This window comes from Rhipicephalus microplus, chromosome 8 (assembly GCF_043290135.1).
Source record: "Rhipicephalus microplus isolate Deutch F79 chromosome 8, USDA_Rmic, whole genome shotgun sequence".
Lineage (NCBI taxonomy): Eukaryota > Metazoa > Arthropoda > Arachnida > Ixodida > Ixodidae > Rhipicephalus > Rhipicephalus microplus.
The window spans coordinates 16,285,237-16,357,325 of record NC_134707.1 but is presented as its reverse complement, the minus strand read 5'-3'; the positions used below and the strand labels follow the sequence as shown (position 1 = coordinate 16,357,325).

The window sequence follows — 72,089 nt, the reverse complement described above, 5'->3', positions numbered from 1 at the left end:
AATCACATAGTACAGTGGGTGCTGATGGAGTTCACTTCGTACGACCAATCGTGCAGGTGTAGGCTCAAACTTCACATCATTAGAAGAGCATTGCACAGAAAAAGTTTTTGGGATGACACACTTGCTCTTTTTACAAAAGTATAACAGGCAATCATTCTTTATTACCCCCCCCTCGCTAGGCATCGCCTTAAAATGACAGTTGTTTCATAAGTATCCTGAAGCAGTAAATGCTTTTATCAAAAAGACGAGCATTTTTGGGGGGGGCGGGAATCTATTTTTCAGTAACGGTGCTAACTTGAGGCTCAGGCACAATTTTAGGTAATCTACTGCGAAAGACTAAGTGACAGTGTTTGTTTTGCTGATGCTGCTGTTGAAACTATTACATTTTTTCTCTTTTCCAGGTGGCCGCTGTAACTGGCTGCACTAAAACGCATGGATATTGAAACTTATAAAATGCTGTAATAGAAGACCTTTCTCCAAGTTTCTTCAGCTGGCTCTTCTTAGTGAAAGCTTTTTGACTTTTGACGATTACATTAACTCTGCCAGAGACTATCAGGCTGAGCGTCTAAGTAGCTGGACGTTGCATCTTCCACCGGTGCGGTGCTTAGGGCTTGTGAACATTTCTCACTTGATGTCAACCTGTCACTTTTTTGGCCTCCTATTTTTTTCACTGTGCCCTCCATCCTGTTGGCCTTTGTGTCATGCGAAAGATGGTTAGACGCTGTGCAAAGAACTGCAACGAAAACTCCGTAGTTGACGGTCTGGTAAAATTTACTGTGGTTAGAATTACAGCTGGCGGTGAGAGCTGCCAACCAGGTTCTGTGTAATTACTAATTCCTGAAAATTAATTTCTAATTACTCTAAGTGCCACCTGTAGTTTAGGAGTGATTGTATTTGCGTGTAAATGTCATGGTTCATTCCTTAATTTTCTTTACCTGTCTCTTGTGGGCTCCATATCTTATTGTATGCCACTCGTACTTTTGGTGTTTGTGTCTTGTAAAACGTAATTCAACGCTGTGAAACAAGCTTCGAAAAAAAGGTGGAACAAGGTTTGAAGGAAAGTATCTGGTGCTGTTGTCCGGTGCCTCCTGTGTACGTGTCAGCTATGCGTGCACTTCGTCGTTATGACATTGGCACGAATGTAATGTAGCCTTGAGAGACAACCGCAAAAACACAGGACGCACTCTCATCGGGGAATCGAAAAGGGCATGTCGTCGAGTACTTTAATATGTGCTTGTATGTCATCTTTGAAAGGGATTCACAATACGCTTTGTCTGGGTATTCCTTCGGGTCATGCAATATTCTTCGACGCTGAGAGGTTTTTCATCGCTGCAAGGCACCACGCCATCTCAGAAAGCCTCCAAATCAAGGTGAGTGTTTCACGTTGCCAGCATTGGGCGCAAGCTGCTAGCTGCTGCCACAAGCGAGAGAAACACTGCAGCTGCCGTTTCTAATGCTGCACTATCTTATTCGCTGCGTCACTGTTGAGTATATAGTATACTTGTCTGCTTGAAAGGTGTCCGACATGCCACGTTTGACATTAAACACTGCAGCGCACACTTTGCGGATCTGCTAATGTGACCTCAAGTGTTCCACATAGCAAGTCTCAGGTGGGACATGCCCTGCACCTCCTGCTTTTGAGCCCATCACTTGTCACTGCGCAGAGCCGAAGGTCAGTCAGGGCCTCTTGAGGTGAGACACGGAAAAATGTTAGGGGCGCGATTATGGTCAATGGATCACGAGACAAGAGAGCGCACCTGTTGTCCATTGTCCCACGCCTCACCTTCTTTCACGATTGTTTTTGGCCCCTTGATCAGAATCGTAGTTGAGAGATGCCGACGTAACCGTCTGAATGTCTGTTCATTTTTTCCAATTTGTTTGTTACCTCCCAGAGCTTCGGGCATATAAGAAGATATTCAGATAACAATTGAGCAAGGTGGGCAGTGTCACACTCACCAAAGGCAAGTTGCAGAGTTGGACGTCGAAGAAATGGTGACGAAAGAGCGCGTGCAGTAGCACCACATCAGCCATTTGGATCCCTGCAAAGGTGGATCTTCTGAACATCCATTGCTGTTCCAGTTAGTTCATTGCTTTCTGGAGTCGTGGGCAACTCTGAAGACTTCCATAAAGATTGAGAAAGTTATATGCATTGTCACCGACATCGAAAGCCAATCGCAACAGTGGGTGTTGGCGACGTCGTAAGAAAGCCCCAAACGTACTGGTTGGACACTCTGTTCTTGTCAAGGGTGAGCTTTGACGATGTCAGATCGCTGGGTTTACTTTTTTTTTTTCTCCTTTGTGGGCATTTGTGGGCGACTTCAACAACTCTTCGAAAATGACTGACAGAGCAGTACTCTCAATGTTTGTCATCGCCCAGTGATAAAAGGCTAAGTGGTAGTAAGGACGATTGCAAATTTACACGAAGGATGGCCTACGTGTGCTTTGTGTTGCTCGTATTGACACCTGAAAAATTTTTGACAGCGGTAAGATTGACCCAGCAAATATATCTCATGTCCTGATTTGTTTGCGACCTGCGAGTACGTTGCCATCTTCGAAAGAAATCGGAGAAATGAATGTCTTGAACGTCAGTGACGTTACCGAAGTCGAAGGCAAGAGTACGGAATGAAGAGTCAGCGACGCCACACTTGAAAAATGGCTGGAATTGAGCAATGTGTCTTGTCATCTATTGTTCTGCAACCTTTAATCGTATTCTGCTCTCTTGTATTGATAGTTGTGAGAAAAAAAATAAAAGGAGTATCCAGAAAAGTGCCTCGTATCAAAAGCAAGCATGTTCTTGTCAGAAATACAGGGCCATTCATAAAAAGCTTGCGGAAATGGTGTGCAGGTCAAGGTCATAAAGCACTGCGAATTGCCCGTCGAAAAACGCAGTAAGGACAAGCATTATCAAAAAACTGGCGTTTTTATCATTGAGAAGAGAGAACCACCGAAGCGGAAAATGCTTATGTCGGCGATACTCATTTGTCGTCGGCTATTCTGTTACCTCAGTGGAAGAGTGCTAGATATTCTCTCAGCTCTTTGTTTATATAAAGTGCAGGACAGTCTGTATAACACTCTTCAGAAGTGACGAACTGGAAGATGTCCTCCACACCTGAGATGTGCCTGTGAGCAAGAGAATCAATACTGAAGGGTATTCGAAGGGAAATGTATTTGAAAACAAGGTAGACTTACACCAACAGGGGAACATGACCAGTGGTTTTATAGGCTTGTGTTCGTCCCAGTCACTTACTGCAATGGGTGAAGATGGAGTTCTCCTACGACCTATCAAGAAAGTGTACCTTCAAACTGCACATGCTTAGAACATTGAAGAGAAATCTTGCATATTCACATGCCTAGAAAAAGACTGCACAAGAAAACACACTTCTTTGGATGACAGACTTCCTCCTTTTACAAAAGCATAAAAGGAAATCATTCTTCGCCCCCCATCCCCCTTTCCCGCCGCTAGGCTTTGGCGTGAAAATCACGGGTGTTCCATAGGTGTCCTTTAAGCACTAAATACTTATTATCACAGGTATGTAAATTTATTTGTAGCGGTGTTAACTTGAGACCTGAGCAGGATTATAGGTGACCTACTGGGAAGGACTAAACGACAGTGTCTGTGTTGCTGATGCTGCCTTTAAATATTTTCAGTTTTCCTTGTTTTCAGGTGGCCGTCAGGAGTGGCTGCAATAAAGGCATGGATTTTGGGGCCAGTAAAGTGCCGTATGATGCAGGACCTTTTCCTGAAAGTTTCTTGAGCCAGCTCTGCCTAGTGAGAGCTTTTTGACGATAATGTTAGCTCTGCCCAAGACAATTAGGCTGGTCGTCATCCTTTCCAAACTATTTTGCAGGCCATCGAATTGTGCGGGGGATGGGGAATGGAAGCATAGCTTTATACATGTATTCATTGTCGGTGTGGCTAACTGGTAGCTTTTATTTTGCCCAGGTCTGCCGGAATTGTCAAAAGCTGAGAAACGAGTCTGGCTGCTCAGTGGCTGATGGTCTGGTAAAATCCACTACGGTGACAATTCTAGGTAGCAATAAGAGTTGCCAACTAGTTTCTCTTGGAGTAGTTACTATTTTTTAAGAATGTTTTTAATTTACGTAAGTCTTCCTAGGAGTGAGTGGATATTGCCTTTAGATAAGTGTTAATTCCTTGATTTTGTGCCCTCTATTCCTTATAGTGTGCCACCCGTCCTTTTGGTGTTTGTGTTCTGTGAAACGTGTGTCGACGCTGTGGAACAAGCTTAGAAAATGGGATCCGGTGCGCTTGTCTTGTGCATTCGGTGCAGGTGTCGGCAACGCGTGCGTATTGTTGTTACGGAGTGGGCACCAACTCATCTGGGAAAGCCTCCAAACTAAAGTGAGTGATGCACGTTGTTAGCATTGGCCGCAAGCTGCTAGTTGCTGCCACAAGGGAGAGAAAGTGATGTTGTGGGAGTAAAACTGCTGCAGCGAAATTACTTTTTTTTAAAATAGTTTCTAAATAGTGGCAGCCTCAGCTCTTGCTTTTTGAATATCCTAATGGTAGCCTTTTTGAATATCCTAATGGCTGCGGTGTTGATTCTTTGTGTTCAAAAAAGTTGCAAGGTGTAAAGTCGTTTGGAACTCTGTTAGTGATTCTGTCATAATAGCTAGTAAATGTGTCAGTATTTCCAATTTCGGAGGCCATCGAATTGTGAGGAGAGGCTTTTTTAAGCATAATTTTACATGTATTCATAGTGGGTGTGGCTAACGTGCTGCTTTTTTTTTTTTTTTTTTTGCTCAAGTCTGCCAGCATCTTCAAACCGAGAATCGAGTCGGGCTGCTCAGTAATTCATGGTCTAGTAAAATCCACTACGGTGGAGATTTTCTTTATTTTAGCTAGCGAGCGATGAGAATTGCTTGATCAGGATAGCCGTGAGGTGTATGTATATAGTTCCTCTAAATATAGTTTACCTAATCACAAGAATTATAACGGGTATTGAATGGCACATTGAATGAGCAAATATATTTGGCCTGGCAGTTTCTAATTTACCTGTGAGCGTCTGTGCACCAAAACACGTGAAATGTCGCAATTGCCATTTACAATGCCGCACTGTCTTATTCGCTATGTCGCTGTAGAGTATATGGATCACTTGGCTGCTGAAAAAGTGCCCAACATGCCACGTTTAACATTAAACAATGCAGTGCACATTTTGCAAACTTACAGATGTGACTATCACTGGTCATTGTGCAGAGCCCGAGGTCAATCGGGGCCTCTTGAGGTGAGATATGGAAGAATGTTAGGGGTGCGATTATGGTCAATAGTCTGAGACAAGAGAGTGTACCTATTGTCTGTGGTTGCACGCCTGGCCTTCTTTCAAAATTGTTATTGGCTCCTTCTGGGTCAGGATTGTAGTAAAGAGATGCCGACGTAATGTTTGTCCGTGACCTGTGAGAGCCTGTATATCTCCAAAGAGATGAGGGGTAAATAGTTGCGTGTATCCTCCATCGTACTTGATCTTCGTACTTCATCTACACCTTCATCTTTGAAATTCTCTGGACTCTCACTCTGCCCTTTACTTTCTTCCCTTAAAAATGCCGCCCTCCAACACTGTCAGCGATTCTTATTTTTACCATGGAAGTAGGTAACTATCTGCTCTGTTAGCGTTTTGAGCTAGTGAGCTTAAATAATGCCCTTCTTAGCCACAACCTTGCAGTAGTCCTCAGGTTGCCGCATCCTCGCATGTTGACTGTGCCTCGTTGCCTCTTTCACTGAAGTTGCACGAATCTCATGAGTGTAGCCACTCGTCCTAATCGGTCGCTCGTTAGCCACCCCCAATGTTCCCCGCTGGTAAGCGTTTTCGTGCTTCCCAGCAGAGTTCTTGCTGTTGGCTGCTAGCTTGCCACTTTGCTTGTCGAATGGGCCTAGGTTTGCTGTTCCACTAATGTTAGCATGAAAGAGTCCTTTGCCACTCGTCCTAATCAGTCGCTTGCTAGCTGCCTTCGGTGTTCTCCGCTAGTGAGCTTTCTCGTGCTCCCTAGCTGAGTTCTTGCTGTTCATTGCTAGCTTGCCACTTTGCATGCCGAGTGCACCTAGATTAGCCCTACCACTAAAGTTTGCACGAACTGCACGATTGTCATTGCACTTGACATTTTCCTAGACAGCTGGTCTTTATTAGCGCTACGCAAATCGGCAATTCAATTGGTTCAGGTTTCAGTCTTTGCCATTACTTATCCATGCCCTTCTACTAGCTTGTTCTTTTAAAGAAGTGGTCTTGGTCTAAGGAGTACGTTTCGTGAGCCACTGCGTAAATGACCCTGTTTCACCATCAGATATCCTTCACATATTTGAAGTATGCGATTGATGCAGTGTACAAAAGGAGTAACTGTCGGCCTTTTCACAAGAGACAAAGACCTCAGCAGAAGAGTACGATGAAATATGCCCAGCACTAGAGACGTCGTGCAGTGCTCTGCGAATAAGGGTTGTCTAGAAGTGGAAGTAACGACAGGGAAGTCTTGTTACTCCACTACAAGGCTTGCAATCTTCATGTGACTAAGGCAAGTGGATGCTCCAGAACTACAGCATTTGTGGAGTGCTGCGAGGGACCACACTGACCAAGCAGCACAATTTATTCGGCCAGATCACATGCGTCGAAAGCTCTCGCAAAGAGATTTACCGACTTCAGAGTTGCGTTGCCATCCCGTCTGATTGTATTGAAATGGTAATATATTCAGTGAAGTGTGCTAAGCCGTGCTTGAATTTCATCTGAGTGTCGTCGCTTGATGGGTGTTTCAACAGATTTATCATGATAAGTTAGCCCGAAAAGACGAGCCGCCGTCAACTCCACGGATAAACGACGGTCACCTCTCGAGCAAAGGCGTCGCATATTGGAATTCCCAGTCTACTGATGTCATCTAAAGTTGTAGTAACACTCAAGGCAAAAATCGACGCGGAAGGGATGTCGTCAATTGTAGAGGCATGGGAATAGTGCTCATTTCTCAGAGACTTTACAACGACGACTCCTCTGGATTCTCATTGTTGCAAAATCATGGTTCCAGTGTTGCTTACAGCTGATTCAATTACAAAATGTGTTGAGCTTCTCAAAAATGATGCCGATCGAGCGCGTCATTTCAGCAATTTTTAAGTTTTCAAAAGCGGACAGTTGAGGAATGTGTAATCCATACCTGCGATGTGGCAGTCAGCAAAGGCACACTACAGATGCAAGCATTAAAATGTAGAGTAAGAAAAAGGGAAAGGCTAAAAAAGGCACGATACCTATTGTAGTTATAAGACCGATGTGTTCTTTGGAGAGTCTGACCTTCTGAAAGTCAGTCCGCTGCTCCAATCTATTTTCTCCTCAGTGTCACATCATTTGGAAGACCCGTTCAATGGAACTAAGAAATGAGTATCGGGAATATCTACAATGTGCCGGTCATGAAGTACAACTCTGTGATGTCGTAACCTGAGAGAGCCCGCAATAACACTATGCCTCTTGTATTCTCCAGTCATTGTATTTGCTGCAAATATGGATGGACTATCAAATGTCCATTCTTTCCAGTCTGTCCTTGAACTTTCTAGAGCAGCGGGCTATTTCTAGAACAATAGAGGGAGTGTGGGCACTGTCACACCAAGCAAAGGCCTGCTGCAGATGTGGACATCAAAGAGGGCCGTAAGGAAAGAGAAGAGCCTGCCATAGAATCACGTCAGCCATTCAGTAACCTCCAAAGTTGGATCTTGTGAACGTCCATGTGCTGTTTCCGGTTTCATTTCTCTATGAAGTGTTGGATTACTAATATCTCCGATGTTTTGGTCATGAAACGCTTATTTCTAGTGGGGAATTTCGAGATGTCGTGACTCAAGAACCTACAACAACACTTGGCCTGTTGTATTCTCCAGGCATCGTGTTTCCTGCAAAAGTGGTTCTTGTGAACATCGGTGTGCTGTTCCCGTTTGCAGATTCCTCTGTGGAGTTGTGGATCGTAAATATCTCCAATGTGTTGCTCATCGAACGCTTACTTCTACAGTGGAAATGCCAGACGTCTTTTAATACACGAGAGCCCACAATAATACTATGCTTGTTCTATTCTCCAGGCATTGTGTTACCTGCGAAGTTGAATCTTGTGAACACCCATGTGCTGTGCCCGTTTGCTCATTTTCCCCAAAACCACCGTATATATATATATATATATATATATATATATATGAGAGACGCCGAAGTGGAGGGCTCCGGAAATTTTGACCACCTGAGGTTTTTTTTATCGTGCACCCAAATCTTAGCACACAAGCCTACACTTCTGCGTCCATTGGAAACGCAGCCGCCGCAGCCAGGAATCCATCCCGCGACCTGCCCGTCAGCAGCCGAGTACATTTCTCTGCAGTTGCGAATCATGAATATCTCCGATGTGTACGTCATGAAATGCCAACTGCCACAGTCGAAGAATTTCGAGACTATAAACTTGAGAGACTGTGAAATAACACCCATGTCTGTTGTATTCCCCTGGCATTCTGTTCGCTGCAAAGGTGGATGAACCGTCTGAAACATTTTCCAATTTGTTTGTTACCTCCCAGAGCTTCGGGCATTTAGGAAGATATTCAGATAACAATTGAGCAAGGTGGGCAGTGTCACACTTACCAAAGGCCAGTTGCACAGTTGGACATCGAAGAAGTGGTGAGGAAAGAGAGCCTGTAGTAGCACCACATCAGCCATTTGGATCCCTGCAAATGTGGATCTTGTGAACATCCAATGCTGTTCCAGTTAGTTCATTTCTTTCCGGCATTGTGGGCAACTCCGAAGACTTTTATAGGGATTGAGAAAATTATATGCATTGTCACCGACATCCAAAGCAAATCGCAACAGTCGGTGTTGGCGACGTCGTAAGAAAGCCCCGAACGTACTGGTCGAACACTCTGTTCTTGGCAAGGGTTGGCTTTGACGATGTCAGATCGCATGGTTTACTTTTTTTTTCTCGTTTGTGGGCATTTGTGGGCGACTTCGACAACTCTTCGAAAATGACTGACAGAGCAGTGCTCTCAATGTTTGCCATCTCCCAGTCATCAAAGGCTGAATGGTTGTAGGGACGATAGCAAGTTTACACGAAGGATGGCCTACGTGTGCGTTATGTAGCTCGTATTGAAATTTGAAAAATTTTTGACAGCGGTAAGGTTGACCCAGCAAATATATCTCATGTCCTGATTTGTTAGCGAGCTGCGACTACGTTGCAAGACTTCGAAAGAAATCAGAGTTGAATGTCTCGAACGTCAGTGGCGTTATCGAAGTCGAAAGCAAAAGTACGGAATGAAGCGTCAGCGACGCCACACTTGAAAAATGCCTGGAATTGAGCAATGTGTCTTCGTCATCTATTGTTCTTGAAAAATGGCTGGAATTGAGCAATGTGTCTTGTCATCTATTGTTCTGCAACCTTTAAACGTATTCTGCTCTCTTGTATTGATAGTTGTGAGAAAAAAAATAAAAGGAGTATCCAGAAAAGTGCCTCGTACCAAAAGCAAGCATGTTCTTGTCAGAAATACAGGGCCATTCATAAAAAGCTTGCGGAAATGGTGAGCAGGTCAAGGTCATAAAGCACTGCGAATTGCCCGTCGAAAAACGCAGTAAGGACAAGCATTATCAAAAACTGGCGTTTTTATCATTGAGAAGAGAGAACCACTGAAGCGGAAAATACTTATGTCGGCGATACTCATTTGTCGTCGACTATTCTGTTACCTCAATGGAAGAGTGCTAGATATTCTCTCAGCTCTTTGTTTATATAAAGTGCAGGACAGTCTGTATAACACTCTTCAGAAGTGACGAACTGGAAGATGTCCTCCACACCTGAGATGTGCCTGTGAGCAAGAGAATCAATACTGAAGGGTACTTGAAGGGAAATGTATTTGAAAACAAGGTAGACTTACACCAACAGGGGAACATGACCAGTGGCCTAATAGGTTCATGTTGGTCACGGTCACATATTGCAATGGGTGAAGATGCAGTTCTCCCACGACCTATCATGAAAGTGTACCTTCAAACTTCACAGGCTTAAAACATTGAACAGAAATCTTGCTTATTCACATGCCTAGAGGTAGACTGCACAAGAAAATACACTTCTTGGGATGAGACTTCCTCCTTTTACCTCCTTTCACAAAAGTATAAAAGGCAGTTATTCTTCAGCCCCTCCCCCTCTCCCGCCGCTAGGCTTTGGCGTTATAATGACGGGTGTTCCATAGGTGTCCTTTAAGCACTAGATACTCATCATCACAGGCATGTAAATTTATTTGTAGCGGTGCTAACTTGAGACCTGAGCAAGATTATAGGTGTCCTACTGGGAAGGACTAAACGACAGTGTCTGTGTTGCTGATGCTGCTTCTAAATATTTTCATTTTTCCTTGTTTTCAGGCATTTTCCCTTGTTATTAGGTGGCCATTGTGAGTGGCTGTAATAGAGGCATGAATTCAGGCATGAATTCAGGCATGAATAGAGGCATAAATTGAAATATGATTCAGGACCTATTCCTGAAAGTATCTTAAGCCGGCTCTTCCTAGTGAGAGCTTTTTGACTATAACCTTAGCTCTCCTCAAGACACTTGGGCTGGTCGTCATCCTTTCCAAACTATTTTGCATGCCATCGAATTGTGGGAGGGAGGGGCAGTTGAAGCGCCAATAGGTTAGGTTGGGCATGGTCAATGGCTGCAGATGGAGTTCCACAAACTATCAGGAAAGTGTACCCTTAAACTTCACATGCTTAGAGGAACATTACATGAGAAAAAGGCTTAGAGGATGACAGACTTGCTCCTTTTAGAAAAAATATAAAAGGCGTTCATCCTTTATAAATATAAAAGGCGTTCATTCTTTTTCAAAAATATAACCGCAAGCTGCTAGTTGCTGCCACAAGTGAGGAAAAGTTCTGTTGTGGGAGTGACTGTGACAGTAAAATTACTTTTTTAAATAGTTTTTAATTTATGTAAGCCACACCTCTTGCCTTTAAATATTCTAATGTAATGGCCGCAGTGTTGATCCTTTGCTTTTAGGAAACTTGCTTGGTGTGAAGTTATTGTCATTGTTACTGAACATTTTGTGTGATTAGTAATTGTTATTAACTCTGTAAGGATAGTTACTAATTGTGTTATAATTTGCAAATTAACTTGTAAGTAAAAGAAGTGTGTGCAATAGGCAATATTAAGAGTATTTAGTGGCTGCTCAGTAGGTGACAGTACAGTAAAGTCCAATACCCAGGAGATTTTCTTTGAATAAACAATTCTATGTAGCCTTTAGTATTGCCATCCAATTTCTCCTAATGTAATTACTGTTATTTGTAAAATAGTTGCTAGTTTATATAAGCCTCACCTTGTCCTAGGACTGATTCATTTTGTCTCCTAATATTTTATAGTGATGGCTGCGGAGTTCATTCTGTGTTTTTTTACCAAACCTGTCTAGTGCAAGGCTTTTTATGTACACGACATACTATCTTAAGAAACAAGATTTTAACTCTACTCTTGTAACGTGGACTACCAGCAATCAGTGCGTAGCTTAGGATGTTTACCAGTGCATTGCCAATAATGATAGTAATATTAATAATAACCATTTGTTGCATGCTCTCCGATACAGTGGACAAATTTCTGAAGTTTTCAGAGCAGCTGTGGTACCTCGAAAGCCCGTATGGGCATATTGGTAACAAAAGTGGACAAAAAGGTTTTCATTCATTGTTTCACAGTTTTTTTCTTACACTCTATAATCACGTTGGCAGTACTTGGGTGGATGTCAAGTTCTTGGCTTTTCTGATATCACCGATGAAATGCTGATTTGGTATTTCTTTATAATGCATGCAATGGAAGTATTTGTAGTCATGAGCTGCGAAAATGGTGCCTTAGTCAAGATTTTTCACAACCAAATTTTTCAACATTGTGTAGCTTTTGTGTGTCTAATACCTGCCTAGTGCGAGGTCATTTCAAACTTTGTAACTTATAGGTCATTCAACTGTGTGGGATGGCAATTTGAAACATATCTTTTCAGTCGGTGAGGCAAACTTTTTTTTTTTTTTTTTTGCTCAGGTCTGCGGGCGTGCTCCAACCTTGGAAATCAAGTCTGGCTGCTCAGTAGCTGACCGTCCAGTAAAATCCATCACTGTGGAAATTTTATTTCAATAAACAACTCTTTGTAGCGATGAGAGTTTTCATCCAATTTCTCTTGGCGCAAATGTCTCAATAAAAATAGTTTACTTTAGCCTCACCTGTTGCCCAGGACTGATTTGATTTTGCCTCTCAATAACCTTTATATATAGCTATAGAATTAATTCCTAGCCTTTAACCAACTGTCATAGTGAGAGGTTGTTTGGTACTTTGTTTAAAATTCTATTTTTATAATTCTGTTATAATAACTTGGAGGCCATTGAACTATGTGGGAGAGGATTTGAAGAGTAATTTAAACATGTCTTCACAGTTGGTGTAGCTTACTTTGTTTTTTTTTGCTCTGGTCTGCCGCACCTTGAAATGCTGAAAAGCAAGCCTGGTTGCTCAGTAGTCATGGTCTGTTGAAATCCAATATGGTGGAGATTTTCTTCAAATGAACAAACTCTATGTGATGATAAGAGGTGCTATTCAATTTCTCGGAGTGTAAATACAATTGTCTTATCTACTATTGTTTTAAGGCCGACATAAGAGGCAGTTGTCTGCTTTTCGCCTTCCTATTTCATGTCTGCGAGTTTTCTTAGTACACAAACTAAATATATATCCGTACTTGAATTGATATCTCTAGTACATGCTTTTCAGCAAAATAAAAACACTAGAAATTGTTTTATCTGTGTCACTTGCTTTAGACCATTATATTCCTTCATTGTTTTTTTTTGTCAGGAGGTGCACAGGTATGTTATTTCTCTACACAGAGTGCGACATAGTCCTTAGATGCCTGCATTGAAAGCTAATGGTAGCTTTTGAAGTGATGACATTAGATTTATCCTTGATGTCAGCAGGGCAACTTCTTGCATACTTTTATAGACATTGAAATGTGAATTACAAGCATGTAGTTTACGATGTTTGCCAGTGCATTGCCAATAATGATAGTAATATTAACAACCCTTTGTTGCATGCTCTGCAATACAGCGGACAAATTTCTGAAGTTTTCAAAGCAAATGTGGTACCTCCAAAGCTCCTAGTGGACAAAAAGGTTTTCATTCACTTGTGTCGATGTCAAGTTCCTGACTTTTTCTCACCAATGAATCCTGATTTCGTATTTTTTACTGAATGCATGCAATAGAAGCATTTGTAGTCATGAGCTTTGAACATGGTGCCTTACTGAAGATTTTCAAAACCAATTTTTTAACAAGGACACCATGGAAAGTCAAAATGCAGCTTTGGTGCCTCTAATGCATGCAGGGTTATATTGGTAACTTGTTTGTTGCACTCCATTGGACATCCGTCTGGCGATTTCTGCATTCTTCTTCTGGCAGGTAGGCTCCTACCTTTTGAGTTCTCCAGTTTTTTTATAACTACAATTTTTTTATGGCGTGAAATTGAGATATGGTATGATTTATTGAATATGTGGAAAAGGAGCTCTTGTAGTTATGAGCTGTAAATATTGCAGCATAGCAAAGTTGAGATGCTTTTCAAATTAATTGATTCCTTTCCCCCATTCACCACTTGGCCCGCCTATGTGACAAAATGTTCGTTATGCCTGTTAATTTTTGTGAGCAAGATTGCTAGAGGCTGAAAAAAGATTATTGTGTAACTTTTCATAATAGAAATGTCTCTAGTGCATGTTGGCCACTGTAGTGGACATTGTGTACTTTATGAATTAAAGGTCGGAGTTCAACAGGACGTGTATTATATGAAGTAAACTGTTTTATCTGAATATGAAATTCGAAAAAAAAAAAACCAATAAGACGCATGAAATGGAGATTCTTCTAATGGCAGTCTGGCCGATCCAGAAGCTCTAGAATCAAGCTGAGCTGCAATCATGGTAAAGATGCACAAATGTTGAGGACTTCAGTATTGATGTTCGAAAGTCTTTTATGGTGTGTGATATGTACAAGCAACAGAGTGAATATTTCATGTGCAACATGGAAGGTAAGACAATGTGAAGGAGGATTTGTCAAGTGAAAGTTTTATGGTCTTTCACTTTTGATTGGGGACATTGGGACAATTTACAATTGGGGAGGGAACAGTAGCAAAGAAAGTAAACAACATGAATAAGATGCCAGATATTTCAGAACTCTGACCTGAAGAGTCCACATCCCGGACTTTTCCGGGTTAGTAGACATCAGAACAGGTACATATTTGTACAAAAACAAGGAAGTAAAAGGTACACAGGTTATCTCTACCTTTGCACACTGTTCATTAGACAGTCCTGGAGTCTGTTAGTTTCTGTATGAGGAAAATTAATATTTGTCAAATCATGACAATGTTGATTGGTGTCTTGTGACAACCTATTCACAACCAATTTTGCAACATGAACACCCTGGAATGTCGAAACGTAGCTTTTGTACCTAAACTGGAGCCGATCTCTTTTAGAGCACTACATAGTGTCCCGAAACCAGGACACATAGTGCAGGGCTCCGAAAATCGCGACCATTCGGTGTTTACCATGCGCTGGCATCGCACTGCATGCGGTCCTCAACCATTTTGCCTTCACACTGAGAACCGTGTGCTGGCGTCAGTGAACTGGAAATAGTTGTCGTACATTTATCTTGTATGAGCAGGCAATACAATTCATTGATCATTCAACTACAAACCATTACTCTGCCTGCAGTATGAATCTTGTTACAGTATAAAACCTTTAAGTATAAAACAGTCATGTCCCAAAACAATGTGACAGTTTTAGGAAAAGCAAGTATATCATTGTGGGGTCCCCTGTTCGAGGTATATGATATTGCGTAAATGTGATGCTGTTCACCTACTGCCATTGTTTTCAAAGGGGGCGACGGAACCCTCAAGCTGTCATTACGGTTCCCCCTGTCTCCTGTTACACTGTACTGTGATCAATCAAAGAAATCAAATCAAGTGTGACAGGCATACAGCACATCTAGTTTTTTTTTTTAGTAGGAAGGTCTAATAGCACAGTGAAAATCTGAACTGTCATTGGTGATTGCAGTCAAGGCTGTTTTTGAATCTATGAAGGCGTGTGAGATGCCAGCAATCCTTTGCTTGAAAGTTGTAAGGTGGAATGCCCCGCCGCCGTGGTCTAGTAGTTAAGATACTCTGTTGCTGACCCGCAGTTCGCGGGATGGCATCCTGGCTGCTGCGGGTGCATTACTGATGGAGGCGGAAATGTAGGCCCATGTGCTAAGCACGTTGAAGAACCCCAGGTGGTCTTAATTTCCGGAGACCTCCACTACGGCATCTCTCGTAATCATATGGTGGTTTTGGGACATTAATCCCTACATATCAATCAAGGTGGAATGACATTGATGCGATGTGCCAGCTCCGGAAAGAAGTTCAGGAAAGCGAAAATGAACCATGAGGTAAATAGAATCGGCACGTACCTGTGGCAGATTGTTGCACCATGGTGCAGCAGTCTTACTGCATTTGTTTGCCAACAATTCCACTAGTACCATTGGTTACCTGCGAGAGATGTGTTTCGATTCGCTTGCACTTATTTGGGCATTTACAATGAACGAATACGACAGTTTTGGTGCAGTGGTCTATACTCTTTTTTTTTCAAGAATTCAAGTTTTTGTAGCTTCACAATGTTCTTGAAAGTGCTAATGTTTCCGCTGGACATTGTTGCACTATTGTGATCCTTTTACTTGATGCCTGAAAAAAGAAAAGCTTCTTTCAACCGTTTGAATTCTGTCTGCTGCTCCATTCTCTGAGCTTGCACATATATCGCCAAAATCCCTGTATTTACCACATTTGAAGCATAGCTTGCAATGAAGGTCTGCTTTAGAAGTATGTAAGCATCTACGAAAACATATTGCTAAGTGCCTCATGCTTTCTTTTTTTCATTCCTGCGATTGTTTTGTGGCACAAACAACTGTACTTTAGGTAATGTAAAATGCTAGTCATTGGGGGTTCTACAATAAATAACTTTAATTGCTGACGATAATGCTAATCTTGTCCAGTAATATGATACTAACCTGCCACAGTCCATCCTAACTGGAGCCGATCTTCTGTAGAGCACAACATGGTGTCCCGAAACCACAACACCATAGTGCCGCCGAAAATAAACCAGCAGCCTTGGTGTCAGAAGCAGAGCACCGTAGTTTTAGAATGACCGTGGCGGACAACGCGACGTGATCATCGGGATGGCGTGCTCCCAGTGACGGCAGGCTTTTCAGTCAAGACAAAGTACAAATGCTTGTCTGCTTGTTAAAGAACGCCTAATTTCCCAAGTAAACTGCACGATTATGCACGTGCTAAGGAATTACGTGATGTCCAGACGAGTTTCAATAACTGAATTGTTAAGGAGTCTTGTGGTGGGCTTTGAAACTTGGCAGGACTTGCGCTCGCCGGCAGCGGCTCGATGTGTTGACGGTGCATTTTGCAGTACTGGCTCCAACAGAATGCGCTCGTTGCGCTGATTCAGTGCGAACAGAAGCATTGATGCGTCACCAGTTCGCGAAACACAACGCAGGTGCGAAGCTTTCAAAACGTCGAGCATCGAACGCGTGAGTGCAACGTGGGTGCGGTTACGGCAGCAACACCGATGTAAACAAATTTTCGCGCGCCATCTTGCATGTTTTGAAACATTCTTTGAATCACCTTCAAAGCATGGGCCGCAGCGCCCCCCTCTCTCTTTTTCCTCCTAAGGCTTCGCTGCTGCTGCTGATGTAGTAGTGGCCTGCCCCTTTGCAACGGGGAAACACAGTGTCCTGGCCTCACGAAAAAAAAAAAAAAAACACCCACTTTCGCAAAAGTATGAGACGCGCACATGCAATGTTCAGCGTACAACACCACTCGGAGAGCCGCCTTTTCGTGAACTAGCGCTAGCGCCTCTAGATTGCGCAGTTCACAGAAGTGCTGGCGCCATCTGCGGGTCAAAAAGAGAAGCTCATATTTTGGCGGGAAGTTTGTGGCATTCACCAGCTGCATGTGCTCTTCAATCTAACAAAATTGTTTTGCATGTGTGGGTGATCAAATGTGAAATAATGCTGTGTTCGGCGTGTTCATAGTAGCATCTTCGCAACGCGAGTATGGTGTCGGTCGTGATAGGGTTAGCATATGCGACAGGGGTGGATACAGCCACTGACTTCTTTTAAGAAAGAAGGAGGTGGGGGGGTCGCATGAAGTGGCCATGACTTTTGTTTTTTACTAGCAGAAAAACCGCTTTATAGCATGAATACTGTTTTGTGCTCAAAGTGGTTTTACCCATTCGTTCTAATTGTCGATAAGAGGTGGACTACAAGCCCTGAAGTGAGGGGAGAGGTGCTCGCGCCCACCGCCTAGAGATGGCGCAAAAGCCGTACCAAAATGCAACGTACCTGTCGCAGAACGCGATAGAAATGGAGTGGTTCAATCTGGTTCAACCAGCGGGTCAGCAAGCCTCTTACAGCTCACTGAGCGAGACAACCGCCGCTTTTCGTGACTATGCTCCGTGAGCTGACTGCCAAAGAACCAACGCTGACTTTCACTGAGCTGCTCAAAAGATCCTGCTTGCCCGTGGACGACCCATCTCTTCGGCAGCAATCAAATTGTACACTTTTGGCGTGAGCGCCTGCATGTAGTCGGGAATGGAACGATGTTCCCTTTGCGTGTTTGGCTATTGGATTTATGAATGGTATAATTTGGTATGCTCTTCTTTCTGTTCCTTAGCAGGGTATGTGTCTCGTAGAGGAGACAAAAATTGAAGTGGCAGAGGGGTGTGTTGGCGACCAGTAAGTACTGAAGTTGAGATGAAGGTTAATGTTACGTGATAACTGCCTATATACGAGACGGAGTGCGAGAGATAGCGAGACTTCTGCACCTTGCTGGGTCCAGGTTGCAGTTGTGACTGACAACTAACTGTCAATGACGGTCACTCGCTTATGCGCAGAAGCATTCACGTGAACCAACCCAACCAAAGCATGCACGTCTTCTATGCATATTAAAACGTTTTACCTAAATTCACATAAAATGTAGAGATATAGTAAGCGGTAAATTATAAATGCAGAACACTGCTTGACATGCATCTATAACCGGAAACCTCCTAGTTTGCATTTGCAAATTTAACCTAATTGTAACGGTGATTTTCATAGGGCTAATCATGATCTGGGTTTAGATCAGACAGCCAAGTTTCAAGTATTCCAACATTTCCTGGTTGAAGAACTCCAGCAGGAAGTGGGTCTACAAAATTATTGCCAGACTTATTAGAGCTCATGCTGTACTAATTTCGTGCACGTGTTTGTAGCAGCGCAGTTTTTTTTTCTAATGTTCTAAAGATGCCTTTTTTACAAAACACAAGTACAAAAAGCCTATGATTGACAGGCTTGTTAAGCATGTGTTCCCGTACTTCTAAAAAAAAAAACAAGTTATAGTGATCTAAGATGGACCGGACGTTAGGTGTCTTGTGCAGAAAAAAAGGACGTTATTGTTTGCACTTTTGCATGCTCTTTTTCCTCAAAAGTGTTGTTAGGTTCTATAATGAAGGGGTGTATCAATTCACACTTACCTTTTTATACGCTAATATGAGCTTTGCAAATATATGGAAGTGTAAAGCAGTACAGGCATGAAAACGATATTGTGAAATGAATTTTTATTGCAGAAACATTCGCTGCATGCGTGTTCGCGGTGGTTTCAAATAATGGCATTTGAGAAGTGAACTCGGTCGCAACGAGGTTGTTACCATCATTAAAGTATTTCCTTTCTAACAAGCTGTGCACTCTGTTACCTGGAATATCAAGATATAATAAGCAGAAAACAATGTAAATAGAAACTAAGGTACGAGCTGCTTCTGTTTCAGTGTGGCGTTCGTATATGTAAGTTCGATGAAGCTTTGGAATGATACCGTATGAATACGCAGTAACAAAGCCCAATATTGCGCTTCCCACGAACATTGAATATGAAGTTGCGGTGCGTGTGTTGAGTCGTGATAACCCGCATAATCGTAATGATTTGATAGTATAGTATGCTTCAAGGGCAAATGATCTAACTGAAGCTGTAGATGCAATGTTCACTGCTGGGCGAACAGGCGTTGGGTGAAATGAGCATATTATACGAGCTGTAATGCAGAATTCAAGGACTGTTTATGCCAACGTTACTTTGGTTTGTCCTGAAATCACCTAGTTGCTGCTGTACCTGGGTATTTCGGTATGATTAGAAAGTAAAACGCTCGCAATGACTAAAAAAACAGAAATCGTAATGACACCAAGCTTGCGATAAAGCTAGCTTAGACGTTTAAACCAGGGTAAATGTCACGCACTGATTGAAAAAAGCGCCAGAAAGAGGTATTCAAAAGTCGTAGCTCAATGCCAAGATCATTAAATACAGTGGCTTGCAGCAACTCTAAAATACGTGTGTGGTTGCACACGATTGACTTGAAACGGTTAAAATATTACCGATGGCATCGTTTTGGTTTGTGATTACGTAGTGCGAGATTCAGTTTCTATAAATGCGGCTAAAGCAAATCAAAAAACAAGAACTTAAGCTGTATTTTTATATTGGGCTTCTACAATGCCGAGAAGAAAGCCGCTTTCGTGAGTGCCGACTTGATAAGGCGATAAAAAAAAACGGAAAAATATGCCATCACGTAACATTTACGTGCCCTTATCAGCCGTGTTCTTGAATATATCTACAATATTTAACGTGGCCTGTTCGGTCTTTTTGTTGTGATAAATACGAATAGACTGCAGTACAAAAGTAATTACGTGAGGGAGCGTCACAAACGCTTCATTGATTTCATAACAGACCGGAATACAGGATAACACTGACATAATTATTATATATTAAGTTTTCATGCTTTCAATTACCTTACGGTATCTACAAGCAGGTCATATTTCACAGAGAAATACGCAACGCAATTATCGAATACAGACCGGATGTCCTTGTACAGCAGTCGCAATAGCCATTTTTAGTGAATGAGGCCGGATCGTGCCAATATTAGCTATGATCGCGCAGCGCGCGAGAAAATGCGGTAGGCGATCATCGGTCAGGAGTTGCTATAATTGCACTCATTAGAAAACGGGTAAACGTGGTCTTCGAAAACAAAAATATAGTATAACTCGGGCATGGTATCGCAAGCTGTTATGCACGAGTGAACAGTTCTTAATTGACGTAATCGATTCGAAACCGACTGAATGTTCAGTGGTCCCTAATAACAAACTCAATAGTTTGTGCGACTTGCTTCGGGAAGAATCAGTCAGTCACCTAATGTGCTTGATGCATTCCCGAACTGCAAAAAAAAAAAATCTAGAGCCATATAGGCGTTTTCGAAACAATTACAATTCGGGCTTCATTCCTCGTTTCATATTACGAAATCTTTTACCACAGTTTACCACGCGTGAATAAAAGCCCTGTGTTTCCCCTTACGCGAGCCAATCAATACGTTATACGACTCGGTTAGCTAACAGGTATATCTATGTTTGTCTAATCTACGCGTTATACTCGCAAATTGTGCAAATGAGTCATAATTCTTATTCATGGTTCAATGGTGGCGGTTTCGTTGACTGGACGTGGCACGGGCTCTTCGGGCGGCGTCTCCACGACGTCGTCATCGTCCACGTCATCGACCACCTCCATCGGGCCCATCCTTGGCATGAAGCTGAGCTGCGTGATGCCGACAATGTAACCTGCGCAATCCCACAAAACGAGGTGGCTGAAAGCGATCGATATGTTTACTGGGACTGCTCGAAAGTGCAATCGGCAGGAACAGTTCGTGTTTGGAAACAAACCGCCAGCTTTTGCCAATCTTAGCGCTTACGGGTGTGTGCCTGTACACGGTAAAATTGGCGTAGATCTATCTATCTATCTATCTATCTATCTATCTATCTATCTATCTATCTATCTATCTATCTATCTATCTATCTATCTATCTATCTATCTATCTATCTATCATCTATCATCTATCTATCTATCTATCTATCTATCTATCTATCTATCTATCTATCTATCTATCTATCTATCTATCTATCTATCTATTGTTTGTCTCGTATTGCAAATATCGAATATAGACCAAACGAGGAACCACGTATTCTAACGAAAACTCTCACATCGTCTAAACACACATGAAAAATAATTTCGCATGATTGTACGTGTATACTGATTCATGCCTGTCACGTGCTTTATTTGATGTGTGAGAGCTTTCTCTATTAGGGAAAAGCTCGTTTTAGTCGTTGGAATGTCCGCTCGATGACGGCACTTGTATATGAAGAATATATAATGAAAAGATGCGAGATGGTGGTATACTTGGAGCGTTCACTAGAAGGACGAACGGATGGATTGACGTACAGACGGACATGCGGACATACATACATACATACATACATACATACATACATACATACATACATACATACATACATACATACAAAAACAGACAGATGGACGGACGGATGGACGCGGCCAGCGGATGATTCACGGTTTGGCGATAAAACCCTTCGAAGCTTCGTCACACTCATCATCATTGGCTCCATGGATATGCTGTAATTTTTTCACTCTTTAATCGCAATAATTAGCATTAGTCAGTGGCCGCATTTCATGAATATCACGCGGTGATGAGCTTTATTCGGAAAATTAGGATTGGCTAGCGATTGGAGAGTTGTAGACGTTAAGAACATAATTCTCTTTTTTTTTTCAAGTTGTGCAAGTTAGAACCTTGGATTGTTGACACGTATTAAACTAACTGCGATGGCTACATGCTAGTTTTGTTTACTGATAGCTTTGCGTCATTACGGACTCAAAAAAGATGTATCACTGTAGCTATTGTCCTGAAATGTGCGACGTATTAAGGTCGGTGCTATGGCCTCCATTAGTTCGTGTGCTTTTTCCTCCCCACTTCATTTTTCTTCAACCGTGGAAAACATTTCTACGCTAGCCCTCTTATTAATTATCACCATTTGTTGATTTGTTAGGTAATGCGTTATGTATACCATGTTCCTTTGTTGAAGCGTTGAGAAGGCCCCGCCGTGGTGGTCTAGTGGCTAAGGTACTCGGCTGCTGACCCGCAGGTCGCGGGTTCAAATCGCGGCTGCGGCGGCTGCATTTCCGATCGGAAATGTCGTAGGCCCGTGTGCTCAGATTTGGGTGCACGTTAAAGAACCCCAGGTGTTCAAAATTTCCGGAGCCCTCCACTACGGCGTCTCTCATAATCATATGGTGGTTTTGGGACGTTAAACCCTACAAATCAATCAATCGAAGCGTTGAGAACCTGCTTTCTATGCGTGTTCCCTAAAGGTTCCCTGTGCAGCTTTTTTTTGTTTTTTGCGTGGTCAATCCCGCAACTCTGTTGCATAGTAAGCTGGATAAAAATCAATAAACAGAAGGGGCTCAGATTTCGCATTTCTCCCGTTTTACCTGACCACCTGAGAGGAATAAAATGATTTGAAATCAATCTGTTAATCTCTTACTGTGTGCGTCTTGGCAGCATGTGTTATTGATGCAAGGACAATTTGATTTCCCATAGCGAGTGCCTGTTGGTTGGCACGGATAGGGAAACTGTAAAAGTAGGGAGGAATGGTGGCATTTCACTTACGTTTGAAGTTTATCGAGCACGTTTTTTGAAACACTTTTTTTTACTAAACTACAAAAGTCACAAAAAGGCGAAATCAGAAAAAAACAAACAGAGCAGTAGAAACAAAGAGCAGAGATGGGGCACTAACTGACGTCTCTGCTCTATGTCTGTTTCTACTGCTCTTTTTTTTTCTTTTGATTTAGGCGGTTTGTGGCTTTTGTTGTTTACTAAGTATGTACCAATTCGCCCAACAAGCAACTCTCCCGAACTGTTTTTTTTGTATTACATAATTGTTCGTTTGCCGCGTGCGATGTAATATGGTAGTGTTTTCCTAACACTTTTGCTCATTAATTCCTTACAAAGGTTTTATTTATGCGTTTTTCATTTATTTTGCTTCTTGTAAAGCGACGTCCCAACATTCAGCATGATGACTAGTGTGCCTATTATATCGAGGTAACCACATCGAATGGATCTCGCCACTAAGAAGAGATCTATTGTCACGCCGATAACACGAACTGAAGACGGTGGAAAGAAAAGAATGCCTATAGCTGGTTCGTAAACATCTCAATCAGTGAAGACTTTTAGGTCCTGTCGGATTTACTCTAACCGGATTGCCGCAAGCAGCACGTACCCTCAGCCCCACTTTACTCAGACTGCAACGATGTCTATCCCCAGCGGAATTTAATTACTACTGCCTGAAAAAGACCAGGACATTCCTACGATGCTTCGATCTCTTCTGGGCACAATATTTAGGCTTTTGAATAGGCTAAATACTCCGACAGCTCCCTGTAAATGCTGGAGGTTCTTAATCCAGTGGTTCGAGCGCTTCAGTAATCGGAGCTCGCCCACGACCCTCTCGATTGCCCGCGTGAGTCGCATGTCAGAACGTTAAAGCTATGTATGTCAAAGACACTCTGGCCTCAGTGACTGATTGCACTTCTAGGTGCGTCCAGTGCTTGCACTCTGTCTCATCCATATTCCCTTATCCCCGATGTAACGTAGCAAACAAGACGCTCGCCTGGTTATCCTCCGAGCCTTTGCTCTTCTTGCCTTCCCTACAGGTATGCGGTTCATGCGACTTTGCGGAGCTCTAAAATACTAGTCACAGCAGTTGCTTTACGACCAAAACTGATTCCAAACGTCACTGAAAACGAAAGCCTTGCATATTCGTGCTTGAAGGAACACTAAGGTGAACGATGAATTGCTTTATATCGACAAATTCTACTCTTAGGACTAACGTTGTTATTTGGACTCTCGCATATTTAATACAGGGGGAAAATCAATTTCAATGTTTCACTTTTAAATATCGCGCCACAATTGCGGCGGGTGTCGTGAAGGTTTGCAAAGTGCGTTCCTTGTATTTTTTGTGACATTGGCTCAGCGCCATTCCTTAAAACTTGGTATGTCAAGTCTATGACCGTCTCAGATGACAATGTGCTTTATTATTACAGATTAGAAATGGTGTGAGAATAACAGATGGCGTCAAAATCTATCACATGGCGGTGATTAGGGCGTAAATGTCAAGGTCGCACTGCCACCGGCTTTTTCTTGGCGCGTTTTGTCACATACTAAGCGTGTGCTTGCGGAAAGCATGGTTATTTTGAAATTGTGAGAGTTATCTGTGGCCATGAAAACAAATCTTTTTTCTCTGTAGGTTGGCATGCTGTTTGAAGAAAAATAGTACGCATTGTTAAAAAAAAACAATTGTTTTTATAAGAAAAATTTCGCCGCCCCCGGGAGGGCTCGAACCTCCAACCTTTCGGTTAACAGCCGAACGCGCTAGCCGATTGCGCCACGGAGGCTTTTTTTTCTTTCTTTATTGCCTGTTTACATACAACATTCACAAACATATATACATCAAACAAAGTAGAAACATGAAACAAAAAAGAGGTAAAAAGCATCATATTTAACAGGCTTTTTAAAATTCCTTCATCTGTAGAAGGCTTTCTACTTCATGAAGCCACTCGGGCACCTCTTGTTGAACCTTTTGTGCTTCCACGAACGAACAGACAGATTGAAAGAAATATTGCCTGACCGGACGTGCATTAACATCAGCATGGCGCACCGCCATTCTAGATTGCCATATACCGTGCAGGCCCAGTAACATAACTAGGTCGAAAGGTATTCCTTCTTCATTTGATACTGGTAGAAATCTGATGCCATAGGCATCGAGAGGCAGATCCTTTTTCAAAGTCCTTTGGAGAACATCCCAGAAAAAGACTGCATCCCAGCAGTCCAGGAAAACATGTTCAATTGTTTCCGGCTTTTTGCAGAGAAGGCAATCAACACCCCAAGGAACGAATAAGCCTTTTTCTTGCATCCATGTTTTCACGGGCAAGGTCCCAGTGTGCAACTTAAAGAAAAAGGATTTCGCTCCAGGTGTTACCTCCATTTTTTTAACACGGCTTAAGACATTTTGGCCTGGGCCTACACGGTATAATGCTCTATATAGGGGAACAGGAAGAACTGTTTCTACTAAATCTTTGTATAACTTTTTACGCGAAACCGTACTGAGGTATTCCAATGAAAAACGTGTTTTTAGAAAGAGACATGAATCAACAACTTCTTTTAAGAAACCTCTAACACTTGCTTTGATTCTGGCAACCGTCTTCCAAGCCTAAGCTGTATAACAGTACGTATGAATGGGTCTCGATTATTTCGGAAAAACATAAACCGATTAACTAACTGACGAAGATACAAATGACACAGACCAAGTCCTCCAGAGCGAACCCGTCTGAATAAGTTAGTTCTACTTGTTCGCTCCCAAGAAGAACCCCACAAGAAAACAGCAAATATTCGATGAAGCTTCTGTAGATTCACACGTGAACAATGCATTACCTGAAGGACATACCAGAGCTTACTGACTAAAAATACGTTACAAAATGTCGCTCGTGCGAAAATTGATAGCTGGAAACCATTGAGTTTTTCAGCTTTTTCTCGTAGCTCCACGACCTGACGCCGCCAGTACGGTTCACTGTCACAATAATATTCTAATGGCACACCTAGGTATCGTACTGGAGTAGTAGTCCATGAAATACCAGCCACAAATTGTGGAGTCACAGGCCATTCGCCGTGCCAGTAACCCAGGCACTTGCTCCAGTTTACCAAACTACCACTTGCATTACAATAAAGGTTCACAATTTTTATGGTTTCAGCGATACTATCATAATCTTTACAAAACACAGCTATATCATCTGCGTATGCTAGTACCCGTACTTCAGCTTCTTGTAGTTTGTACCCCACTATGTTATTGCTTTTCATGACTTTTTGGCAAAATGACTCTATATAAATTGAAAATAGGAGGGAAGACAAAGGGCAGCCTTGTCGTACAGAACGTCTGACATTAATTCGTTTCCCAAGAACTTTGTTGATGATTAGCCGAGTTTTACATCCAGTATATGCCATTCGAACTGTATCTCGAATTACTTTGCCAACATTGACATAGTCTAACAAAAGAAAAAGAATTTTGTGCGGTACTCGGTCAAATGCTTTTTCTAAATCTATCTGGATCATCGCGATGTGATCATTTGTGACATCGCAGCACTCCAATACACTTCGTGCCTTGTGAATGTTTGTGAATATAGTGCGCCGTTTGATCCCACATGTCTGGTGGTCGCCCACAATGTTATTAATAACTGTCTGCAGTCTCCTTGCTAGCACTTTCATCAAAATCTTGTAGTCGATATTTGAGAGACTAATTGGCCTGTACGATTTCACTTCACGTAATTTAACTGCGTCCTCAGTTTTTGGTATTAAAATAGTATGAGATAGCAGAAAAGAAGGTGGCAAAGTCTTTATGTCTAAGGCTTCGTTAAAAACCGCTGCCAGGATCGGTGCTAGTTCGTGTTTGAATTCTTTATAAAAAGCGGCTGTTAAGCCATCAGGTCCTGGGGACTTTCCTAAATGGAGGGCAATGATTGCTTTTGTCACTTCCGGTTCAGAAATAGGACACTCTAGGCTGTCTTTCCTGCAGTCCTCAACCTTTGGCATTAATTTTAAAAATTCATTCTTGAATTCATCTACATTTACTTTACATTTATCAAATAAAGTGGTGTAGTACTCGTTGAAAGCATCCTCTATATATCTTTGTTCACTTGTAACGTTACCCATGTATTCAATCTGATGTATAACATTCCGCTGAGCGTTTCGTTTTTCGAGACCAAGCATTCTTTTGGTCGGTTTCTCTCCTACGGTCATTTTCTCTGCCCTTGCCCTTATTTGTGCGCCACGATATTTCTCCTCATCAATTTGTTCCAATTTGGACTTTACTGACCTTATATCATTTGTGAATAAGCCTGGCGTTTTGCTGTCCTCTGCTAGCAGTTCTTTGAGATTTAAACGTAGGGTTCTTTCTTCTTCACTCTTTCCGTGTTTTATTACACATGAGCGTTGTATAGCTATCAACTTTATATTCTGTTTAAATTGTTCCCACTTCACTCCGTATTTTTGGTCCCCACTATCTATGTTTACCAACGCCTCTCGAACACTGTCCATAAATTTTTCATCTTCCAAGAGATTAGAATTCAGCTTCCACGTGTCCCAGTTAAATACTGGTCTACGTCTATTCCTTTTACCTATTACAAATGATACTAAGCAATGATCACTAAATGAAATAGGGAGGACATTGTACTCACTGATAATCGGAATTAAATCCAGTGATACGTAGGCCCTATCTAGGCGCGCATGACTGGAGCCTTGGAAATGCGTATACAGTGTTGGTCCTTTACCAATACACTCTGCAACATCCTCAAGGTCTAAGTCAGAAATTAGATTCGTTAACGCGACTGTGCTTGAGTCGTTGAAATTGGATGTACTTGTTTTATCATCGGCACTGATCACACAATTAAAATCTCCCATAAGGATGACTATGCGATCGCATTCACAATAAGTACGAATTTCGTCGAATGTTACACACCGTTCATCAACTTTAAGAGGTGCATATAAACAAATCACTCGCCAATTAAGAGAAAAGAAGGTCAAATCACAAACAACAAACCTTCCGGATGAGTCAGACGTGACGTTTCGAACACTGGCACCTAAACTATTCCGCACAAAGATCACACACCCTGCCGACCTACCAACTGCATGACTGACGCTGGCGGTGTAGCGTCCGGTGAAACGTTGCAGTAGGCTCTCGGTGGCGTCCACGCTCTCCACTTTGGTTTCCTGAACTGCAATAATGTCCAGGTCTTGGTCCATGGCTAGTCTGTAGAGCTGAGTCTGTTTCTTCCTGGAAGCCAGTCCTCGTATATTGAGCGTCGCTGCTTTCACGGACCCGCTCAGCGACGTGATCGGTGAGCGGGTCCAGGCTGAGAGCCCTGCACGTTCACTTATTGGGCTCTCGTCGTCCAGGGCGGATCCATGTTGTACACCTTTAGTTTGAGCGGCCATCTTCGCGTTTGAGCGACGACGACCGTTGGCGGGCAGCGTTTCGTTTCTTGCCTCCACTGACCACCTTCCACTGCATTTCCGACTTTACTTGCGTTTCGTCTACTTGAGCACCGTCGTCTGAATCGCGACGGCGTTTTGCAGACGCCGATTCTAATTCCATGTTTAAGGTATCCAGATCACTAGGCAAATCCTCATTTTCGTGTGTTTCGTTCGCCAAAGAGTGCTGTGAAGCCGAGTTTAGAGGAGTCGAAGCAGCGTTGGCCTGGGACGCCGGCGTTTCAGGGCGCGTTGCTTGCAGCTGCGACGCGGCGTGCATCGCAGGCGCAGGACGCGTCTCTTCGCTAGTCGTTGGGGCCGCTTGACTTCCCATCTTCCGTTCGGCGGTCGTGTCCGGAGCTGAAGAAACTTGCTTGCTTTTCCCCAGCACCGGCGTGTCGTCCGATGTCGTCTGCTTCTGTGGTATCGCAGGCAAAGACGCTTGTTCAGATTCCTCCTCATCCATGAGAAGTTCACTCTGTTGAGTCTCTGGTCGTCGCCCTGCAGCTCGTGCGTATGAACGGTTACACTCATCCCGCTCATGCCCGAAAGAGTGGCATTCGCTGCACCTTGGGACCTTACAATCGCGTCGCATATGCCCCGTGCTTCGGCACCGCAAGCACAAAGGCGGTCTTCCCGGCACCACGACCAGTGCCGTACTGCTGCCAATACGCACCTGATGGGGCAGTTGATCCACTGAAACGCCATCTCGTAGTTGCATGCGTATTACACGAGTGGTCGATTCAACTCCTTCAAAATCCTCGACTCTCCATCGGTCATCGGTCACCTCCTTGACGTCGCCGTATTCATAGAAGGCACGTCGAATAGCGTCTTTTGTAACATCGAACGCTAGCCAGTGCAATTTCATTTTAACTTCTTGCCGCGTCGGGTCAATGACAAGACATACCCGGTCTTTAACTTTTATAACGCCTGCGTCTGTCAGCACTTTCTTTGCTTCCACGGTCTTCATGTTCAATAGCCACACGTGCGACATCTGATATGCTCCGATGCCACTTACTTGCTGTATGACGCCTAAATCTTTGAGAGGTTTCCTGAAGTCGTCGATGCGGTACGGTCGGCCGCTGACGTCGCAGTGTAGAGCTACTGCTTGACGCATCGCTTCACCTGATGGCAACGAAGGCAGAATAATCCTGTAGTCCTTTGGAACGAGGGGAGACGCTGTACCGCGGCCGGCGTCGGCCGCTGTCGCTGCTCGGGATGAGCTTTCCATCCTGCGTCCGCACGCGTCGGTGACCAGAAGCAGAATGATTGCGCCACGGAGGCGAGATGCCTCGCACTGCCAAAGATACAAACTCGCTAATCTCGTGAATGTTTCGAGAACTTTGAAGCTTTTTATCTTTGATCCATAAGCCCAATTGTTTTGAAATTTTACACGGAAGAATTCTTTGCAACTCAGCTACATAAGTAGTTTTGCTAATTACGCAAAAATTACTACACATAGCATTGGGTCAGACAGGCCTGAATCGCAGCTGAGCTGGCGATCACTTGGCAGTTCCGGGCTTACATTAGCTTCGATCGTCTCACCTGTCTCTTTATACTCTCAACCCCCCCCCCCCCCCCCCAACTTTCTTGGCGACACTGTATTATACGTGGCCATTAGGGACCGCATGCTGTGGCTTGCTTTGTTGAAGAGGCCATGACAGGGTCACCCAACAATACGTAGTTTTTTTTTCGTGGATAACTCTAACTAAATCTACTACGCCTATGCAAACATTAAAAGTGGACCTTTCGAGAATATTTCAGGCCAAAACATCCTGAAAGTAGCTGACTGTAAATCTCGCCCACTGCCGCAACCGCCGTTCTGCCATGGCTCCTGTGATGTCACGTGCCGCAAGGAGTGGTTTTGGAACAATATCGTTCACTGGAACGCAGACACACAGCGAGCTCGGATGCTACCCTGGACGCTGTCTAATTCCACCAAATTGTCAAATTACGTAACGGCCGCAGTTTAGGCATATCAGAGAGGTCGTAGCAGTCCACTGGGCCAATCAGCATCGTTCAATGGCGGAATCTGACAATATTAATGATCTGATATTAATAATCTGACAAATTAAGTGATCGACCAAAGGGCTAAAATTGAGCCAGCTTATGCGTGAATGCTCTAAAATAACCGAAAATAAAGTTTCAGGGTAATTTTTCGAGCATCTGCACAGAATGCTTGGGCGGTGATTAAGCCCGTGTCTGTACATAACGATTGGCATTTTTTTTTTTGCGTTCGACACAGCTCGCTATTATAGCTTTGCTGTAATAGCGAGTGATCAACGATGAATATCAGGTCTTGGATGAGTTGGGCAATATCTTCCTTCTTTGGCTTATGATGAGCATTACGTTTACCAAATTGTTACTGCAAGTGCTAATTGAGACGACTATGTCAGCGATTAGTTTTGCTTCGAAAAGTGTAAACATTGAACAACCCGATTTTTTTTTATTGAATTACTTCTTATGATGTCCCCCGTTCATTCAGAATTTGAGAATGACGGAAGCTAGAATTTATCTATAAATATCACGCCATCACCGGAGCCCGGGTGTTCTACGACATTAGTAATTTCCTTTTCCTGCTATATGCAGTTCTTATTCTGAAAGCGCTGTCAGATAATATTACAGTGCAGAACTGTAGATTAAAGAACCCCAGGTGGTCGAAATTTCCGGAGCCCTCCACTACGGCGTCTCTCATAATCATATGGTGGTTTTGGGACGTTAAACCCCACAAATCAATCAAATCATCAGAACTGTAGATTCCTCGAAAACGTAATATCTTTAGCTCCGAACTATGAACATTGCACCTTGTAAGTGGTGACATAACAGCGAGTTTTCGCTAGCAAACGGGCTAGCTGTTGTCATTGATTCGAACTTCCAAGTTTATCCGAGTGATAACCGTTGGTGGCTTGAAAAGGCCTGGTTTGGAAGAAGCATGAAGAACAAAAAAGTTGTCTGGGAAACGTTTTAAAAGGGACGTACGCTTCACTGGGCCACTTTACTGTGAACAGGGCTCCCGCATGGTAGCCGAAACGTCAATATTACTTAGAAGTGTGGCAGCTTGGGCTAGTTGGTATGGCATGACGATAGTTATAGCGCGAGAACAAAACGACGACACAGTCCTTCTTGTCCTTCTTGTCTCTGTGTCGTCGTTTTGAAGGTGTTCTCGCGCTATAACTATCGTCAATATTACGTTTTAATAATTTTAGGGGCGAACCTCCTAAAGCCGTGGGTTTGTTTTTCTAGTGTGACCGGTTCGTGACCAGTTAGTTTATGGATCACTCTGCAGCTGCAGCTAGTGTGAGAGACAAACAGATGGACGGACAGACATACAGACGGACAGACTGACGGACGGACGGATAGATTCACGGTTTACTGATGAAACCATCCGAAGCTTCGCCCCACTCATCATCATTCACTCCGCGGATATTTTTAGTATGGGCGGAGATCTTTCATTTTGTTTGTTCTTGATTGGTGGGCAGCGATACAAAGGTCTATCATGTGTTGTATTTTTAGCTTGCGGTACATATCATGTTTGCTTTGCAACGTTAGTTAATGGCGACTTTCAGACGTGGATATCTAAAAATGAAGTCACTCACCTTCCTTGACTGCTCCTTGAAAGTTTGGCCCACACACCTGCCGAGACAGAGCATTGGTTGTAAACGATGGTGCGATGTGCAGTGCGACCACATCAAGGTGAATTGATTGAGTAAAAAACGCCTTACCTTGGTGAAATGCTTGAAGATGCATTCCACGTAGAGTTTGTCCTGCGCAAAATTAAAGTGAAAAATGACAATCGGCATCCCACCACAACTGTGCGACTGCGTAGCAAAATAGCTATTGGAATAAACTGCTCCTGAAGAGCCTCTACATATCACATAAGAATAAATTTTGATGGAAGAACACCAACCTGAGTTTTGAAGTCTGTTTCCTTGTACTGAAACAAAAGAGGGGCAAAGAAAATAACTATTGTGTTGTTGCGACAAAGGTAAAAAAATATCTGAAAATTTCAGGGCATATCGCCATGAGCATGCAATCATACGTTTGCATGTCCCATATGCATGTATCCATATTCTTCCTGCATTTAACTCAACATCCTTGCTAGAAGAGCGTCAACAGTGAATTCATGGTCGCCGGATCGACGGATTTCGGGCACAAGAACAAGCCTGGGTGGCGAAGCGCTAGCAGCAACTGCGCACCGAGGATGCGGCAGCCTTCCAAACCGAATGCAAGGGAAAACGGCGAGCCGAGGAAGCGGCGTTGCGGGCAGATCAGCGTTAGCATGGCAACGACAGAACGCCCGCATCGTTGGAAGTTTCTGAAGTGGCACTTAGGCTTCGGGCGTGACGTCTCCAACCGCTCGCAGCAGCACATTTCAGCTTCGCCGCTTATGTATGACGTTTGGAGAGAGGGCGACGTCTTTATCATTAACGCGAAAATAAAACAAAATAAAAATTTTATTTTATTTTCCTGATTGATTGATATGTGGGGTTTAACGTCCCAAAACCACCATATGATTAAGAAAGACGCCGTAGTGGAGAGCTCCGGAAATTTCGACCACCTGGGGTTCTTTAACGTGCACCCAAATCTGAGCACACGGGCCTACAACCTTTCCGCCTCCATCGGTAATGCAGCCACCGTAGCCGGGATTCGATCCCGCAACCTGCGGATCAGCAGCCGAGTACCTTAGCCACTAGACCACCGCGGCGGGGCTTGTTTTGTTTTCCTGCGTCGAATGCTGCCTGCGATCTCGTATCATATTCGCACGTGGCGGGTGCTCTTTCATTAAAGTTCTTTCTTTCCTTTTTTGTTGGTACCACCCTACCGTTGCTTAACGTCCATCGTAATCATTGATAGCCCGTTCAAATGACCTTCGTGTGTGAGCAGCCTGATGATTCCTTGAACTTACAATACAGGGCAATAAAAAGCAACGTGTTAGGCCACAATCACGTAGCATTTTTTCAAAGTGGTGCACTTTAAACGAAGGCTGGAAAAATTTAAGCAGCACAGATCTTAACCGCTGATTGAAACTCTTATGTTTTTCTCTAGACTCGCTATTTAAAAAGATCATCAGACAATTTTCGTCAAGCTTGGCAGATCGGAAGAAAAATGTTCTGACATGCTCTATCTGGCTCAAAATAATAATGCGCCAATTGAAGACACGTAGCGCTGATGAATAACTTTTTATTACTAGCTGCTTTTTAGCTGAAAGACCCTTTACAGCTGCTGTGTGCCATATGCTGTGACTGTCTTCAACGAATGAATGATTGAATGAATGAATGTGTGCCATATGCAGTGACTGTCTTCAACAAATGAATGAATGATTGAATGAATGAATGAATGAATGCATGCTACGAACGCACTCCGTAAACAAGGCGGCATGCACCGTGTGCGTCACAAAGCTGAAAATTTGTAACATATATTTACACTCGACTCAATGCCATGTTACGTGAAATGAACTTTTTTTTTATAAAATAATATTCATTCCTGGCCCAACTTTATGCATCATGCAGCACATCAACCTTGCCGGTAGGCAATCGTCAACATTTGCGGAATTCATCTTCAATTTTATCAAAGCAAGTAATGCAACTTTTATAGCTTCTCTACGGGAGAGCGTACATCTGCCGATAGAGAAAACTCGCGGTGCAATGGAAGGCGTGCCTGTCTGCGAATGCGCACGCAAGAACACTCACCGCTTTTGAAATGCATCCTTTGTGGGCCTCCCGCGTGCTGTCCATTGTCTGCAAAGAAGAAGATGAAGCGGAGACGTGTGAGGAGAATGAAACGGTCGTGGGTGGCGTCGTTGCAAACGCCGGGAACCCGGCACGCGTTTGCAGAGTTAACCTCCGCTCTGATCGGCATGAATGCGCCGCGACTGTGAAAACCCTGCCCTCTGGCGTATGACGCGTCATTGTAATTGGTAGCCTTGGGTGGTGGAACGGGTTTGAGTCGATCGTGATTTGAGTCGGGCCTCGTATGATGGTGTGCGTGTGCGTGCGTTTGTCTGTGTGTGCGCCTCGGATGGCGTAAAGGGATCACTGCTTTTAAGGCAGCTGGGGTTCACATCGTGATGCCATGTGTGTGTATGAAGTGCGAGTCTGCCTGTGTGTGTGTGTCTACAGTATACGCTGCCGCATCATTTCATGTTATGAAGCGTTACAGTGTGCGTACGGCAGTGACGGTGACACCAGCAACCGCACAAAGCAAACCAAACCCTAATGAAGGTACACAAACTCTATGTAGAAAACGCCCCTCTCTCCTCTCTCTGCCTGTATACCTCCTCTTCTTGATGTCACTTCTAGGTCATAGGTCTTCATATTCGGTAGCAAGCCGCTATCGCTTCGTTTCGTGTGTGTTGGCGAGTTCTCGCGCATATTGCGTGATGCGTCGCATTAGCTTGTGTGTTGTTGCAAAAATGGTTCCCGGATGAAGTGAAAAGGGAACGTAAGAGAGGAAGTAGGTGAGACGACGATCCATCAAAATTAGGGTCCTGTTTGATGAAGAAGAGGTGCTTGCTCGCACCACTGCTTTTGCAGCATCGTGCGTTTGTAGGAAAACCTCGACGCGCTCGCATATGCTGCATGGTACGCGCAGGCTGCGGAGTACTTGTTTCTCGTTGAAGCAACCACGTGCACGTACTTCATTGTTTTGTATCTGCACTGTAGCTACATAATCACATTGTGCTTGTATTGTGTTATTACATTGTGTTGTCCTGTGCTTCTTGTATCATATTTAGAGCTTCTTTTCATAGTACAAATTTTTATTTAGTAAACTTTTTTAGTCATAAAGAAATAAAGAATTTCCAATACAGCTGTTTTGCTCATTTCCTTGTGGTCCTGTTAACTGCCGCTCTGCTTGCAAACTTTTTTTTCATAATGGTCATATAAATGACTGAATCGATAATGGTCCAAAATAGCATTGTAACCCGGTCTGATGTAGCGGAGCGCCTGGGCCTGTGCAAACGTTGGAGCGGCCAGCTATGTGCTATAGTCCATGTCGTGAAGGACTTCAATAAAGGTTGTCCATTACATTTCATGTATGTTAGATTAATGGATAATGAACCTTGACATGACTTGAACATGTGTGATATAGTACGCATATTACGTTGCAAACTAAGTATGGTATTCCGCTATTAGTCGTGAACATTAAAAGGAGCGTTAGTGAACGTCATCTTCGATGTGAAAATATTTCTATGCTCAATCATGCCCACCCGTGAATAGATTTAAGCAAGCTGTTGCTCTTGGAGAGGCTTGGCCTTTACTGTCCAGTTGCGCTCTCCCGAACACAACTAGCCAGTAAACGACAACTAGGGTGGGCATTTGCAGTTCGACGGCAGCTGCAGTGCTGTAAGCTTTGGAGCTTCCGTCCAATTCTTGATAAGACAAAGTTTTTGGCGCGATCTGGTGATAGATCAAAGAGAGATATCCTCGAAGCGTTTAGGGGTGAAGCTCCTTAAGGCGCGGGCTGTGCGTCCCCTGTATGTAGCTACCTCTCGTTTAGTGCTTGCAGTGTTCACTAGATGGCAGTTCTTGTACCTAATGATAAAAAGATGCAAGGTGTTATAAACTAGACGGCGGTACTTGTAGTTGATGATGAAAGATGCGAGATGTTATAAAATAGGAATGATGTCACATATGGCGCGTGTCATTGGTGGATGGCAATCGTACGATTTAGTGCGGCGACGTACGCTAGGGGAAGCGTTGTAATTAAATCGAGTGGGAAAAATGTACGGAGGATTCATGGTTTACCAGGTTTACCTCTGGAGCTTCGCCCACTCATCATCATTCACTTCGTGGATATGGCGGCACTTTTTCACATTGTGCGTGCAGGAGACACCGGCCACGGTTGCGCGTCAGTAGCATTTGGACAAAAATATATTGACTTCATGTCGTGATAGAGGCGGAGCTATAGGTATGGTGTGGTTGTTTGATTTAACACGTCCACGTATTTTTTGTCTCCTCAATTAAACTTCAGTTGGTACTTTGCGCTCGTCTTTCAAAAGCGTTCCTTCGGACCTCGTGTTCTTTCGCCTAATATTTTACCTTCTATAGAAAAGTGACTAGAGTCCTGTGCAATTATCAGCCTCATTCAGGGTCTACAAACGGGATGCAGTGCCCAGATTAAACATTTTAACTTTGCATCTTCTAAAAGTATGCATGGCGAGTTGAGAGAAAGAAGAATGGTTTACCATTACATTTAAAAGAATTTCGCCACTCTGCCAATGACAGCCATAACCTCTTTTCACACCTGGGCTTCCCTACCCGCAGGTTATCGTCTTAACTATTTGCATATCGTTGTTTTTCTCTGCCACATATCATGTGGAAAAATACATTCCAAATACTTTCCACTGGCTTCGTTTTCGTTATTCATGTGGGGCGCTCAGCTCCATCCTGCAGTACATTATTTCACTGAACAAGGAAATAGCCGTTCAATATGAATATGTGACCTGTAGAAACGGACCTAAATCAATGGGTTATGGGACCTAACACGTATTATAATCTATGATGCGCGTATGCACGCGTATAACTATCGGTACTACAAAACGCATCGAAGTACAACCCACCTCATTGTCAAGGCCAAGGAGACTCAGGTACTGAAGGTATTTGCTTAGGTTCATGTTGCCGTTGCTTCGAACCTGCAAGGTGAAAAAGATATGGGAAGGATACGATAAGAAAAGTTGCATTTGAAGATGATGCTCCGGAACGCTAGTTAAAAACAAAGCGGGATGGATGTAGTGGTCCACTTACCCAACCAGTGCTCTTGAGCATGCATCTGCTGAGCCTTGGGAGGTATTCCTGCATATTACGAATGGCGAACAATCACAATACAAAAAATGAATGTTTGAATTTTCCAGGTGTAACATTCAGTTTCGCAAACGAAATCCATACCCAGAACACTGCAAGTCAACGTGGATCGCAGATTCTGACGAAATTCGCAATCCAAGAACACTTTTATCGTATTTATTCTTTTGTATTTTCTCGTTTTTATTTTATTGTTATAGTTGCTGCATTTATCATTTCGACTCTGACACCCGTATTCTAGAACGTCCCTTCACTCAACGCTTCACCTTAACCTGAGAAACCCGATGGAAGCGCCCCCTGTAGGCACGGCAAGTCACTGCATATCAACGTTAACGTGGTGCGACTCCCGAGCAGCGCAGCGTCATTTTCAGCCGAGCAGCGGCGCAGTGTTCAACTCGGTATAGTTAAGGGTGAAAGTCGAGTCGAGGGGCGTTTGTGAATACGGCGGTAATTCTTCGGCCACGTTTTTCATGCGGCCTTTAACCTTGACCTCAGCAGAATTAAATTATGACGGTTATCTGCTGCGCGTACCTACTGCGACATGAAGCTGAGTTCGCATGCTGCTCGAATGCTGCTCAAAACACAACTTCGCAGATATGTGTTGTTAGTTAATTATTCTGTGCGCTTGCGCGTGTACTTGAAGCTTAATTTTAAATGCGGATCATTTCTTAGTGGCACCACGTCGCGGAGCCAGCCTCGGCAGCGCCATCCACACAGCCACTGCGCATGCTCGCGTCTCGTGCAGCATGCTCGCGTCTCCTGCCAAGTGTTTCCCCCTGTCTCGTCTTGCAAGGTGATTGGCTGCTTCAGCGTTTATTTTGAACAGTAAATACTAGGTTTAACACGTCTATGTGTATAAAAACGCATAATTGTTCTTTCACCATAAAACTATTTGACAAGACGTACCTCAATGTCGCTGGGATGGTCTGGAAGGTGCTTCTGACACCGAATCCATGTTTGGGGATCACTCATCTGCGTGAGGGAACGTGACCAATTGACCATAACAATATGCACATCTGTTTTCAAGTGAGCGCTCAGTATACATTTGGATAAATGATACACAAACTTGGGTACTTTTGTCTAACGTTAACCGTCTGAAACTGTAGTTTAAAATACACTAAAGTTTGAAAGTAAATGTATTAGTAGTGAAAGTTTTACGTCACAAAACTACAATATCGTCGCGGGGAGATGGCAAAAGATGTGATTTTAATGACAGACGGTTGTAGTGGAGGAGGCTCCAGAAATTTCGACCATCTGGTTATAACGCGCACTGATATGACATGCTGCACGAGCTTCTAGCGTTTCGCCTCTTAAAATGCGAACGCCATTGCCGGGTCGAACCCGTGACCTTCTATTCATGAGTGGAGCCCTATAATCACTGCTCCACTGAGAGGGTACTAAAATACACCTAAATGGCGATAAGAGGCCGATAATATCGATTTGTTCCTGTTTCATCGCAGTCTTGGTGTAATATAGAAAATGTATTTTTCGTCGCCGTTATGGCTCTAAACGAGTGTCTAACTTCCACAACTCGCACCAGAATGCTATTATTTCTAAATACGTCGACAGAAATATTCAATAAAACGCAAACCACTTTCCGCGCATAATAAAATATTTCTGTTCGTGCACTCACCTCGGGTATGACGAGTGGATTCTTTAGAGGCTCGCATGCTCCCCAGTCGGATGTGAAAAATTCCTGGATCTGGAAAGCGCGAGAATAGCAGAGAAAGTTTCGGCATTCGTCAATACCGGCGCATCGATTGCACCCTTGTTAACGCCTTCTTCATCATCTCGATTACAATTGTAAGCGAGTTAGGAAAGCTTACTTTCTTCCTAATGCGTGCTAATGGAGTATTACCTAAAGGGAACTGGGCTAAAACGCTTTTTGCAGTGAATGACAATGTCTAAAAGAATGTTGTCGGTTGATGACTATATGCACATAATCCTAATAATTACCTAACTTATTCTGCCTTCTTGTACTTGTTCAACACATATAGCTATTGGTTTTGTGTTCGTTTATTCCATGTCTACAAACTTATTGTGTTAATGTTAGCTTTACTTGTTGCCATTGAATTTTTGTAATTATAATTCTTGTTATTAGGCACAGGAGGTTTATAAGTCTGTAACTACTGGCCTTTTATGTATATAGACATTGTAACAAAATTCCTGTTTTTAAACATAATTGAACTAACCGTGACTTTGATTTTATTGTGTGTGTTAAGTGCATTACATACGTATAACTGTGCATGGGAAAAAAATTCACAAAGTTTCATCATCGGTACGCAAAAGGCATCTGCTATTTTATACAGATAACGCCCCTTCATACAGGTGTTGAGGTGTTTGCTTTGTTAATATAATTTAGTCAAGCAAGCCATCAAATCGTTCAACATCAGTGTCCTTGCTTCTACAAAAAATAACCATAAACAACTCAACAAATTGCACTACCAATCTCTTCACTTCGCCCTGTCCGTTACGCTCTAGCACAGGCTGTATTCAATTGCCGACACCACTAGAGGTGTACACCGACATATGTGGGTTGCTGTCGATATCAATAATTCATTACGGTTTTTTCCAACTATCATTTCTGACTTCAAGGAAGGTTTCACAAGGGCCGCTGTCTGCGAACATCGGTTTCGTACGCTTGGTGTATGTAACACGGCGAAGGAAATCTGGAAGCAAAGAAAACGGCGCATTGGAAAAGGAAGCAGCACCTAAAACGGACCTAATTCCTTCCTTCCTTGAAGCGTTTCCTTGTTCGTATTTTTTTCGCTGTACCGTTTGTGTTTGAGATACGCAAAGCTGAAATTGATGATTGGCGGCACGTTGTACGCGAAATAGATAGAAAACAAAACGAAGAGAAGACCAAGATATGTTCGCTTTGTTGGAGGCTGCGGGGAACCGCTGATCCACAAAATACGGCGCAGCGTTTTGTTGTGTGGCTTCCGAGATTGAAAGCGCTACAGTCTCGGAGGCAGTGCGAGAACGCGAGCGCTACTTGAAACCGTCACCAGAGGTCGACTTAAAGCAAGTTTGTTGCGCGCGTTGTTTAAACGATGCAGATAAGCAACCAGGGATAAAGGTACGGCTATGAAGGGGATGAACATGGAAAAGTAAGCATAAACATGAGAGACGACTGAAGACTTTGTTTAACTATATAGGACGACGACAAGCCGTAATACAGAAGGGAGGAAATATGTTGTATCATCATCACATGTTTTTAAATATTCCATCTTATATTGAAAAAAGATAGTTGAAGGAGCCTTGTATAATCTGTACCAACTTTTCATTCTGTTTTCTTTATATGGCGACGTCAAATGAGATGTGCATGAACAATTGCTATAGACCTGTAGTTCAAGAAGTACTCGTCAATACTGTCAGGCTTATCTTACTCGAGATAATTCTGGCAATACTGTAGTTCTGCTGTGCAGAGCACCGCATGTATAGATTATATTTTGATTTTCTGTCTGTTGCAAGTACAAAAAACTCATAGCATTATCACGTGACAACAATTTGTCCCGCACTGAAACGTACATCTTGGTATAGGGTATCCTTTATCCGCTGTTAAGCATTTCAAGAGATCGCCACAGAAGTTCGTTTTAGTAAGCGGAACATGGGTGTCCAGAATGTTGCAGTGAATAAGTGAAACTACAATGAAACCACTATCGTTTGGCGTAGTGTCTTTAGTCCGTAGAAATTCTCGTGCTCATCCATGCTAGTGTATGTGACATTTAACACAATTCCACATATCAATCAATCAATCAATCAATTAATCGATCAATTAAAACGTCAGTCCCCAATGAGGGTTTGACGGGAAAAAAGCGTGCTATTGCCAGCATCGCAAGGCTCTGGCCCTTTATGGTGTGCAGCAGCCCATGAGCATGTTACACAATGTGATTGCATTGGAAATAATAAGGAATGCATGAATGTGGCAATGCCGAATGAGCGAGCAAGAAAAAAAAAACTTAATGTAAAAAATCAAGAAAGGAAAGGGTTAGTTTGGTTGTTTGATGACGAATATACCTACAGTTGAATAAAAATCTGTGTAAGGAAAGGTATATTACAGTGGCCAGTAAATGTGGTACAATTAAACGACAACGATGCATAAAGAGAACTTTTTTACGTGGTACGGTACGCGTACTTCCACAACCAACGGAGCGAAATACTAGGAATACATGTTGCCGCACATAATGAAATTTCCGTGCACTAAGCTAGGTACCCATTACTTTTAGTACCTGCGCAACGTCTGCATGCCTTCACAGACGCCGTGCATCGTATTGGTGGACGCGTACGCTTTCCTCACAGTACTGCACCCAACTACGGAGGAAGAAGAATGCGTGTACGAGGTGTAACTCGATAAAACAAGGGCGCACGACGGCATATTTTTTTTTTCCTCTCAAGGAGGAGAAGAGCCAATGCGTCTCGCTCGATCGAAATGGGTCCTCCGAAGCACCTTTATTGGGACAAGTTTGCGGCCGCCACGGGCCATTTTTTTTGTGGTCGTCTATTTTCTTTTCACGCGGTGTATCTATGTAGGCCGTCTGGTCAAAGTCGGCGGGATGTTACCGCGCGACAACTCCGGAGCGTGCTCGATGTTGACGTCAATGCGTGCAAATGCGATCTCCTTGTAATGTCTCGAGACACGTCCTGGACGGGCGTCTGTTTGTTTTGCATTACAGGGAGAGATACAGAGTGGAGGAAAGAAAGCTGTACTGATATGTCGTGCGCTAAGTAATGCAGAAAATTGCAACCGTGCGAGTAGCAAGCGTGTGTGTCTGGCTCTTTTCTATAGTACTACGCCTGCGATGAAAAGTCCGTAAGTAAAGGTTGTGTCAAGCAGACGTTTTGACAAGCAGACCCGTCTTCCTCAAGGCTAGAACAGAACTGTTGAACCTCTGCTTACGTATTTTTCAAGCAAAAATGCGTGGTACACATATGCACATATGTTCCCTTGTATTTCCTGTTTGCTTTTCTTCAGTTCGAACTGTAGATATTGGGAAAAAATCCCAGCGCTGCTTCTGAGAGGAAGACCAAACGACAGACAGCAAAGTTATGTCGTATTCTGCACATACCCTATGCTTCCCGATAAGGCGTGCCCCCGAACTTGGAAAAAGTTTGCATATATTTCCAAACTTTGAATAAATACAGAAGACAAACACCAGCTCTCGGTGCTACCTCGTTGATCCATTTGTCGCGTGAAAAGCCACTATGAGAAGGCCCTCCCTTATTGGTTTTGAAGATGATTACGTTGTTTGAGTTTCAGCGGTGCTATCGTTGGTGACAAATACAGAAGTGCTGCACGAAGGTCAGATGTGACTCGGTCAAAGGCGTAGCCGTAGGATGACACACCAGGCCTCCACGCCCTACGCCTCGAAACTGTTGTATCATAAAACAACGAAGCACAATGACCAACAGCGAAACACCGACTGTTCAATCAACGAAGTCACTCCTCAGCCTCCCTCCAACCACCCTTCCCATTACCAAGCAAAAGCTTATAACACTCCCCGCCCTGTATCATTGTGTGGAATGTGCATGTGGAATGTTCAGGCGTTGTAGAAAACTAAGTTACTTCAACAGTATACGTCAAAGAGTCCTTTTGCGTTCATTAATATTTTGATTTCCCGTAGAAAGTGATCTGGGTGAGTTGAACAGAAAGAACCGTAAAACTTTTATTTTTTAGGTTTGATCGAGGCATCTCTTATAATCACATCGTGGTTTTGGGAAGCCCACTGTAGTAATACATTACAATATTATTTGGATTAAACTGCGGTACCGGTGCTAAGACACGCCGAGACAGTCAAGAGTGGCGGAGATTTGGGGGGTGAATGAAGTCGCATGGAGTTCTACCTTTTAAGAGCGAAGCTCCTTGAGGCACGAAGGCGTGGGTTGGTCGCCACCTGTATGTGTGCAATGTATGTAGTGACCACCTTACAACATATCCACGGAGTGAATGATGATGAGTGGGGCGAGGCTTCGGAGGGTTTTATTGGCGAACCATCAATCATCCGCTGACTGTCTGTTTGACGTATGAATCTACGCACGGACGGACATATGCACGGACAGACGGACACACGGAGGAATGAAGGGACGGACGGAAGCGTGGACGGACTGATGGACGCTTCGATCCACTCATCATCATTCACTCCGTAAATATGCTGCGATTTTTATGTACGTTCATACATGCTTTTATGAGTGTTAACTAATATACACACCTACAAATAGTGAAAATTTCAGAGGAGGTTGGACAGGGTGGCATGAACCACGTCAAGTGGTACCAGCTACGGGGGATAAAAAAGCAGTCAACAAATGCATATTATTTTTTTCTCCGAGATTCAGAAAGTGCCCAACACCTCTAGCTCATTCGGCAGCATCCGTTATTTCAGTATGGCTCTCGAAAACGGTGCCGAGTCGACAGGAATACATTGCTGTCGAAGCTTTAGGACACGAATCTGAAGCAAATAAAAACATTCGTTCGTAGCTAGCGAGGCACAAAGCGCGCAGCGGCCACCGGATAGACTCGAAGTGGCCGCTAACCGCTTTCTGCGATGCGGTCGTGTTTTCCAGGCGGGCACATGCACCGTCCACACCTGGTTTTCTGTCATACGTGAAGCATATTGCGTTTTGTAGATTGCAGGACAAACCAAAATGCTTCATAGTTGTTTCATGCGTCATTTTGTCTGCGGAGACGACCTGCGTCAGCCTTGCGAAGCAAGCTATATACACACTAAAACGGTCTGACGCACGTGTACACCCAGATGCATGTGTACTATCTCACGCGGAGACAGAGATCGAAAGAGAGAGAGAGAGTGAAAAGCAATAGAAAGGCCAAGAGGTTAACCAGGTTGCAACCAGTTCGCTACCCTACAAGAGGGAGGAGGAAAGGAGAGGAGAAGAATAAAAATAAATAAGAAAAGGGAAGCAAAGTTATACAATAGCATGAAAAGAAGCGCGTATCCCACGCGGAAAACGCAATCTGCACCTATAAGATCGACAAACTTGGAGTAAGCGTTTATTTTCGTCTATGTATATATAGAGTGTCGCATTAGTATGCCCGCCACATCTACACACCACATGGTATAGCACCCGTTTGGCTTCTGTTGCGTTCGCTTTCCGGCGCTGTGGGGCGTCTGCAATCAGCATAAGGCCTCGCTTGCCTACAGTGGCCTGTCTGTTTCTTGAGTAGAAATAGCGATTTCGTCTTTGATGGCAGCGTCCTGTGGTTTGTCGTGGGAAGCTATTCGTGATGGAATTTCTAACGCCGTCCTGATTTCCACCAACTTCTTTTAGATGCCTGTGTGAACATTTGGCACACTCCCTTTGGCTGACTTGCACGTTGAAAAATGTGCGCATTCGAATGACAGCGATTGAGGTCAGGCCTTAAATGAGAGAGTGGTCTTAATATTTGAGTTTTAGAACTGCCGTGCAAGCAGAAAGAAAGAAAAGACAACAGTTTTACCATGAATGTACTTGTCTGCAAGGTATTTTTTTTGCAACAAAGATGTTTATAGATAGCTTGACAACAATGTCAATATGTTACACATTACTTTGCTATTCCACTTTGCAAGTATATCCCGAAACTAGATTTCCTAGGACGTATCTGAAACGAATGCGAAGTTGTAGGTCTGATTTCTGGCATCAGTGGTCATATTTTGATCAGGCGGATCAGTTTCTCAGGCGGATCAGTGAGGGCGGATCAGTTTTTGAGAATAAAAAGCATGTTAACAAACCCTGTGGGGTCTAAAGTTACAATTCAAGGCAAGGAATAATGCCACAAACCAAGTGAATGAATAAGTTTTGATTAGTTTTCCTGTTTGCAAAATTTTACTAACTAACTAACTAACTAACTAATAGCGAATACTAAACAAATATGGCAGTATTAGTAAGAGCAAGATAAATAGCCAGAATGCCGTGATGGTTGTACAGTGGTTAGGGCTCTGGGCTGCTAATCTGAAAGAGGCGGGGTGGATCCTGGTCACGGCAGGTCGCATTTTGTTTGAGGCGAAACTCTAAATGCTAACTTGTTGCGCGACGTCAGCAGAGTTTAAAGAATGACCAGTTGGTCGAAATTTCTGGAGTCTTCCAGGACGGTGTGCCTCATATTAACATTGTGGTTCCAGCACGCAAAGCCCCCCGAATTAAATAGCCAGAAGGTTTCACGTGCGCCTAATGAGCTTAAAAACCACATTACGTGCGCCATATTAATAAGGTCTAACAGACAATCCATGGAAGTATACGGGATGTTGTTAGAACTTATCGTAATGTAAATGTGAAGAAAGAAAAATGGACGGAAAGATAACTTTCCCTGGACAGGTACCAAACTCGAACACATACACATGGCCGCGAAGCTGTAAACGTGTACAAACTGAGCATTAACGAGTGTCCGGGCACTACGTTTGAAAGTTATGGACCCGCTAGTTCGTCTCACTTTCAATGGAATATTTTCAGTAAGACATGTATGAGCCGTCGTCTTGGGCTGCTAAGCTTACGGGTTCTTCTTTTTGCATACTTCCACGTGAATTAATAAGGGCACGAAATACCGCATGCACCAACCAAATTGTTTGAATACGTATGTCTCTACTGTATTACTTGGCTCAGTTAATAAAGATACAAAAGACAAAGGCTAACAGCGAAATATGGTGGCCCTCAAACCCATTCGTAAAGCAGTCGATAGCTCCGAAAGCCGGCGCCATCGACAAGGTTATAAAGTGAAGCGAACGACTACGAGGAACGGTGACGGGCAGTGACGTAACGGGAAAATGGAAATACAGGAAAGAGAAGATAGACGGTGCAGTGACATTTCTGGAGTGGGTCAACCACACGACTAGTTTTGACCTCGTAAGTCGTGACCGCACCGGCTTGTTCTGTCCCTCTATTTCGTGTTGGACGTGCATGTTGGCAAACAGCGCCGTGACGCTACTTTGAATTTTTCTTTTGCGATGTCGTTTAGGTCCTGCATAGATTCGTGAGGCTGCTGTCCTCTTGCTTGCTTGGCAGTGAGTTTGGGTACGAAATGGGTTGACACTCATGGTCCTTTCGATAAAACTTTTGTAGGGCCTAGTTGGTACATAGTATTAAGGTGTTTCAAATGACAGACTGATGGGCTAGTTGGCAATGCATAACTTAGAACACTAGCGCAAAGGACTGCACGGACGACAACTGATTAAGACTTGACACAGTGCTATGTCCCGTCTTGATCAGTTATCGTCCGTGTAATCCTTTGCGCTAGTGTTCTGAAGTAAGCATTAAGGTGAAAACTGCAGCAAGAACCAGGACGAACCACAAATAGATGAGAGAAAGACTTGCCTAATCTATGATTTGTGCTTGCCTTATCTATTCGTTTTGGCCCGTCTTAATTCGAAATGAAGCTTTGGCGTGCACTGGATTCTCAATGAGGAAAAAGATCAGCTTGACCTTGTTGGTAGTTAACGTAACTGTTAGCTAGAATTAGGACGGGACAAGTTGTTAGACTCAACAATAATAAGAACAGGCAATCAAGACAAGAAAGCTTTAGGGAATGTAACTTGTAGTAGTTGTGATTTATATGTGGAAAAAAAAAAGTGGACGAAAAAATAACTTGCCGTGGGCAGGGATTATACCTGAAACTTTCAAATAACACGACCAATTCTCTACCAATAACACCAGATTTAAACACCGTTCATGCTTTTTTTATATTCGTTGTACATTCTAACTACAGCAAAATGACTTCGACATTCACAGCTTCAAAAGTGTGCAATGATTCTGCATTGCCTTAACTATGAAGATCTCTTTATTTTTTGATGAATCCAAACTTGTTATTCAGCTTTTCATTAACGAGACTAAACTTAATCCTCCCGCATATCCCTGTGTAAAAATTTCCTGTTTCCAATTTTGAGAAGATATCATTTCCTGTTCACGTTTTGGTGGTTACATATAGATGATGAATTTGGCGTTGTGCGCCCCGCCCCGGTAGTCTAGAGGCTAAGATACCCGGCTGCTGACCCGCAGGTCGCGGGATCAAATCCTGGTTGCGGTGGCTGCATTTCCGATGGAGGCGGAAATGTTGTAGGCCCGTGTGCTAAGATTTGGGTGCACGTTAAAGAACCTCAGCTGGTCGAAATTTTCGGAGCCCTTCACTACAGCGTCACTCAGAATGAAATGGTGGTTTTGAGAGGTTAAACCCCACATATCAATCAATTGGCTGCTGTATCCGAATATCTGTTCTTTATTCATTATATATTCGTTGTCTTGTAAAAGTATTTTTTTGTTTTGGCTCTCTTGTTCACTGCATCCTGTTTTTATGCTTCTTGATATTATTAACCTAGACCTCCGATGCATTGTACAACTAAGGGGACCTCTTCTCCGCCGCGGCGGTGCAGTGGTTATGCGGCTCGGCTACTAGCCCGAAGGTCGTGAGTTCGATCCCTGTCCTGGTGGTCGCATTTTGACAGACGCGAAATGGTGGAGCTCCGTGTAGTGCACGATGTAAGTGCACGTTAAATAAAAACACCAGATGTTGAAATCTGCGGAGCCTTCCACTACGGCGTCTCTCATAATCAAATAGTGGTGTTCTTGCTGTGGAACCCGCCATATTAATAAGAGCCCCTGCTATGCATATTTTCTTGTTTACCATTTCAATGCGCGCTCGACCATCATCTTAAAGTTAATGTTCCCACATGCCGCACTAACACTTGCCATGTTTTTTTTTTTTGCCTCAAACAAGCAGTGACTGGAACCACCTTACTGTCTCCATTGCTGCAATCGAAGAATCTGCCGCCTTCAAAATTGCAGTTATTGATGTATTGTTGTCAGACTACTCCTCTCTGTAATGCCCTCTGGCCTTGAGAGTATAAAAATAAATAAATAAATAAATAAATAAATAAAGATAAACTGACTGTGACATTGATTTCGAGGTCACTTCTACAACATGTTTCAAACGAACGCTGGTTATCAGCGTGTGTCACATTAGCGAAATGTCTCTGAGGAGTAATAGTCACGGTCAAGTTTAGAAGAGGAAACCCACGCGCAAACATTTACGCAGTGAAGTATGCCATCAAAAAAGGAACGCTTACCAAAGAAATCGCATCGACGTCTCAATAATGAGCCGTGGAAAACGCCAAACTGAACGACCAGGAGCGCGCCACGAGCGATGTACCGAAACAATGCTTGGTCATGCATCGGGGCGCAACCTTGTATAAACGTACAAGAGTGCAGAATCAATCTTGTGCACGTATAAAAAAGTCAGATAAAGGAAATACAGATATAGACATTAAAGGAACTAAAAGAGGAAATGCGTCGCCGAGCCGTGGAGAGTCTCCATCATGTCTAGAATCATCACGAGATCAGCGTTGCCAGCCCTATACGCAGTTGGTTTCTTTGTTTTGCCTGCTTTGAACACAAGGTGGGACGAGCTTCTTGGGTCGCATTCAGGGTTACGCTGACTCCTCGCAGACTCTATCCTGACTGCTTATACGAGATATTCTCTGCACGTGGCTGCTCTATATATACTATATGCGAGAGTGCGGCCAGAGTGTTCACTGCTTCGCGCATGTAAACCCGTCTCTTGAAGTAAGATTGAAGGTTTAACCTTCGTGAGAGCCCTAGTACAGGTTACTCTACAGGTAAAACGGAATAAATTCCGTGCTATCTATAGTTGATAGGCATTCATCGCGTGTAAAATTTAGAGAAAAACAGCGCGAAAATAGAGCAACCTAAGAAGAACTACACAGGACAGGCTTTATTAAGTTACGCCGTGCAAACGTGGACGGGCGGGGAGAGTGTGGTGGTGTTTGTGCTGGCTCGTCTTCCCCTTGTGTCCTGTTTGCATGCCTTAAGTTTACACCGAGCACTGAGTGCTACAAACACATTTAGAGACTTTCTGAACAGCTACCAAGGAATTCAGTATAGCTATACAGACGCAGGTTTGTGGTTCTGGTTATCGGTCGGGAACTTGGCAAATTTCAGGAACGTGCTGATGTCGCTGCTTGGGGGAACGCAATATTTTAAGGGACAACGAATTTTTACTTACTGATATGCGCAGTACTTATATCAGCAGCAATAACGTTCTGATGGCTACAACGGAAAGTCATAAGCACGATTCTCTTGCACAGATGATTCTGGTGGTTGAGCTGGTTCTTATAGGTTCTAATCGTCAATAGGCGACTGCACACTCCTTTGTAGTTTTCAAGTTCACGTGTTGCAGGTTATATGGTAAACTATATTTTTTTATATGTGCCTTTATTTTCACGAAGAGCAGCAAGGTATGTTAACTCGAATTCTACGGGCCGTTATTCAGTCACGGCTAGCATGATGCTCGTCTTTAATATTGTGCAACAATATGTTGTGCGTTTTGTTTAAAGCGTATTTTTCACATATGATTTCCCTCGTGCTCCCCGCAGTAAGGAGGTAGTGATATTTTATCTCGTTCAAGAGAAGAAGCGTGGCCACAGCTGGCAAACATTCTTCGATTAACCACTCAGTGTAACATTTTCAGGAAGAATATCGGAAAGCGATGAATCGGCATGGGTACTTGACTGACGTTATAAAGTGAACCAGAGGCGCTGATGGTGCAGCGTAAATGCATTACAGCAGCTCAATTGTCAGACCTGAATATTTTCGCATGGGAGTCGCACCCTCACCCTAATGATGAGCGCCGGAACACAGTGACCACTGAAGCATGCGCGGCGGGAATGAGCAAATTTGGAGAACCGTTTTATCGATTGTTATATCAGTTTGTTAACGTGTTTCCAGCTTGTTACAGTTGAACATTGCAGACGGGAACAATGAGGTGTTCTAATTATCACGACACGACCTATGACCCACACATACTGAAGAAAACGTTTGTGTTAAGTTCAAATTACGTTGCAATACATGTTTACGCGGCTGCTATCATAGGCTAGTAGAAAAAAAATGGCGATAGACAATCGTCGTACTGTCGATAACTGCTACATGGTGGTACGCGCACCAACAAATATACGGCATGGCTGAACATAATCAAATATACTGATTTAAGAACGCTGCTTTAGTTATACCCGAATCGAAGCTTTCGAATTGATGTTTTAAAATATAGCCACAGTGGTTGATGGGCTGTCATCACGACAGAACATCCGACGAGCAATGGTGCAATCAATCATCCCACCTAGGAGTAGAGGTGAAAACGCCTACATTATTTCAACGCCACGAAGCAAAATAAAGGCTATTAACAAAATCTCAACATGCATCAACTTACCGTTTGTTTGCCGCCGTCCTTATCACCCTTCTCTGGCTTCTCGATGGGCCCGGCCACAGCCGATCCAAGCCATGCGAACGTGACTAGGAGGACCACGTGGTGAAGCTGATCCCGCATGACTCCTTGGAACGATCCCCGAGACAACAATCGACAATGACCGCTGCTCTGGCACTATATGGACAGCAATGAAGCGAAGCCCACGATTTCGCCGTCTGCTGTTGCAGAGACGGTTGTGGGAGCAGACGAACTTATGAGCAACAGGAGTAGCAGGAACGGGTCGACCGACTGGTCCAGTCTCTAACGGCAAATGCTGGGCCGCTGATCGCGGGCAGCTGCATTTGGCCCCGTCCCGGGGGCGCGTTTCGAGGGGAACCGAAACAAGATGAACAGAAAAAAAAGCGAAATGGAGGAACTATTTCCTCCTCTTTCTCAAACCGTTGCGGACGCGACAGGTAAAGGTAGCCGGACGGCTCGCTGCAGGTCATTTTACCCTCCGCACTTGGAAAGGGCGCGCAGTTTCCTCCTTCCAGAGGTAGGCTGCTTGACTGCGAACGCGCGTTGTTCTGCATGAAGGGCGAGCACCAAAGCGAATCTTCGGTTTCACGTACCCCCATTTGGCTTCGCTCGTTCCAATGGATTGCGTGTCGCACAGTGTTATTCCGCTTGTGAAGGCGTTGCAGACTTAGCCATTCCTCGAACACGTGCAAAAGGGGCGACCCGTAAAGAAAGAAGGTGAATGTGGTGCGCTTTCGGAGTGGAAACACTTGAGGCGTCCATATTAACTTCTCGAAGTGCAGCGTTGCGTTAAAGGGTGCCTAAAAACATTCCTAGTTAAAAGACGAGAGAGTGGCTACTTTTTCACTTTCACTCGAATTCCTACAGAAGCTATCTCGTCTGCGCGAGCATATTATTGCGATAAAACACGGGAACGGTCTCAGCACTACACGTAGAGCTTATCAGAATTTCACTGTTTTCGAGTACGCGCCATAATATCCGCTAGTGGAGTTTAAAGTGCAAAAAAAAAGCACGAAGCGAAATAGGTAAATCACTCACGATATTTAGTGCGAGACGAGACAGAATGGCTATACGCGGCTGCATGGTAAGGCAGGGTAGGGGACAGTTCGCAACTGATTAATCTTTTGTGGACCAATCGGGGCTTATCTTCACGACATCACATGAACAGCGTGGACGTCGTGAAATGTGCCGTAAAGATGGGTAACGCTCATGCTTTGTATTTTCAGGGGGGTGCTAATCCGGACATTGTCGAATTTCGGCATGTTGTCAGATTCTGCCATTAACCGGTGCTAATTGGCCAAATGAGCTGATACGACCTCTATGATTGGCTTAAAAGGCCGTCATTACGAAATTTGACAACATGGCGGAATTAGACAGTGTCCAGAATAGCACCCAGGAAAGGCTTCCGTGGGGCTATGTAAAATGTGCACCTTCACTTACACGTTAAAATGAAAAGTTATCAACATGCCCTGCTTATAACCTTATCGAACGAAGACGCGCAGATAGCGCTACGTTTCCAACAAATGTCTTATTTTACGGTACCAACTACCAAGTTATACACTTTTGCACTAGCTGCAACTAACACTCGAACCTTACTGATCAATATTAAATCAGCAAACTTTAGCCGCCGATAATGCATTGTAAGCAATGATCAAAGAAGGAACTGTAAAATTTTTGAACAGCATCCCGCTTCAGCACATGTGCAGGTACTGCTTTCTTCACGCGTGAAAAATATAACCGGTGATTTACGCGTCAGCAGTTCGTTGATTGCGGTGCCATGGAGGGAATGAAGGAAGTGTCACTCGAGGGCTCATTTCTTCGTTTGTCACAGCTTTAACGAACTTGAGGTGCCACACGTGAATCACACGACTTCGGTATTACAATGATATCCGAGGTCTTAGGTTCCAAAAGCCACGCTATGAGAATGAGAGACGCTGTAGTGGAATGCTCCTGAAATTTGGAGCACCTGGTGTTCTTTTGCGTGCACTGATATCGCACATTACACGGAACTCTGCCTCCTCGCCTCCGCCGAAGTGCGACCGCCGCAACTGGGATCGAACCAGCGACCTTTGGTTTAGCAGCCTAGCATCCTAACCGCTACTACTACCTTAATAAGAAGAGTTACAATACGTATACATGACGTGGAATGTGAAACAGTTGTAAATTTTTTTTCCGGCCTCTTTACCTTTGGTATTGTTTTTTCTACATGGCTGGCGGTTCAAGTATGCCGACGTATACTACGAATTATGCGGTATAACGTACTCGCGTTCAGGGGGTGCAAGAGTGTACAACTGGGATTTGGTACACCATGCGTGTGTCTTGACGTACCTTATTCTTGGGTCATCGTCTAATTCGCGTGACCATGTATGTTCATCATGGCAGACCTAGGTGGTCGTTCTTCAAATATCCGCAAAAGAGAATGACTCACAAAAAATAGTAGGTAAACGTGGTACGCTAAGTCAGAAACAAAGATGACGTGCATAAGGCGTTGTCAGACCGAAGACTTGCTTGTAGAGAGGGCTTCGCCACGAAAAGAGGTCTTGCCCCACAGATAGCAGTTCACACAAGCACACTCGTGCGCATGCGTACAAAGGGTAAAAACGAAACAACTCCGCCGTGGTGTTCTTTAGCTCTCGTTCCTTCTTGTTTTGTTTGTGAGGCCGAAAATACCGTTCTTTTAACGCATTTCCACGAGCTAAGCAAGAGCTTGTACGGTCTTAACAGGGCTTGACTTGCACTAACCGCTAAAGAGTCAAGACTACATGCTCTTTTCAATGCTATTCTTCTTTCGTCCACTCTTCACATTTGTTGGAACTCTCGGCCGCACTGGGGGGCACTGGCCTTTGGTCAGTCGTTTGTGGTGGCCGGTGTGGAGCGGGGGTGCAACCTTTCTAGAGTTTGCTTGTCTCACGTTTTCTTTGCTTACGTTACAAAGTTACCTGTTTTTTCTTTGACGTTGTCCAGGTCTAGCTGCCCATGCGGTTTTGAAGGAAGCCCAGGCGGGTGTGCGAGAAAGACCAGTGGACAGTGGTGGTCCATTTTTAGGAGCTTCAGTGAGCTATGCGTGACCCCCCCCCCTTCTCCACCCCGCCAGTGACAACGGTCCAGTGAATTTCGGGTGCACTCCTCGTTCCTTCTTTGTTCCGTGGTCCAGTGACGCAGCGACCGGTGATTTGCATGCCGCATGAGCGGCACTTGCCAATCGTTCATTTTGGTTTAGTGTTTCCTTTCTTTATACCAAACCTTTCCTTTTGTTCGCGCAGTTTCCCTCTTGTGTGGACTTGTGCGTACATTTTGAGCTGCTTCTATCCTTTACGAAAGGTAACCTCTCGTGGACGTCCAACTGAACTTCCATGATAATGCTCTTTGAACATGAAACGCCAAGGGGGAGAAAATATTCTTGTTATTAAGGTATTAGGCAAAAATTTGGCGAAAATCTGGCATTAGAAAAAAAATTTTTGGTGGGGGGGGTCTTAAGCATCGTCTTTAATTGTTGAACGCGATTGCGACATCTTGTCGCATCCTGCAAGGTGATCCTGCAAGGTGAATGTGTTTCTATTTTTTTGTCTAGCGATACGTGATGAAGTGGTGCTCAATATATGTAAAAATCCACGCACACACAGTCGCTAAACAGCTGCATATGCATTACATTGGCAGTTGCTTCCAGTTGCGTAACGATGTCAACAACAACATGAAACCCTGGAAGCGGTAAGCTGATATGAAGCGTTAATGTTTTTAGCTGGGGCTGACGAGAAATGTAGCCCTCAACACTGCTGCACAAAATCAACCTGAGTGGAAGGCGTCGAACTACAATTGACGCAAACTCGACATGACGGCTGTATCATATAGGAGTACGTACGTAGTGTGTATGAAATTTGATAACCAGTACTGATTTATTCTTTGCATTCGTCCGGTCAACGCTGCGGATGTGAGGTTTTTAGCACTCAGACGTTAAAAGTACCCATGTTTGTTCTCGGGGTTTCTTGGTATATATAAAATGCCTAACACCTGTGGCACAAACCCACCCCTGGTTACATTACACTGTTTTTTTTAACGTGTTTGACGATGTATGTGAGGAGATAGTGATATTATTCATGTCCTGACCAGCGCGTCGTATTCGTCCAACCATCTTGCCTTCCCGTACTAATTTTGGTGTACCTCAAATTACGGGGGTGATCATGAGAGCACCCAGACGAGGTGCATAGACAGATGGATAAATACGCAGATATATGCTAGAAGTGCTTGCAGTACGCAAAGAAATGCTTTGAATTTAAAATACCTCTTCCGGTCGTTTGAGTCACAACTGCCCTACGCAACACAGAAATACCACATGTCTGCTTCCCAATCCACACAATGCGCTGACAAAAGAGGTAGGCGAAGGTGAACTAAATAATTAGAAAAATTAATTGCGCCTAGCGTGTATAGAGGTGCAGTGTTTACGTCATCGTATCTGACTCTCTGCCTGAATTTGTGAACCGCATCGGAAGTGAGGAGACGAAGGAAATTGTGGAAAGGAAAGAGAGAAAGAAAACAACAGAGAGAGGTTGTACCGTCAATGCTCGTTTCCTCGGCAATCAGTTCCGCCTAAATAATAAAAAAAAGAACTGTATTTAGTTCCGCTTTCCGCTCTGGTATAGCCGCTGAGGAACTCGCAGTATTCCACAACGTGAGCAGTGGCCGGAGCCTTGCTGACCAGCTGAGCTTTTTAAACGACGCCTTTGTACGTGAGGCTGTACCCTCCTCTTAGGGCTTCCTTCTTCTGTTTCCCACTCTCCCTTTGCGAGCCGTTATCTTGTTAATCTCCGCACGCGTTGCCTATTTAGAATTACCGTATGGGAACCCATACAGCTGAGATGGCAATGTTGCTCCTAAAAGTCAGCGCTACTTTGTTAGATATTGCGTAATATAATCATTATTCTCTTGCATTACCAATTACAGCTGGCTCTAAGTGATGACATGAAATTGACATGGCCTGGAAAAGTAAAAGTGATACTATCGTAAAGTAATAAAGTTACCTTGAAGTTACCGCAACACAAGTTAGTAATTTATGCACAACTCGTTGAAACTACAGCCCATGTACTTTAAAAAATTGAAGATTTTCGTTCAACTCCTTACGTTTGAGATCATCCACTTAGATTAACTTGTCTAGTTTTTTAAATGCGAAGCATTTGTTTGTATACTGCAGGCATTTTTGGCATCTATCTATCTATCTATCTATCTATCTATCTATCTATATAGCCGCCTACGCCTGGGTGCTCTCATGACCACACCCTTGACCTAGGGTACGCCAAAATTAGTACGGGAAAGTATGATGGTTTGACAAATACGCCGCGCTGGTCAAGACATGACACGATACTGTCACGTACGTTGTCAAACACTTCCCGCCAACCAGTGACACATACCCGCGGGCGAGTGTGTGCAACTGGTGTGTGGGTATGTGCCACAGGTGATAGACACTTTCTATTTACCCAGGAATGACGAGGACACACATGGGCAATTTTAAAGCGTGAGTCTTGAGAAAAACATGACCCGACCGATGCAAAGAGTAAATGTTCATATCTCAGCAGGAATTGAACCCAAGCACTCTGCGTGTGAATCAGGCATTCTACCACACAGCCACGTCACGTCTCGGAACTACTTTTCAAATGGACCTCAATGTTCGTGAAACGTCAGTAGCGGTTGCAGGGCTGGCTATCCAATTATGTAAACACAACATGTGTACTGATATGATACGGCGATGAGGTCAGGCTAACGTCAATTGTAGTTGGGTGTTATGCGCTCAAGTTGATTTACGTGGCAGTGTCCACGGCTACCATCCTCGCGAGCACCAGCGCTTCACATCAGCTTATCAATTCTGGGGTTGCCAATACTCATGTTCCTGTTGGCATTGTTGCGCAAGCACAAATAACTGGTTATAAAAACATCTGCAACTCTTGAACGTATGTATGTGCATGCAAGATTTATACATATAATTAGTGCCACTCCATGAAGTGTCGCTAAATAAAAAAAAATTACAGCACGGTTGCCTTCCCTCCGCATGCTTCGCACAACGTCGATTCCCAAGGTACGTAGGATCTTCCGAATTTTCTTTCCTTTCTTGTTCAATTTCCTTATGCCATGAGCGAAGCGAATATGCTATATATTTCTGTCAATGGTAATTAAGGAAGTAACTATGAAATTTATTAAAATTACTAACTTAAGATAATTCATGACACTACTAAGTTTCCAGTCCAAACATGTCTGTTATTCATTACAGTAATAATTTTAGCAAAACATCAAATGACTGATTGCATCAGCGGCGTACGGCTGAAACGACCAGCAGAGGTAGTGTTCAACCTAGCAAAACTTTTTAGTAACGCCAAGCTTTTGCTAAGGGTTGAAAGTTTTTGTTAGTAACAATAAGTATGGCTCGACTTGGATAGACTTGGCTAGACATGTCACGAGGCTACGTGTTACACGATGTTGTGCTTTTATTCTAGTGATTAGTTGTTGCCTGTTTTTTTTTTACTGGAACATTTCACGTACCTAGCTATTGTGAGAGGCATCATGTGAGCTAGGTGACTAAATCTTACATGTTTTTTTATCACATTACTAGATGGTGCGCGATGTTACGTGACCTTTCGTCACACTGGTAGTTACATACGTGAGGTTACACGAGTGTAGTATCGTGACTAGATAGCTTATGCTACTCCACTTTTAATCACGTAACAGACTCGTCCTTCATAGATTCGTATGCTACACCGGACATACTAGCCCACGCATTGAAGCAGAAGTTGATTGAGGACGAAGAAAGCGAGTACCGGTTAATATATATGGTGAGAACGCCTATTAACACTAGCCGGTGCAACGAGGAGCCTAAAGAGCTTCGCCCTTAAAAGTAATTCAAATACTGTAATTTTATTCTTGTAATTTCGTCACTACCAAGTCTTCTATACAGAAACTCCCATTGCTATGCTGGCGGACCGGACTCGCAAAACGGCCGTGACACTTCCATGGTTTAGTGTGGGCGCGTTTTAATTTTTCTTTAACCAATCATTTTCTTCCCTTTTGCCCTCCTTACCCATTCCCTTTCCCCAGTGTAGGGTAGCAAACCGGATTTTATCTTCTGGTTAACCTCCCTGGTTTTCACTCAACCTTTTTCTCTCCCTCTCTCTATATTGACGAAATCGAGCTTAGTGGACAACGCAGAATCATCATAGCGAGGCACGAAACAGTTTTGAACAATGTTGGTAACGTTGCAGAAGAGCCCGAGCGACGCCACTACACAGGCCTAAGAATGCGAACAATGCCCGAACGAACGCTCGGCAGACACTAGCTGTTGCCTTCAATGTTACTCGGAAGGTTTTATTTAGTTCCTTTGTCATACCCCAGCTGTGCAGTTGGGTACTGCTTTGACTAGACCAGGGCCCCGGCGTACACAGGTATGGTATTTCGCGCATTCAGTGGAGCCTGTTGTTGCGGGCTGCTTCAAGGGGCGACGGTGCGAAGAGGTGAAACGGGCGATCATCAGGGTTAACAGAGCGTGGCGTCGGCGAGACGCCTTTCCCTGCAGCACTGGCGTCGACGCTGAAAGCGAGTGAGTTGCTGCTTGCGCTCCGTTAATGGTTTCCGGTGGTTCATGAGGCTTGTTAAAGGAAGTGTGGTGGTATAGATGTTCTGGCGTGTGTGTGTGTTAGGGGGGGGGTGATTCCGTTGTGTGAAGTCTGATACGCGTGTTGAAATAACGTGTGTGGGAAAGCACCGCTTGGATTCACTGAGCTGAGGGGATTTATAGGGAAGTTGAAAGCAGCTATAGTGCAACCAAAGATGTTTTTTTAAATACTCATGCATTGCAACACTATGAGTTAGAAAAAGTGATATAGGGGCTCCGTTACATAAGCGGGCACAGATTGTCGGATTACGAGCTGCGACTGTGAGCCGACATGTTAATGGGTTGTGAGCCTGTTCTAAATTTAAAGAAAGGTAATCCTTGTCCTAGTGATTTGCTGGTGAAACCGACATTTAACAACTCAACTGATGATTCAGTTCAGGCCCATAGCTACAAATTTTTGTCGGCGGGAAGAGGGGTCACTAATTCAAATATTGGCTATTTAAAAAAAAAAGGAACTGCATTCATGACTTATTGTGGTGTAACATGCTCTTCGTTGGGAATTAGAAAAGGTGAAAAGGATAAGGGTCCCGGCTTCTCTCTCCTCGTCCTAGCTACAGGCCTGACTCAGTTGTTTTTTTAAGATACGAAGTAAAGTGCTAGATATGTGGGGGGTGTTGGGGGAGGGGGCAGGTGCGGAGCTCTGTTGTGTTTAAAATATGCCTGCGAAAAAGTACTGCATAGATTACCTAATTTGAGGAGATTTATAGAGAAGAAGTACAAAGCTGGCGTAACCGCGAAATTGATGCTGTAATAGTGGTTCAATTACGTAATCGCACAGAGCTTATCTGATAACGAGCCAAGAGTTCAGATGTCGACCTGTTACGTACAATTGTGAAACAAAACGAAATATATCTAGTGGGTTTATGGTGAGAGCAAATCTTAATGTCAAAAATTAAAGTTAAAATATCTTGCGTGCTAACTAGAACAAAGAAAGATCCCAATAAAATGAACGCTTGCTTCTGCAATTAACCTTAATAGTTGACCCAATAAACGACATCTTCGGAAACTAAGCAGTAGGCCACATGCATTCTACTATTTTGATGAAGGTGTCTAATATCTGAACTAGTTGTTAACTCGCAAGTGAACTAATTTCAATTGTAGCTAACGGTTGATAGTTATAGATCATTGGTTCAATTGCATTCCAGTTCCTCTTTCTGTTCCATGGTTTCAATCTATCAGTTAAAACCCGTTTCGACCGTACATTCTCGTTATATATAATGGTTTTGGCACTTCAAAAACATAACGCCACTGAGTGAATGAAAAGTTGCAGTTCATGATATTTCAGTGTTTCTATAGCAAGAGGGACGCTGAATTGATCGACAACTCATCGACAGCCCAGCTTCAAAATGACAAAAGCTGCAAACAGTGGTGATTTTTCTTAAAATGTTCTGGTTCTCTAACAAACTAGACAGGTGGAAACTGCCAATGTGTCCACAAACTTGAACATAGCGGCTGGATCGCTTGGCCACGCTTGAAATAGAAACAAGGCAGCCAGCGTCACTAACTGATGTAATGTCGCTAGTATAAAAACACATGTTTACATTACTATGCATTACACAGCAGTAATCAGGCCCTGACCAATGTGTAAGGCAACACTGATATGTCATATAGGGCGGGGGGTTGACCCAGTGGTGACTGTGCTTGGCTGCTCACCTGAATGTCACGAGTGTGACCGTCACAATTGTAAAGAGCCGTGTACCTACACTTAAATTTCAGCAAACTAAAAAAACACACCAGGTGATTGAATATTTATTTATTTTATTTATTTATTTATGCATTTATATACTATCAGTGTTACAAGTTCAAATGATCCCGAGGTATTCGTTATGCCGTTTCTCCCAACCAGAATAGGTTTGGGAAAGCAGACCCTTTACACCAAACCATCACGTAGTTAAAATGGTATGCGGACAAGTATGCGATATGTTGCACATAAGCTATGAAGCAAGATAGTATGGAGGGCTCGTATTTTCTTTGCTTGTCAGAACCTTAATTAAAACCAGAAGATAATGAAGCCAATTGATGCGCGAGAAAGAGACATTAACGACACTGTTTTAAGTGTATTATAGTAATAGCGGTACAGATGTAATATGCAAAAAAGAGCACGAAATAGACGTGAAGAACAAAACAAAAACAACATACAGGATGAGAGCTACGCTTGTCCCGCTCGTCCTGTGTATTTTTTTTCGTTTGTCACGTTCATTTTGCGCTGTTCTCTACCTTTTACGATGTACGACTAACTATCTCAACGAAACACACTACGGCGATACAGACGTCAATAACCTACAGCGGACGAAAAGGAAACTTGGCGCCGGGAGGCTCCCTGCCGGCGGCGAGTCGTCTTTTCGCCCTCTTCGCTTTCTTGACATCTACATCACAAATATTGCTATCCAAACCAAACAGTACAACTAACGTCCCTTTGCTGGCTTCGTCATCTGCGTGTTTTCCTTCACATAAAGGAGGCACTATAGAGAGTGCACATTCGTCAGCTAACCAAATTAAGCGCCCCTTCAAAGCGTTATGGAGGCCACGGAGAAGGCAACCTTAGGTCGCTTTGCTCGGCCCGTCCGTTGAGTCGAATCGTTTCGCATCACTGCGTACGTCTTCATCAAAGCGAAAGCAAACACCCACGTCGTGATGGACGTTGAATCCGTTGTTCCGCAGTTTAACTTAGGAGAGGAAAGCTGGCAACACGGGCGAACGGGAAGTGCATAGAAGGCGGGTCTGCTGTTCTATATTTCCTTTCGTCTTGAAGAGTGACCATTCTATATTAGGAGAAAAGCGAGAGAGCAAAAAAAATAAATAAGAAAGCAATGCTGGAATAGAAACACCAATAGAAAACACGCTTAATTGTTTACGGGGATCACTGAGGACGGGAGGTGCGGGGTCTGTGTCTGGCTATATAGATGACCAGCGGCAAACCGCCGGCTTACTCGTAATCTTCTAGGTTATATTTACTGCGAGAACCCTTAACACCCGCCTGAACAGTCTGTGGCGCAGACGCTGCAGTATTTTCTCAAATACTAAAGAGCTCAGTAATGCCACTTGTAACCGCCGTAAATGTGGGAAAGCCATGCGGCCCGAAAAGAAACGTTACTCGCAATGTCATGCCATCATAAAAATAATAATAATTGAAGGTGTTTAACGTGTCAAAAAACCAACATGATTATAGAAGACGGCATAGTAGAGGTCTTCGTCAATTCCGACTACATAGGGTTCTGCAGCGTGCACTGACATCACACAATACATCGGCCTTTAATGGGTCGACGTTCAGTCGGCCAAATTTAAAGCTATCGTGCATGAGTGGCAGTTTTAGGGACGAAGCTCTTCATAGCGGCACCCATTCGTCTCTCGTAGCCGTTGTAGTATATAACAAGTATAACATTTTGACCGCCAAGGTGGTGGCAGTGAGAGATTTCTTCTGTGCGTTGTTGAGCAGTAAAAAATAGTGCTCAATGTACATGCCAATGGCTGCTAAAGGGGAAGGAGGGACAGGAGCATTTGGCTTTTCGTTAAAGCGCACGCTGCGATCCCCATTAGCAGCCACTGGCATGTACATTGAGCACCATCTGACAAGAAAGGGTTGCTACGTTATACTCGCTGGGTGTAAACTCCTTAGTTTTAGAAAGGTTTAGCGAGTGTTGGGCCGCAGTGCCATGAATACAGTGAACTAGTATATACCATGAACTCGAGGTGGTTAAAGGTGGGAAGTAGACAAGAAGTGCAAACCGTAAGAAAGTGTGCGTGTGCCACCTCTAGCTTAGTCCTTGGAATGCCCGCTGGATGGCGGTGCTTTTATATGGGGAATAGTGCGAGATCGAGGAGAAAATGAAAAATATGATGGCGGTCCAGAGTGGGCTCATGGAGAAAATCGCAGAGCTGGAGAATGCATTGGCGAAGGAGCGAGAGAAAACGTCAGCCATGGAGGAAAGGCTCCGGGCAGCCGAGAAGGGCCTATCGAAGGTCGTGAAGGGGAACGAAGACGCAGGTGACGGCGGAAGCATTATGGCGACGACCCACCGTGCGGGAGAGATGAGGGAAACAGGCATGACAAAGGCAGATACATTGGCCACAGGGCCCAGCTACCGGGAAGTAGTTTTGAGGGAGGGAGGGAGCAAACCAACAGCCGTGACTCACGCTAGTCACCTAGTCAGCAGCCAGGTGCAGGTTTCAGAAGGAATGTCTGAACAGGTCATCATCGCCGGTGACTCAAATTTAGTCCGATGCGCAGCGGCAATCAAAGAAAGGGTGAAAGGCGACAAGAGAGTTGCGATAGGGACGTTCCCAGGACAAACGCTGGGGACAGTAATGAGTCAAGCGGGTGAAAAACTCGCAGCTAAAGCTAACAATCGCAACCTCGTTGTAATTGCGGGAGGGTTAAATGACGTCCTAAAAAAAGAATCGTCAGGACTAGCGACGACCTTGGCGAAAGGGGTGGATGACATGCGCACCGTGTCCCCCCAGGTGCAAATTGTAGTATGCACAGTACCGGAAGTACCAGTACGCAACATCAACCTGCAAAGAGCGGTAGTCGACGCAAACAAAGAGATATGGCGAATTAGTCGAGAGAAGGGTTTCGAGGTAGTGGATTTAAACAGGGAAGTGCACAGGTGGGGTGGATTCCAAAGAGACAGGATTCATTTCGATGAGAGGCTTGGACACGAGGTGGGCTGGCGACTGGCAGGACGCGCAGTAGTTTTTTTGGGGGGCTCACGGGCCCTTCGGAGTCCGGGGTAGCTCGTAACGGGGAAAACAAACAGGAGGACGCTCTGACAGGTAGAATTGCGAAAAACCAGAAAAAAGGTAAAAGAAAAAGGAAAAAGGCGCGTGTCGCAATTAGTTACATAAACATGCAGGGTGGCAGAAAGAAGGCAAAATGGTTAGAGATTGAGGAGCAGTTAAACAAAGAACAGATAGGCGTGTATGCGGTTACAGAAACACACCTTAGAGACTTGGAAGAGCCACCACATATTAAAAATTATGTTTGGGAAGGGTGTAACAGGACCATATCGGAAAGGAAAGGTGGGGGTGTAGGAATGCTAATTCACCGCGGAGCCAAATGGGTTAGAGTGAAACAGACGTGTTCAGAGCACCTCTGGGTTCTGGGCACAGTAGGTGGAAAGGAAACGTGGCTAGGGGTAGCCTACTTGTGGACGGGGAATAACTGCAGAGAAAATAATCAGGAGATAGTGGATTGCATGAGTGCGGATATTAAGGAATTTGGTAATGGGGCCGAAATCATCCTTCTAGGGGACATGAATGCCCACATACATGACCTTGACGGATATTCAGACACCAATGGGAAGTTATTACTAGATCTTTGCGAGCAACATAGTCTGGAGATAGTTAACACAGGGCCTAAATGTGACGGCCAGATCACATGGGAAGTCGGAAACAAGCAATGAAGCATTGATTATTGTCTCATGACTGAAGGAATTTACCACAAACTGACAGGAATGAGGATAGACGAGGAAGGCATTAACAGCTTGGGTAGTGATCATAAACGAATAACATTACAAATGGGATACGAAACTAAAAATACGAGCATGGAATCAAAGTCTGGCAGCTCGTATTTAAATGACAAACAAATAATAAATATAGCCGCAAGAGTCGAGAAAGAAGTAGGCGAAATACCAGGCAAGGACTGGGAGTATAGGGAGCTGTTACATCTTATGACGAAGGAGATAGGGAAAGAGAAGAAAACCGTTTGCTGGAAAGGAAAAAGGAAGCCAAAAAGTTGGTGGAACAAGGAAATCCGGGAGGCGATCGAGAAGCGACGCGAAGCATCACGGGAGCATAGAAAGGCAAAAAAGGAGAAGCGGCCGCAGGACGAAGTCAAAAAAATATGGGAAATATATTTGGAGAAAAAATCCCTTGTACAGAAATTGGTAGAGGCAAAAATTAAAGGTGAAAGTGAACGCTGGATGACAGAGATACACGAAAAAAAGGAGGCCGCGCCTAGGATTTTTTGGAGCCACATAAAGGCGCTAGGTAGGAAGTCTGTCACAACGCAACAACATATTCTAGATGAAGGAGGAAATCAATTGGAAGGGTACGAAGCGCTAGGTTACATCCAAAAGGTAACAGCCGATTCGTTTCAAAAGAGCGTCCAGGGGATCTCCCCAGTGAGTAAAAGTGTGGCGGAGAAAGCAACAGAGGAAGAGCTAGTACTAGATAATTTCAACTGGAAAAAGGCCGAAGGAAAAATTCCAAAGCGCACTGCCGCGGGTTTAGATGGGATTCCCGTTAGCCTCATTAACGAACTAGGACATAACACTAAAGAAGCATTGTTAAAAGCAGTAGAAAAAAGCTTAAAGGACGGACAAATACCGGACAGTTGGCGACAAAGTAGAATGAACTTAATCTATAAAGGCAAGGGAGAAAAGGACAAGATTCGCTCGTATAGACCACTAACCATTACATCGGTACTATACAGGTTGGCGATGCAAGCAGTAAAAATGAAAATAGAAACATGGGCCGAACATAACGATATTTTGGGAGAACTTCAGAACGGATTTCGAGTCGACAGGCGGTTAGACGATAACCTGTTTGTTCTCACTCAGTGTATAGAAATATCTAAAATAGAGAATAGGCCCTTGTACGTGGCTTTTCTAGACATCACTGGGGCATACGACAACGTTAATCAGGAAATTTTGTGGGATATATTGAAAGGAATGGGCATGGGCGACGACTGTATACAGCTTTTGAGGGAGATATACCGAGAAAATACAGTTTGCATAGAGTGGGAAGGAATGCGTAGCAAAGAGAACGTTGAGGTTAGCAGGGGTCTGAGACAGGGATGTCCTTTGTCCCCACTGTTATTCATGCTGTACATGGTGAGTATGGAAAAAGCGCTAGAAGGTAGCAACATTGGTTTTAATCTGTCACACAAACAGGGCGGCATGATGATTGAGCAGAAGCTTCCAGGTTTATTTTATGCGGACGATATCGTCTTATTTGCGGACAGTCGAGATGATATACAGCAGCTGGCGAATATATGCGGAAGGGAAGGTGAAGCTCTTGGACTAGGATTCAGTGTAACGAAGTGTGGTTTGATGGTATTCAATGATCCCTGTGATCAGACGGTGTCCATACAAGGCCAAGAAATACCGAGGGTAAGTGAATACAAGTACCTTGGAGTATGGGTAAATGAGAGTGATAGATACATGGAGGTACAGGAAAAAGCCTCGGCAGCAAAAGGAAAGAGGAATGCGGCAATAATGAAGCACAGAGCGTTGTGGGGATACAATAGGTATGAAGTGCTTCGAGGTCTGTGGAAGGGTGTAATGGTTCCAGGGCTTACTTTTGGGAACTCAGTGGTGTGCATGAGGGCAGAGGTGCAATCGGGAATGGATGTAAATCAAAGGACTGTGGGACGCCTCGCGTTGGGTGCTCACGGGAAGACGACAAACGAGGCTGTAAAGGGCGATATGGGGTGGGCAGGTTTTGAGGCGAGGGAAGCGCAGAGCAAAATAAGGTTCGAAGAAAGGCTAAGAAATATGAAGGAGAGTAGATGGGCAGAGAAGGTGTTCCGTTATTTGTATAGGAAGAGCGTGGACACACAGTGGAGAAAAAGAACTAGAAGACTCACTAGTAAATATACGGCTGGTATTGTGAGCCATATGTCAACAAAGAGCGTTAAGGGAAAAGTCAGGGAGGCGGAGAGGAGTTACTGGATGGCAGCTATGGAGAAAAAACCGGCTTTGAGTAACTACCGAAAGGGCAAAAATGAAATAAGGAGGGAGGCATTTTACGATAATTCAAGGGGAAGCGCTTTACTGTTTGAAGCGAGATCGGGTTGCCTTAGAACGCGTAGTTATAAAGCAAGATTCAGTAAAGAAGAAGAACAATGCACATGCTGCGGGAAAGATAAGGAAACGGCGGAACATGTTCTGATTGAATGTGGAGATATCCACCCAGGTGTACGTTTGGGCACGAACCTACAGGAAGCCTTGGGTTTTAGGGACAACAATGGAAAGCTGAACACACCCGCGATTGAAATAAGTAAGAGACGGTTAGAGTATTGGTGGCAGAAAATTAGAGAGAAAGGACAAAAATAAATATTGGAAAAATAAAATATGGACAGTGTGCCGTAAATGGCAGAGAACTTAAGCTGAAAATTTACCTTTTTTCCATTAAGATAGAATTTATCGAAGTAGAGGCATTAGGCCAACATAAAAAAAAGGGAAAAAAGTTTTTTTTTGTCGAGCCTGGTGGCATACTTGTCACCACCCCGTTATAAAGGGGACGCTCATAGCATCCATCCATCCATCCGAATATATGATGAAGAGATGCGAGATGGTGCATGGTACTTGGAGTGTTGAATAGATGGACGAACGAATACACAGACAGATGCATGGATGGACGCATGAACGGACGCAGGGGCGGATGCATGGACGAACGCAGGGACGGACGCACGAACAGACGCACGCACGGACGGGCGGACGGACGCATGGATGGTCACACAGATGGACGCATGACGGATGGGAGCAAGAACGAATGGATGGACGAATGATTCGCCCCACTCTCCATCATTCACTCCGTGGATATGCTGCCGATTTTTTTTACAATGTATTTTTGCCGTACGACTGAATTAATTGTCAAAAAGGTGAGGACAAGTGCATGCCTATAAACACATGTCCACGAAGCAATTTTTGGTAACTTCGTTCCATAGTATGGTGCTCACAAACACAAAAATTACCGTTGTGCAGAATAGCTAATGTTTTGACCAACAATACAGACTAAGCTACGCCATATTATGTTGCCCTGCAAGAGTATTTTGTAACAGTACAAGAAGACTTACTTTATGAAGTAAAATGCAGAGAAAAAAGACGACACACGGAAGAGGGAGAACACACGACAAGTTTTGAACACGCAACTGCCGTCTTTATTACAAAGAGGAGAATGAATATTTTGTCCCCGCCGTGGTGTTCTAGTGGCTAATGTGGTTGACCTAGTGGGGACCTGCAAGTCCCTGTATCGAATCCCGGCTGCGGAGGCTGCATTTTTGATGGAGGCGAAAATGCTGTAGGTCCGTGTGCTGCGATTTGGGTGCACGTTAAAGAACCCCACCTGGTCTAAATTTCCGGAATCCTCCACTACGGCGTCTCTCATAACCATATGGTGGTTTTGGCTCGTTAGACCCCACATATCGATCTATCATCACACATTTTTCTAAGATAACACGCATGTCATTTTAGAGACTTCCATGAAAGATCCAGTGATATATATATATATATATATATATATATATATATATATATATATATATATATATATATATATATATATATATATATATTTTCAAGGTACTACTTAGTGGTTGTTTCAATTTTATTTGCAATGGTTTCGACCGGGGGACAGGTCTTCGTCAGGGTTTGCGAACCCTTTTTGAACTCGCGGGCTGCGCCCCGACAACCGCTCAGAAGTGGATGGATGGCAGCCATTGCTGTACAACTGGAGAAGTTTTTTCCAGTAGGCCAAACGTACTTCGGAAGAGACTCTTAGGGGTTGTCCTATTTTTGTTTCCTGTTGTTTCGACCGGTAGACTGGTTTTATATATATATATATATATATATATATATATATATATATATATATATATATATATATATATATATATATATATATGTCACCATTTAGGCCGAGTTAGGTCTGCTGCGCGAAAATTCAAATATACGTTTTCGCACTGTGTCAAGTATAATTCAGCTCAGACCACATGGTCCCAGTCCCATAGCTCCGTGACAAAGTCTCAAACGTACGTTTTGATCAATAGGATTGACAGGACTAAAGATCACTTGGGAAGTTGGGTCGACGGGAGAAGTGAGGTCACTTAAACTTGCGTAGCATTCAACGGCGGTGTGATTGGAGCACTAGAAGAGATGCTGTCTGATTGGTAGAGGATGACCGTGTAGGTTATGATGGCACTCGCAATCTGCACGAAGGAGACCACATCAAAAAGGAGTTTTAGCAAGGCACGAAGGCTACTGGCATATTTAAAAAAATGATACTATCTGAACAGCAAGATCACGTACTAGAAATGAGGGCTTGACTCCCAGAGACTTTACAAGCACAAAGCTGTCTACTACTACAAATGCCACTAAGGCAAAGACGCTGTTGGCGTTGCTATATATATATATATATATATATATATATATATATATATATATATATATATATATATATATATATATATATTTCTAGTCGCGAATTAAGAAATGTAATTTAAATATAACTATTAATTAATATGGCAAGAAATAAAAAAAAATAGCCTCGGTACCTACAGGCTAGTGCGAGTAGTACGCGCTTCACTCAATTCGCCACTGAAGTGTCTTTCATTTTCAGATTCTTCGCTCGAGTTATGTGGGACACCCTGTATATAAATACGCTGAAACTCAATGAAGCACTTCTACATACGAGAGCATGTAGTAAGGTAGATCAGATAAAATCGCACTTGCTACAGTGCCCAGCCGGCCACTTCAGCTGCTGTTTTCTGCAGAATACGTAAAGACCGACGCCGTAATAGCATCGAACATGGTCATACTGCGTGCTAGACCCTTAAGCTATAATTCAAGCATGAACGGAACCTTGCAGCTAACATGAGGGAGACGCCGGGGTCGACAGCATTGAAAGCCACGCCCCCTCTGCCCTATAGACAACTGTGATTCCATCTGTACATCTGGCTTTTAGCTGGTGATATTCGTAAGTCCCTGATACTCTCTAATTAGCATTGAGGTATTTGCATCATGGCGCATATTGTAATATATTCGCAAGTCCCTGATACTCTCTCTAATTAGCATTGAGGTATTTGCATCGTGGCGCATATTGTAATATATTCGCAAGTCCCTGATACTCTCTATAATTAGCAATGAGGTCTTTGCATCATGGCGCATATTGTGATATATTCGCGAGTCCCTGATACTCTCTCTAATTAGCATTGAGGTATTTGCATCGTGGCGCATATTGTGATATATTCGCAAGTCTCTGATACTCTCTCTAATTAGCATTGAGGTATTTGCATCATGGCGCATACTGTAATGTTGCTGTAGCCGTTAGTTTGAACGTGCTTTACGGGAAGTTGAATGAGAGATTTGGTGCAAATCTCGTGATACGCATGGCCACACTTGCGGAAAAATGCGCTGTTGCGATTGCGCTATAGAAAGAAAGCTGGATTACGTGCATTCAAGCGTAATATCAAATGGAACGACCATGCGTTATCACGCAGACTTTGGGGAATGAACATTACGAATATTGCGCCAACCTGAAAAATTGTTGAAAGTTCTTGCACCTTGTGAATACAAGAGGTTAAACTTATGTATAGGAATTTGATATATGCAGTAATTATTTGTTGAGTTATCTCACAATAATTTTCAAAATACATACGACTTCGTTTTAAAATACACACTTCATTCACATATGATAGTGCATTTTTGAAGAAATAATCAGTTTTGTATTTAAGATCTCCTCGTTTCACACTTAAAGAGTTACCTGAACGCATAGTATATTTCCAAGGAAACAAGCAAGTTAATTTATGGACACGATTCAGAAATTACAAAAGTTTATTTTTGTAGTCGTTCATTAGAATTACACCATTAGAATGATAACATGATGATGTTATCTTTATTCACGATGACGCAGGCAGTGTTTAGACATAAAACATTAACTATTTATAACTGTTTCTGCTAAACATATGATCCCTCCTGTCTGTGTTGCTATAGTATAACACAAGAGCACGTAGCACCATTAAGATATATAAAATATGTACTTAACTTGAATATTTTGTTGTTGTAATAATTTATCATGTCACACTATACCTCCTACGTTACGCAAGCGTATCACACCTCTTTTTATAAAATATTTTCTTTGCTTTGCGTTCTTGCTAATAATATTGTCTTGCCTCCTTGAAATAGAAATCTGTGTTGGGTGGTCATAAATGAATGAATAAATAAATAAATAAATAAATAAATAAATAATCGATAAAACCAAAATAGAAGGGCTAAATGCTCACCGAGACGATTAATGGTGGGCCAACTTTGAAGAATCCGCAGCCAGAAAAGGAGAAGTCCTGGTTTTGGCAGGTATGACGAAACTCTTGAATCTGCGCAAAAAAAAATAGTAACATCAATGAATTCGCTTCGATGTCAGTCGTAACTCATTGAGAAAACAAATTTATTAGAATTTATTTAGGTGTTTCATGACGTAAAACGAATGCCCGAAGCGAAATCTTGTCTGTGTTCACATGGAGGAAATTCCAACCGTATTTATAAAGTGTACAGCGAGTGCATATAGCATGGTTTTAACGACAATTACGCAACTATGGTGCATTCATTCATTACAAGTATTCAGAGTTTTTATAAACAGAAAAAGAAGATGACTTAGGCAAGTAAGTTAAAAAAAATAATTATTAGCAGAACTTGCACTAAGCCATACGAGAGGCTTGAAATAGTGAAAGCAGACGTGTGTAATCTACTTGTTTCTATGTTTTAGATGCGGAGCATCTAATACTCGAGGCTTGTAGTGCGGCGCCGTCCGCAAGCTTCCTCCTCCTTCTTCCACCATCTGTGCATCCCTTCCTCCTCTACACACCGCGCGCGCTTCACTCCTCCACCATCTGTGCACCCTTCCTCCTCTACACACCGCGTGCGCTTCTCCTCTTCACGAACATTCGCTAGCTGTATAATGTAGCGCGCATGCGCCGTCACGCTTCGAGAACATCGGCAGCTGACGCGCGCGCATGCGCCGTCGCGCTTCGAGAACATCGGCAGCTGACGCGCGCGCATGCGCCGTTGCGCTTCTCCCCCTTCTCGAACATTCGACAGCTGACAGTGCATGCGCCGTCGCGCTGTATATATACTCAAGGTCGGCGCTCGTTCGCTCAGTTGCCGCTCGTCGGTTGGTTTGTACGGCGCGTCGACGTCCAAGGTCGCGGTGAAATGAATTCCAACGAATCCACAAACACAATGATCGACGTCCCTTCGACCAGCGCCGCCCTTTCGCATACGTGTGTACGTGTTCACTCATTTAACACCCCCTCCTACAACCACGTTAACCAATTTAGCCATCGACCCAAGTAAGTCGCAATTTAACACCCCATTTCACAACCACGTTAACCAATTTAGCCATCGACCCAAGTAAGTCGCACTTTAACACCCCGTTAACCAATTATATGCTCCACATCCTCCTCAGTGTTCCCCCGAGGGAAGCTGCGGGCAATTTTTTTATGCTTTAGCTACTGCATAGTTCTAGGTTGTGTCTAGGTGATACTTGGTGGTTTCTACGTTTATTCACCGTGCGGAGAGGTTAGAGTCACGGACACGACACAATTGTCCAAACTTGTTAAAATTTGCGAAGTCGTTATGACGTCAGAATGACGTTACTGCGACGTCACGTGGCATCATGTCCCATATGATGTCGTAATCACATGTCATAGTGACTTTGTCAAAGAAAGTCAAATCCCTGAGGCAATGCGAAATCAGATGAAATGCCTACGATCTTGGAAGCCATGCATTGCCTCATTGGAAGCAGAAAGCTTTCGAAGCGTGGTGGGGTAGGATCAATACACTGACTGAGAAGAAAAAAAGAAGCTGGCTTTCATATGGGGGTAGTCGTTTTAAGCAAATGCATGAGGGGTCACGTTTGTCTCGTTTCCTTTGTTTCTCAGCGTGAGCGAATTTCACCGACTAAAACTATCCCACGTGTAATTGCGAGGCCTAAGTGTTCCGGAACATTGTTGAACGTTTTAGACTGTTCTAACCAGATTGTGCCTATGGGCCGAACGATGAAGGGCATTCTGTGAGGCGTGTGAACAAAAATGGTTTTACTGTACCACGTTAGCCATAAACTGTACCACGTTGCTGTACCACGTTAACCATACACGGACAGCTGATGCGTTAGATCCGTAGACCAAGGTTAGACGACTGACGACTTCGCTAAAATAAAGAGCTCAATCTTTACATGAAGCCTTGGCTGCTCAAGGGCGTATTTGTATGAACGCTGTATACTTGTATGTGCCCAACAACCTGTTTCGCTTCCTTTAACACCGATCTTCTATTTCCGATATCTATCTGAAGCTATCGAGAATAGCTGTCTGTTTTCTATGACACTAACTTGTGTTCCAAATACTGTGGTGACGCTAAATAGAAAAGCGATATCAATCGAATTGGTAAATTACACTTTTACGATATCAAAAGAACCAGGCTTAGTGAGAGCATACGCTTGCCAAGCGCTTCCCAAGCAAAAAAAAAGATGGAAAAGGTAACACGTAGAACTTCACGTGACAACTCACCTTGACCCCCACAGATTATGAAGGCATCATCTATGGCATACATGATCGTTTGTTGCTAATACGTATTCATATTCTATTTTATACTCGCGCCTAATAATGTCTATCATTATACAACAATGATTATGCTAAGGCACGTTTGCTTTAAAGATCCTCGCCGCGGAAGATATGCTTGCTTATAGCGCTGATAT

The 72,089-nt window shown here is 43.6% G+C and overlaps 3 protein-coding genes and 1 non-coding gene across 4 annotated transcripts in view; all 4 read right to left on the bottom strand.

The window, feature by feature from the left end:
• Nucleotides 1-18,601: 18,601 nt before the first annotated feature.
• Nucleotides 18,602-50,286, bottom strand: LOC119165718 (uncharacterized). Its single transcript, XM_037417799.2, has 10 exons — nt 49,955-50,286; nt 38,387-38,455; nt 37,660-37,725; nt 36,700-36,747; nt 36,516-36,587; nt 33,646-33,693; nt 31,863-31,889; nt 31,678-31,719; nt 31,552-31,588; nt 18,602-20,648 (listed from the first exon to the last, which is right to left on the bottom strand). Exons 1-10 carry the CDS (start codon nt 50,069-50,071, stop codon nt 20,497-20,499), a joined length of 678 nt encoding a protein of 225 aa, XP_037273696.2. The 5' UTR covers nt 50,072-50,286; the 3' UTR covers nt 18,602-20,496.
• TRNAN-GUU (transfer RNA asparagine (anticodon GUU)) lies at nt 24,257-24,330 on the bottom strand. Its single transcript has one exon. It is a non-coding gene; the product is annotated as a tRNA-Asn (tRNA).
• LOC142769127 (uncharacterized) lies at nt 27,903-29,211 on the bottom strand. The gene has a single exon (XM_075872072.1). The coding sequence runs from the start codon at nt 29,184-29,186 to the stop codon at nt 27,903-27,905; it is 1,284 nt and encodes a 427-aa protein (XP_075728187.1). The 5' UTR covers nt 29,187-29,211.
• A 17,034-nt stretch (nt 50,287-67,320) lies between the features above and the next one.
• The window catches only part of LOC142768832 (uncharacterized), a 20,835-nt gene continuing 16,066 nt past the window's right edge, over nt 67,321-72,089 (bottom strand). The window contains exons 3-4 of the mRNA XM_075871176.1: nt 69,625-69,714; nt 67,321-67,551 (exon numbers count right to left, since the gene is read on the bottom strand). Of these exons, the coding sequence (XP_075727291.1) occupies nt 67,450-67,551; nt 69,625-69,714 (192 nt within the window). The 3' untranslated portion in view covers nt 67,321-67,449. The remainder of the gene's footprint in view (nt 67,552-69,624; nt 69,715-72,089) is intronic.

Bases quoted from the DNA above. Each gene is read 5' to 3' on its own strand.
- LOC142769127 (XM_075872072.1), bottom strand. From the start codon at position 29,186: ATGGAAAGCTCATCCCGAGCAGCGACAGCGGCCGACGCCGGCCGCGGT.
- LOC119165718 (XM_037417799.2), bottom strand. From the start codon at position 50,071: ATGCGGGATCAGCTTCACCACGTGGTCCTCCTAGTCACGTTCGCATGG. The intron at 36,748-37,659 runs GTACGTCTTGTC...CGTAATATGCAG, and splicing joins ACCATCCCAGCGACATTGAG to GAATACCTCCCAAGGCTCAG. The intron at 31,890-33,645 runs GTGAGTGTTCTT...CTTTTGTTTCAG, and splicing joins AAGGATGCATTTCAAAAGCG to TACAAGGAAACAGACTTCAA.